The following is a 71,936-nucleotide window of genomic DNA, read 5'->3' as shown; positions in this document are numbered from 1 at the left end:
CTTTCCCATTTTAAATCTCTATCCATGCTAGCCTGAAGATCCCTAAATAACACTGTTTTTGACTGGCCTCTAGTCACTGTAGGGAGCCCTCTGAAGAGAAAAGGAGTTTTCTCTAAGGAAACACGGTGCTTCCATAGCATGTGGGGGAGCTCCTCCTGTCATGCTCTAGAGCTACAGGGAAACTTGACGTGAGTACTTGCCTCAAGCTAAGGCCTGAAAAGCGCTCCTGAAGCGAAAGCCCTTAGCAGTTTCCACTAGGTCGTATTCGCAGTTCTGCTCTACTTTAACGTTTCTTCACTTTTCCTGACACTAGGCACCCTCGTGTAGGCACCCTTTTTCTTGCAAATACAGTGAGTACCAGCAGTCTCCTTTGCCCTTCCAGGACACATCCAGACATAAAAGCCTTTCCCAGTAACTCTACGTATTCAGAGTGTAGGGCAACTCGCTGCACCCTTCCTTAAGAAGCTAGGTGGACTCAGCTCTTCAACAGCTCCAGGGACTGTTCTCGCACGTCCTACATGCCATGGAAGCCTGCCTCATTGCCCTCATTGGACCTACACTAAAAAAAGCAATCTGCTTCGCCTTCCTTCTAGGAACTCTTACCCAAGGACCCCATACCTACAGGTTAAAGAGGCTTGCATTCCTACTGGAACCAAAGCAAAGTTTTTCCTGTTACACTGCAGGACTTTACAATAGGGTTAGGCCCGATAGCATACATAGAACGTTCCAAGGATGAGGGAGTTCGATACATGCAGAACACCCTGTGAAGAAAAGTTGATTCAGCAAGGGACCAGGGTGTAGCTAGAGTCTCTTTTGACTTGTTAGAAATCAGAAGGTGTTCGGCTGCATGTTCACTGGAAAAGAACACCTGAGAGCACAAACCATGCGTTTCCATTTTAAAACCTCTATCCACGCTGCACTGAAGATACCTAAATAACACTGTTTTTGACTCGCCTCTAGTCACTGCAGGCAGCCCTCTGGAAAGAAAAGGAGTTTTCTCTAAGGAAACACGTTGCTTCCATAGCATGGGTGGGAGCTCCTCCTGTCATGCTCTAGAGCTACAGGGAAACTTGACGTGAGTACTTGCCTCAAGCTAAGGCCTGAAAAGCCCTGCTGAAGCGAAAGTGCTTAACAGTTTCCATTAGGTCGTATTCACAGTTCTGCTCTACTTTAACGTTTCTTCACTTTTCTAGACACTAGGCACCCTCGTGTAGGCACCCTTTTTCTTGCAAATACAGTGAGTACCAGCAGTCTCCTTTGCCCTTCCAGGACACATCCAGACATAAAAGCCTTTCCCAGTAACTCTACGTATTCAGAGTGTAGGGCAACTCGCTGCACCCTTCCTTAAGAAGCTAGGTGGACTCAGCTCTTCAACAGCTCCAGGGATTCTGTTCTCGCACGTCCTACATGCCATGGAAGTCTGCCTCATTGCCCTCATTGGACCTACACTAAGAAACACAATCTGCTTCGCCGTCCTCTAGGAACTCTTACCCAAGGACCCCATACCTACAGGAGAAAGGAGGCTTGCATTCCTACTGCAACCAAAGCACAGTTTTTTCTGGTACACTGCAGGGCTTGAAAATAGGCTTAGGTCTGATAGCATACATAGAACTTTCCAAGAATGAGGGCGTTCGATACATGTAGAACACCCTGTGAAGAAAAGTTGATTCAACAAGGGACAAGGGTGTAGCTAGAGTCTCTTTTGACTTGTAAGAATTCAGAAGGGTTTTGGCTGCATGTTCACCAGAATAGAAGACCTGATGGCACAAGCCTTGCTTTCCTATTTTAAATCACTATCCATGCTAGCCTGAAGATCCCTAAATAACACTGTTTTTGACTGGCCTCTAGTCACTGTAGGGAGCCCTCTGGAAAGAAAAGCCGTTTTCTCTAAGGAAACACGGTGCTTCCATAGCATGGGTGGGAGCTCCTCCTGTCATGCTCTAGAGCTACAGGGAAACTTGACGTGAGTACTTGCCTCAAGCTAACGCCTGAAAAGCCCTGCTGAAGCGAAAGTGCTTAACAGTTTCCATTAGGTCGTATTCGCAGTTCTGCTATACTTTAACGTTTCTTCACTTTTCTAGACATTAGGCACCCTCGTGTAGGCACCCTTTTGCCTACAAATACAGTGAGTACCAGCAGGCTCCTCTGCCCTTCTAAGAAACATCCAGGCCTAGTAGCCTTTCGCAGTCAGTCAATGTATTCAGAGGGTAGGGCAACACACTGCACTCTTCCTTGGAAAAGCTAGATGTCCTCAGCGCTCCAACAGCTCCAGGGATTCTGTTCTCTCACGTCCTACATGCCATGGAAGTCTGCCTCATTGCCCTCATTGGAGCTACACTAAAAAACGCAATCTGCTTCACCTTCCTTCTAGAAACTCTTACCCAAGGACCCCATACCTACAGGATAAAGGAGGCTTGCATTCCTACTGGAACCAAAGCAAAGTTTTTCCTGTTACACTGCAGGACTTTACAATAGGGTTAGGCCCGATAGCATACATAGAACGTTCCAAGGATGAAGGAGTTCGATACATGCAGAACACCCTGTGAAGAAAAGTTGATACAGCAAGGGACCAGGGTGTAGCTAGAGTCTCTTTTGACTTGTTAGAAATCAGAATGTGTTTGGCTGCATGTTCACTGGAAAAGAACACCTGATGGCACAAACCTTGCGTTTCCATTTTAAAAGCTCTATCCATGCTGCACTGAAGATACCTAAATAACACTGTTTTTGACTGGCCTCTAGTCACTGCAGGCAGCCCTCTGGAAAGAAAAGGAGTTTTCTCTAAGGAAACACGGTGCTTCCATAGCATGGTTGGGAGCTCCTCCTGTCATGCTCTAGAGCTACAGGGAAACTTGACGTGAGTACTTGCTTCAAGCTAAGGCCTGAAAAGCCCTGCTGAAGCGAAAGCGCTTAGCAGTTTCCATTAGGTCGTATTCGCAGTTCTGCTCTACTTTAACGTTTCTTCACTTTACCTGACACTAGGCACCCTCGTGTAGGCACCCTTTTTCTTGCAAATACAGTGAGTACCAGCAGTCTCCTTTGCCCTTCCAGGACACATCCAGACATAAAAGCCTTTCCCAGTAACTCTACGTATTCAGAGTGTAGGGCAACTCGCTGCACCCTTCCTTAAGAAGCTAGGTGGACTCAGCTCTTCAACAGCTCCAGGGATTCTGTTCTCGCACGTCCTACATGCCATGGAAGTCTGCCTCATTGCCCTCATTGGACCTACACTAAGAAACACAATTTGCTTCGCCGTCCTCTAGGAACTCTGACCCAAGGAACCGATACCTACAGGAGAAAGGAGGCTTGCATTCCTATTGCAACCAAAGCACAGTTTTTCCTGGTACACTGCAGGGCTTGAAAATAGGCTTAGGCCTGATAGCATACATAGAACTTTCCAAGAATGAGGGCGTTCGATACATGCAGAACACCCTCTGAAGAAAAGTTGATTCAGCAAGGGACAAGTGTGTAGCTAGAGTCTCTTTTGACTTGTTAGAAATCAGAAGGTGTTCGGCTGCATGTTCACTGGAAAAGAACACCTGAGAGCACAAACCTTGCGTTTCCATTTTAAAACCTCTATCCACGCTGCACTGAAGATACCTAAATAACACTGTTTTTGACTGGCCTCTAGTCACTGCAGGCAGCCCTCTGGAAAGAAAAGGAGTTTTCTCTAAGGAAACACGGTGCTTCCATAGCATGGGTGGGAGCTCCTCCTGTCATGCTCTAGAGCTACAGGGAAACTTGACGTGAGTACTTGCCTCAAGCTAAGGCCTGAAAAGCCCTGCTGAAGCGAAAGTGCTTAACAGTTTCCATTAGGTCGTATTCGCAGTTCTGCTCTACTTTAACGTTTCTCACTTTTCTAGACACTAGGCACCCTCGTGTAGGCACCCTTTTGCCTACAAATACAGTGAGTACCAGCAGGCTCCTCTGCCCTTCTAAGAAACATCCAGGCCTAGTAGCCTTTCCCAGTCAGTCAATGTATTCAGAGGGTAGGGCAACACACTGCACTCTTCCTTGGTAAAGCTAGATGTCCTCAGCGCTCCAACAGCTCCAGGGATTCTGTTCTCTCACGTCCTACATGCCATGGAAGTCTGCCTCATTGCCCTCATTGGAGCTACACTAAAAAACGCAATCTGCTTCGCCTTCCTTCTAGAAACTCTTACCCAAGGACCCCATACCTACAGGATAAAGGAGGCTTGCATTCCTACTGGAACCAAAGCAAAGTTTTTCCTGGTACACTGCAGGACTTTACAATAGGGTTAGGCCCGATAGCATACATAGAACGTTCCAAGGATGAAGGAGTTCCATACATGCAGAACACCCTGTGAAGAAAAGTTGATACAGCAAGGGACCAGGGTGTAGCTAGAGTCTCTTTTGACTTGTTAGAAATCAGAAGGTGTTCGGCTGCATGTTCACTGGAAAAGTACACCTGATGGCACAAACCTTGCGTTTCCATTTTAAAAGCTCTATCCATGCTGCACTGAAGATACCTAAATAACACTGTTTTTGACTCGCCTCTAGTCACTGTAGGGAGCCCTCTGGAAAGAAAAGGCGTTTTCTCTAAGGAAACACGGTGCTTCCATAGCATGTGGGGGAGCTCCTCCTGTCATGCTCTAGAGCTACAGGGAAACTTGACGTGAGTACTTGCCTCAAGCTAAGGCCTGAAAAGCCCTCCTGAAGCGAAAGCGCTTAGCAGTTTCCATTAGGTCGTATTCGCAGTTCTGCTCTGCTTTAAAGTTTCTTCACTTTTTCTGACACTAGGCACCCTCGTGTAGGCACCCTTTTTCTTGCAAATACAGTGAGTACCAGCAGTCTCCTTTGCCCTTCCAGGACACATCCAGACATAAAAGCCTTTCCCAGTAACTCTACGTATTCAGAGTGTAGGGCAACTCGCTGCACCCTTCCTTAAGGAGCTAGGTGGACTCAGCTCTTCAACAGCTCCAGGGATTCTGTTCTCGCACGTCCTACATGCCATGGAAGTCTGCCTCATTGCCCTCATTGGACCTACACTAAAAAAAGCAATCTGCTTCGCCTTCCTTCTAGGAACTCTTACCCAAGGACACCATACCTACAGGTTAAAGAGGCTTGCATTCCTACTGGAACCAAAGCAAATATTTTCCTGTTACACTGCAGGACTTTAGAATAGGGTTAGGCCCGATAGCATACATAGAACGTTCCAAGGATGAGGGAGTTCGATACATGCAGAACACCCTGTGAAGAAAAGTTGATTCAGCAAGGGACCAGGGTGTAGCTAGTGTCTCTTTTGACTTGTTAGAAATCAGAAGGTGTTCGGCTGCATGTTCACTGGAAAAGAACACCTGAGAGCACAAACCTTGCGTTTCCATTTTAAAACCTCTATCCACGCTGCACTGAAGATACCTAAATAACACTGTTTTTGACTGGCCTCTAGTCACTGCAGGCAGCCCTCTGGAAAGAAAAGGAGTTTTCTCTAAGGAAACACGGTGCTTCCATAGCATGGGTGGGAGCTCCTCCTGTCATGCTCTAGAGCTACAGGGAAACTTGACGTGAGTACTTGCCTCAAGCTAAGGCCTGAAAAGCCCTGCTGAAGCGAAAGCGTGTAGCAGTTTCCATTAGGTCGTATTCGCATTTCTGATCTACTTTAACGATTCTTCACTTTTCTAGACACTAGGCACCCTCGTGTAGGCACCCTTTTGCCTACAAATACAGTGAGTACGAGCAGGCTCCTCTGCCCTTCTAAGAAACATCCAGGCTTAGTAAGTCTTTCCCAGTCAGTCAATGTATTCAGAGGGGAGGGCAACACACTGCACTCTTCCTTGGTAAAGCTAGATGTCCTCAGCGCTCCAACAGCTCCAGGGATTCTGTTCTCTCACGTCCTACATGCCATGGAAGTCTGCCTCATTGCCCTCATTGGAGCTACACTAAAAAACGCAATCTGCTTCGCCTTCCTTCTAGAAACTCTTACCCAAGAACCCCATACCTACAGGATAAAGGAGGCTTGCATTACTGCTGGAACCAAAGCACAGTTTTTCCTGGTACACTGCAGGACTTTACAATAGGGTTAGGCCCGATAGCATACATAGAACGTTCCAAGGATGAAGGAGTTCCATACATGCAGAACACCCTGTGAAGAAAAGTTGATACAGCAAGGGACCAGGGTGTAGCTAGAGTCTCTTTTGACTTGTTAGAAATCAGAAGGTGTTCGGCTGCATGTTCACTGGAAAAGTACACCTGATGGCACAAACCTTGCGTTTCCATTTTAAAAGCTCTATCCATGCTGCACTGAAGATACCTAAATAACACTGTTTTTGACTGGCCTCTAGTCACTGCAGGCAGCCCTCTGGAAAGAAAAGGAGTTTTCTCTAAGAAAACACGGTGCTTCCATAGCATGGGTGGGAGCTCCTCCTGTCATGCTCTAGAGCTACAGGGAAACTTGACGTGAGTACTTGCCTCAAGCTAAGGCCTGAAAAGCCCTGCTGAAGCGAAAGCGCTTAGCTGTTTCCATTAGGTCGTATTCGCAGTTCTGCTCTACTTTAACGTTTCTTCACTTTTCCTGACACTAGGCACCCTCGTGTAGGCACCCTTTTTCTTGCAAATACAGTGAGTACCAGCAGTCTCCTCTGCCCTTCGAGGACACATCCAGACATAAAAGCCTTTCCCAGTAACTCTACGTATTCAGAGTGTAGGGCAACTCGCTGCACACTTCCTTAAGAAGCTAGGTCGACTCAGCTCTTCAACAGCTCCAGGGATTCTGTTCTCGCACGTCCTACATGCCATGGAAGTCTGCCTCATTGCCCTCATTGGACCTACACTAAGAAACACAATCTGCTTCACCGTCCTCTAGGAACTCTGACCCAAGGACCCCATACCTACAGGAGAAAGGAGGCTTGCATTCCTACTGCAACCAAAGCACAGTTTTTCCTGGTACACTGCAGGGCATTAAAATAGGCTTAGGCCTGATAGCATACATACAACTTTCCAAGAATGAGGGCGTTCGATACATGCAGAACACCCTGTGAAAAAAAGTTGATTCAGCAAGGGATCAGGGTGTAGCTAGAGTCTCTTTTGACTTGTTAGAAATCAGAAGGGTTTTGGCTGCATGTTCACCGGAATAGAAGACCTGATGGCACAAGCCTTGCTTTCCCATTTTAAATCTCTGTCCATGCTAGCCAGAATATCCCTAAATAACACTGTTTTTGACTGGCCTCTAGTCACTGTAGGAAGCCCTCTGGAAAGAAAAGGCGTTTTCTCTAAGGAAACACGGTGCTTCCATAGCATGTGGGGGAGCTCCTCCTGTCATGCTGTAGAGCTACAGGGAAACTTGACGTGAGTACTTGCCTCAAGCTATGGCCTGAAAAGCCCTCCTGAAGCGAAAGCGCTTAGCAGTTTCCATTAAGTCGTATTCGCAGTTCTGCTCTACTTTAACGTTTCTTCACTTTTCCTGACACTAGGCACCCTCGTGTAGGCACCCTTTTTCTTGCAAATACAGTGAGTACCAGCAGTCTCCTTTGCCCTTCCAGGACACATCCAGACGTAAAAGCCTTTCCCAGTAACTCTACGTATTCAGAGTGTAGGGCAACTCGCTGCACCCTTCCTTAAGAAGCTAGGTGGACTTAGATCTTCAACAGCTCCAGGGATTCTGTTCTCGCACGTCCTACATGCCATGGAAGTCTGCCTCATTGCCCTCATTGGACCTACACTAAAAAAAGCAATCTGCTTCGCCTTCCTTCTAGGAACTCTTACCCAAGGACACCATACCTACAGGTTAAAGAGGCTTGCATTCCTACTGGAACCAAAGCAAATATTTTCCTGTTACACTGCAGGAATTTAGAATAGGGTTAGGCCCGATAGCATACATAGAACGTTCCAAGGATGAGGGAGTTCGATACATGCAGAACACCCTGTGAAGAAAAGTTGATTCAGCAAGGGACCAGGGTGTAGCTAGAGTCTCTTTTGACTTGTTAGAAATCAGAAGGTGTTCGGCTGCATGTTCACTGGAAAAGAACACCTGAGAGCACAAACCTTGCGTTTCCATTTTAAAACCTCTATCCACGCTGCACTGAAGATACCTAAATAACACTGTTTTTGACTGGCCTCTAGTCACTGCAGGCAGCCCTCTGGAAAGAAAAGGAGTTTTCTCTAAGGAAACACGGTGCTTCCATAGCATGGGTGGGAGCTCCTCCTGTCATGCTCTAGAGCTACAGGGAAACTTGACGTGAGTACTTGCCTCAAGCTAAGGCCTGAAAAGCCCTGCTGAAGCGAAAGCGTGCAGCAGTTTCCATTAGGTCGTATTCGCAGTTCTGCTCTACTTTAACGTTTCTTCACTTTTCTAGACACTAGGCACCCTCGTGTAGGCACCCTTTTGCCTACAAATACAGTGAGTACCAGCAGGCTCCTCTGCCCTTCTAAGAAACATCCAGGCCTAGTAAGCCTTTCCCAGTCAGTCAATGTATTCAGAGGGGAGGGCAACACACTGCACTCTTCCTTGGTAAAGCTAGATGTCCTCAGCACTCCAACAGCTCCAGGGATTCTGTTCTCTCACGTCCTACATGCCATGGAAGTCTGCCTCATTGCCCTCATTGGAGCTACACTAAAAAACGCAATCTGCTTCGCCTTCCTTCTAGAAACTCTTACCCAAGGACCCCATACCTACAGGATAAAGGAGGCTTGCATTCCTACTGGAACCAAAGCAAAGTTTTTCCTGTTACACTGCAGGACTTTACAATAGGGTTAGGCCCGATAGCATACATAGAACGTTCCAAGGATGAAGGAGTTCGATACATGCAGAACACCCTGTGAAGAAAAGTTGATACAGCAAGGGACCAGGGTGTAGCTAGAGTCTCTTTTGACTTGTTAGAAATCAGAAGGTGTTCGGCTGCATGTTCACTGGAAAAGAACACCTGATGGCACAAACCTTGCGTTTCCATTTTAAAAGCTCTATCCATGCTGCACTGAAGATACCTAAATAACACTGTTTTTGCCTGGCCTCTAGTCACTGCAGGCAGCCCTCTGGAAAGAAAAGGAGTTTTCTCTAAGAAAACACGGTGCTTCCATAGCATGGCTGGGAGCTCCTCCTGTCATTCTCTAGAGCTACAGGGAAACTTGACGTGAGTACTTGCCTCAAGCTAAGGCCTGAAAAGCCCTGCTGAAGCAAAAGCGCGTAGCAGTTTCCATTAGGTCGTATTCGAAGTTCTGCTCTACTTTAACGTTTCTTCACTTTTCCTGACACTAGGCACCCTCGTGTAGGCACCCTTTCTCTTGCAAATACAGTGAGTACCAGCAGTCTCCTTTGCCCTTCCAGGACACATCCAGACATAAAAGCCTTTCCCAGTAACTCTACGTATTCAGAGTGTAGGGCAACTCGCTGCACCCTTCCTTAAGAAGCTAGGTGGACTCAGCTCTTCAACAGCTCCAGGGATTCTGTTCTCGCACGTCCTACATGCCATGGAAGTCTGCCTCATTGCCCTCATTGGACCTACACTAAGAAACACAATCTGCTTCGCCGTCCTCTAGGAACTCTGACCCAAGGACCCCATACCTACAGGAGAAAGGAGGCTTGCATTCCTACTGCAACCAAAGCACAGTTTTTCCTGGTACACTGCAGGGCTTTAAAATAGGCTTAGGCCTGATAGCATACATAGAACTTTCCAAGAATGAGGGCGTTCGATACATGCAGAACACCCTGTGAAGAAAAGTTGATTCAGCAAGGGACCAGGGTGTAGCTAGAGTCTCTTTTGACTTGTTAGAAATCAGAAGGTGTTCGGCTGCATGTTCACTGGAAAAGTACACCTGATGGCACAAACCTTGCGTTTCCATTTGAAAAGCTCTATCCATGCTGCACTGAAGATACCTAAATAACACTGTTTTTGACTGGCCTCTAGTCACTGCAGGCAGCCCTCTGGAAAGAAAAGGAGTTTTCTCTAAGAAAACACGGTGCTTCCATAGCATGGGTGGGAGCTCCTCCTGTCATGCTCTAGAGCTACAGGGAAACTTGACGTGAGTACTTGCCTCAAGCTAAGGCCTGAAAAGCCCTGCTGAAGCGAAAGCGCTTAGCTGTTTCCATTAGGTCGTATTCGCAGTTCTGCTCTACTTTAACGTTTCTTCACTTTTCCTGACACTAGGCACCCTCGTGTAGGCACCCTTTTTCTTGCAAATACAGTGAGTACCAGCAGTCTCCTTTGCCCTTCCAGGACACATCCAGACATAAAAGCCTTTCCCAGTAACTCTACGTATTCAGAGTGTAGAGCAACTCGCTGCACCCTTCCTTAAGAAGCTAGGTGGACTCAGCTCTTCCACAGCTCCAGGGATTCTGTTCTCGCACGTCCTACATGCCATGGAAGTCTGCCTCATTGCCCTCATTGGACCTACACTAAAAAAAGCAATCAGCTTCGCCTTCCTTCTAGGAACTCTTACCCAAGGACACCATACCTACAGGTTAAAGAGGCTTGCATTCCTACTGGAACCAAAGCAAATATTTTCCTGTTACACTGCAGGACTTTAGAATAGGGTTAGGCCCGAGAGCATACATAGAACGTTCCAAGGATGAGGGAGTTCGATACATGCAGAACACCCTGTGAAGAAAAGTTGATTCAGCAAGGGACAAGTGTGTAGCTAGAGTCTCTTTTGACTTGTTAGAAATCAGAAGGTGTTCGGCTGCATGTTCACTGGAAAAGAACACCTGAGAGCACAAACCTTGCGTTTCCATTTTAAAACCTCTATCCACGCTGCACTGAAGATACCTAAATAACACTGTTTTTGACTGGCCTCTAGTCACTGCAGGCAGCCCTCTGGAAAGAAAAGGAGTTTTCTCTAAGGAAACACGGTGCTTCCATAGCATGGGTGGGAGCTCCTCCTGTCATGCTCTAGAGCTACAGGGAAACTTGACGTGAGTACTTGCCTCAAGCTAAGGCCTGAAAAGCCCTGCTGAAGCGAAAGTGCTTAACAGTTTCCATTAGGTCGTATTCGCAGTTCTGCTATACTTTAACGTTTCTTCACTTTTCTAGACACTAGGCACCCTCGTGTAGGCACCCTTTTGCCTACAAATACAGTGAGTACCAGCAGGCTCCTCTGCCCTTCTAAGAAACATCCAGGCCTAGTAGCCTTTCCCAGTCAGTCAATGTATTCAGAGGGTAGGGCAAAACACTGCACTCTTCCTTGGTAAAGCTAGATGTCCCCAGCGCTCCAACAGCTCCAGGGATTCTGTTCTCTCACGTCCTACATGCCATGGAAGTCTGCCTCATTGCCCTCATTGGAGCTACACTAAAAAACGCAATCTGCTTCGCCTTCCTTCTAGAAACTCTTACCCAAGGACCCCATACCTACAGGATAAAGGAGGCTTGCATTCCTACTGGAACCAAAGCAAAGTTTTTCCTGTTACACTGCAGGACTTTACAATAGGGTTAGGCCCGATAGCATACATAGAACGTTCCAAGGATGAAGGAGTTCGATACATGCAGAACACCCTGTGAAGAAAAGTTGATACAGCAAGGGACCAGGGTGTAGCTAGAGTCTCTTTTGACTTGTTAGAAATCAGAAGGTGTTCGGCTGCATGTTCATTGGAAAAGAACACCTGATGGCACAAACTTTGCGTTTCCATTTTAAAAGCTCTATCCATGCTGCATTGAAGATACCTAAATAACACTGTTTTTGACTGGCCTCTAGTCACTGCAGGCAGCCCTCTGGAAAGAAAATGAGTTTTCTCTAAGAAAACACGGTGCTTCCATAGCATGGGTGGGAGCTCCTCCTGTCATGCTCTAGAGCTACAGGGAAACTTGACGTGAGTACTTGCCTCAAGCTAAGGCCTGAAAAGCCCTGCTGAAGCGAAAGCGCTTAGCAGTTTCCATTAGGTCGTATTCGCAGTTCTGCTCTGCTTTAACGTTTCTTCACTTTTCCTGACACTAGGCACCCTCGTGTAGGCACCCTTTTTCTTGCAAATACAGTGAGTACCAGCAGTCTCCTTTCCCCTTCCAGGACACATCCAGACATAAAAGCCTTTCCCAGTAACTCTACGTATTCAGAGTGTAGGGCAACTCGCTGCACCCTTCCTTAAGAAGCTAGGTGGACTCAGCTCTTCAACAGCTCCAGGGATTCTGTTCTCGCACGTCCTACATGCCATGGAAGTCTGCCTCATTGCCCTCATTGGACCTACACTAAGAAACACAATCTGCTTCGCCGTCCTCTAGGAACTCTGACCCAAGGACCCCATACCTACAGGAGAAAGGAGGCTTGCATTCCTACTGCAACCAAAGCACAGTTTTTCCTGGTACACTGCAGGGCTTTAAAATAGGCTTAGGCCTGATAGCATACATAGAACTTTCCAAGAATGAGGGCGTTCGATACATGCAGAACACCCTGTGAAGAAAAGTTGATTCAGCAAGGGACAAGGGTGTAGCTAGAGTCTCTTTTGACTTGTTAGAAATCAGAAGGTGTTCGGCTGCATGTTCACTGGAAAAGAACACCTGAGAGCACAAACCTTGCTTTCCCAGTTGAAAAGCTCTATCCACGCTGCACTGAAGATACCTAAATAACACTGTTTTTGACTGGCCTCTAGTCACTGCAGGCAGCCCTCTGGAAAGAAAAGGAGTTTTCTCTAAGGAAACACGGTGCTTCCATAGCATGGGTGGGAGCTCCTCCTGTCATGCTCTAGAGCTACAGGGAAACTTGACGTGAGTACTTGCCTCAAGCTAAGGCCTGAAAAGCCCTCCTGAAGCGAAAGCGCTTAGCAGTTTCCATTAGGTCGTATTCGCAGTTCTGCTCTACTTTAACGTTTCTTCACTTTTCCTGACACTAGGCACCCTCGTGTAGGCACCCTTTTTCATGCAAATACAGTGAGTACCAGCAGTCTCCTTTGCCCTTCCAGGACACATCCAGACATAAAAGCCTTTCCCAGTAACTCTACGTATTCAGAGTGTAGGGCAACTCGCTGCACCCTTCCTTAAGAAGCTAGGTGGACTCAGATCTTCAACAGCTCCAGGGATTCTGTTCTCGCACGTCCTACATGCCATGGAAGTCTGCCTCATTGCCCTCATTAGAGCTACACTAAAAAACGCAATCTGCTTCGCCTTCCTTCTAGAAACTCGTACCCAAGGACCCCATAGCTACAGGATAAAGGAGGCTTGCATTACTACTGCAACCAAAGCACAGTTTTTCCTGGTACACTGCAGGACTTTACAATAGGGTTAGGCCCGATAGCATACATAGAACGTTCCAAGGATGAAGGAGTTCGATACATGCACAACACCCTGTGAAGAAAAGTTGATACAGCAAGGGACCAGGGTGTAGCTAGAGTCTCTTTTGACTTGTTAGAAATCAGAAGGTGTTCGGCTGCATGTTCACTGGAAAAGTACACCTGATGGCACAAACCTTGCGTTTCTATTTGAAAAGCTCTATCCATGCTGCACTGAAGATACCTAAATAACACTGTTTTTGACTGGCCTCTAGTCACTGCAGGCAGCCCTCTGGAAAGAAAAGGAGTTTTCTCTAAGAAAACACGGTGCTTCCATAGCATGGGTGGGAGCTCCTCCTGTCATGCTCTAGAGCTACAGGGAAACTTGACGTGAGTACTTGCCTCAAGCTAAGGCCTGAAAAGCCCTGCTGAAGCGAAAGCGCTTAGCTGTTTCCATTAGGTCGTATTCGCAGTTCTGCTCTACTTTAACGTTTCTTCACTTTTCCTGACACTAGGCACCCTCGTGTAGGCACCCTTTTTCTTGCAAATACAGTGAGTACCAGCAGTCTCCTTTGCCCTTCCAGGACACATCCAGACATAAAAGCCTTTCCCAGTAACTCTACGTATTCAGAGTGTAGAGCAACTCGCTGCACCCTTCCTTAAGAAGCTAGGTGGACTCAGCTCTTCCACAGCTCCAGGGATTCTGTTCTCGCACGTCCTACATGCCATGGAAGTCTGCCTCATTGCCCTCATTGGACCTACACTAAAAAAAGCAATCAGCTTCGCCTTCCTTCTAGGAACTCTTACCCAAGGACACCATACCTACAGGTTAAAGAGGCTTGCATTCCTACTGGAACCAAAGCAAATATTTTCCTGTTACACTGCAGGACTTTAGAATAGGGTTAGGCCCGATAGCATACATAGAACGTTCCAAGGATGAGGGAGTTCGATACATGCAGAACACCCTGTGAAGAAAAGTTGATTCAGCAAGGGACAAGTGTGTAGCTAGAGTCTCTTTTGACTTGTTAGAAATCAGAAGGTGTTCGGCTGCATGTTCACTGGAAAAGAACACCTGAGAGCACAAACCTTGCGTTTCCATTTTAAAACCTCTATCCACGCTGCACTGAAGATACCTAAATAACACTGTTTTTGACTGGCCTCTAGTCACTGCAGGCAGCCCTCTGGAAAGAAAAGGAGTTTTCTCTAAGGAAACACGGTGCTTCCATAGCATGGGTGGGAGCTCCTCCTGTCATGCTCTAGAGCTACAGGGAAACTTGACGTGAGTACTTGCCTCAAGCTAAGGCCTGAAAAGCCCTGCTGAAGCGAAAGTGCTTAACAGTTTCCATTAGGTCGTATTCGCAGTTCTGCTATACTTTAACGTTTCTTCACTTTTCTAGACACTAGGCACCCTCGTGTAGGCACCCTTTTGCCTACAAATACAGTGAGTACCAGCAGGCTCCTCTGCCCTTCTAAGAAACATCCAGGCCTAGTAGCCTTTCCCAGTCAGTCAATGTATTCAGAGGGTAGGGCAAAACACTGCACTCTTCCTTGGTAAAGCTAGATGTCCCCAGCGCTCCAACAGCTCCAGGGATTCTGTTCTCTCACGTCCTACATGCCATGGAAGTCTGCCTCATTGCCCTCATTGGAGCTACACTAAAAAACGCAATCTGCTTCGCCTTCCTTCTCGAAACTCTTACCCAAGGACCCCATACCTACAGGATAAAGGAGGCTTGCATTCCTACTGGAACCAAAGCAAAGTTTTTCCTGTTACACTGCAGGACTTTACAATAGGGTTAGGCCCGATAGCATACATAGAACGTTCCAAGGATGAAGGAGTTCGATACATGCAGAACACCCTGTGAAGAAAAGTTGATACAGCAAGGGACCAGGGTGTAGCTAGAGTCTCTTTTGACTTGTTAGAAATCAGAAGGTGTTCGGCTGCATGTTCATTGGAAAAGAACACCTGATGGCACAAACTTTGCGTTTCCATTTTAAAAGCTCTATCCATGCTGCATTGAAGATACCTAAATAACACTGTTTTTGACTGGCCTCTAGTCACTGCAGGCAGCCCTCTGGAAAGAAAATGAGTTTTCTCTAAGAAAACACGGTGCTTCCATAGCATGGGTGGGAGCTCCTCCTGTCATGCTCTAGAGCTACAGGGAAACTTGACGTGAGTACTTGCCTCAAGCTAAGGCCTGAAAAGCCCTGCTGAAGCGAAAGCGCTTAGCAGTTTCCATTAGGTCGTATTCGCAGTTCTGCTCTGCTTTAACGTTTCTTCACTTTTCCTGACACTAGGCACCCTCGTGTAGGCACCCTTTTTCTTGCAAATACAGTGAGTACCAGCAGTCTCCTTTGCCCTTCCAGGACACATCCAGACATAAAAGCCTTTCCCAGTAACTCTACGTATTCAGAGTGTAGGGCAACTCGCTGCACCCTTCCTTAAGAAGCTAGGTGGACTCAGCTCTTCAACAGCTCCAGGGATTCTGTTCTCGCACGTCCTACATGCCATGGAAGTCTGCCTCATTGCCCTCATTGGACCTACACTAAGAAACACAATCTGCTTCGCCGTCCTCTAGGAACTCTGACCCAAGGACCCCATACCTACAGGAGAAAGGAGGCTTGCATTCCTACTGCAACCAAAGCACAGTTTTTCCTGGTACACTGCAGGGCTTTAAAATAGGCTTAGGCCTGATAGCATACATAGAACTTTCCAAGAATGAGGGCGTTCGATACATGCAGAACACCCTGTGAAGAAAAGTTGATTCAGCAAGGGACAAGGGTGTAGCTAGAGTCTCTTTTGACTTGTTAGAAATCAGAAGGTGTTCGGCTGCATGTTCACTGGAAAAGAACACCTGAGAGCACAAACCTTGCTTTCCCAGTTGAAAAGCTCTATCCACGCTGCACTGAAGATACCTAAATAACACTGTTTTTGACTGGCCTCTAGTCACTGCAGGCAGCCCTCTGGAAAGAAAAGGAGTTTTCTCTAAGGAAACACGGTGCTTCCATAGCATGGGTGGGAGCTCCTCCTGTCATGCTCTAGAGCTACAGGGAAACTTGACGTGAGTACTTGCCTCAAGCTAAGGCCTGAAAAGCCCTCCTGAAGCGAAAGCGCTTAGCAGTTTCCATTAGGTCGTATTCGCAGTTCTGCTCTACTTTAACGTTTCTTCACTTTTCCTGACACTAGGCACCCTCGTGTAGGCACCCTTTTTCATGCAAATACAGTGAGTACCAGCAGTCTCCTTTGCCCTTCCAGGACACATCCAGACATAAAAGCCTTTCCCAGTAACTCTACGTATTCAGAGTGTAGGGCAACACGCTGCACCCTTCCTTAAGAAGCTAGGTGGACTCAGATCTTCAACAGCTCCAGGGATTCTGTTCTCGCACGTCCTACATGCCATGGAAGTCTGCCTCATTGCCCTCATTAGAGCTACACTAAAAAACGCAATCTGCTTCGCCTTCCTTCTAGAAACTCGTACCCAAGGACCCCATAGCTACAGGATAAAGGAGGCTTGCATTACTACTGCAACCAAAGCACTGTTTTTCCTGGTACACTGCAGGACTTTACAATAGGGTTAGGCCCGATAGCATACATAGAACGTTCCAAGGATGAAGGAGTTCGATACATGCAGAACACCCTGTGAAGAAAAGTTGATACAGCAAGGGACCAGGGTGTAGCTAGAGTCTCTTTTGACTTGTTAGAAATCAGAAGGTGTTCGGCTGCATGTTCACTGGAAAAGTACACCTGATGGCACAAACCTTGCGTTTCCATTTGAAAAGCTCTATCCATGCTGCACTGAAGATACCTAAATAACACTGTTTTTGACTGGCCTCTAGTCACTGCAGGCAGCCCTCTGGAAAGAAAAGGAGTTTTCTCTAAGAAAACACGGTGCTTCCATAGCATGGGTGGGAGCTCCTCCTGTCATGCTCTAGAGCTACAGGGAAACTTGACGTGAGTACTTGCCTCAAGCTAAGGCCTGAAAAGCCCTGCTGAAGCGAAAGCGCTTAGCTGTTTCCATTAGGTCGTATTCGCAGTTCTGCTCTACTTTAACGTTTCTTCACTTTTCCTGACACTAGGCACCCTCGTGTAGGCACCCTTTTTCTTGCAAATACAGTGAGTACCAGCAGTCTCCTTTGCCCTTCCAGGACACATCCAGACATAAAAGCCTTTCCCAGTAACTCTACGTATTCAGAGTGTAGAGCAACTCGCTGCACCCTTCCTTAAGAAGCTAGGTGGACTCAGCTCTTCCACAGCTCCAGGGATTCTGTTCTCGCACGTCCTACATGCCATGGAAGTCTGCCTCATTGCCCTCATTGGACCTACACTAAAAAAAGCAATCAGCTTCGCCTTCCTTCTAGGAACTCTTACCCAAGGACACCATACCTACAGGTTAAAGAGGCTTGCATTCCTACTGGAACCAAAGCAAATATTTTCCTGTTACACTGCAGGACTTTAGAATAGGGTTAGGCCCGAGAGCATACATAGAACGTTCCAAGGATGAGGGAGTTCGATACATGCAGAACACCCTGTGAAGAAAAGTTGATTCAGCAAGGGACAAGTGTGTAGCTAGAGTCTCTTTTGACTTGTTAGAAATCAGAAGGTGTTCGGCTGCATGTTCACTGGAAAAGAACACCTGAGAGCACAAACCTTGCGTTTCCATTTTAAAACCTCTATCCACGCTGCACTGAAGATACCTAAATAACACTGTTTTTGACTGGCCTCTAGTCACTGCAGGCAGCCCTCTGGAAAGAAAAGGAGTTTTCTCTAAGGAAACACGGTGCTTCCATAGCATGGGTGGGAGCTCCTCCTGTCATGCTCTAGAGCTACAGGGAAACTTGACGTGAGTACTTGCCTCAAGCTAAGGCCTGAAAAGCCCTGCTGAAGCGAAAGTGCTTAACAGTTTCCATTAGGTCGTATTCGCAGTTCTGCTATACTTTAACGTTTCTTCACTTTTCTAGACACTAGGCACCCTCGTGTAGGCACCCTTTTGCCTACAAATACAGTGAGTACCAGCAGGCTCCTCTGCCCTTCTAAGAAACATCCAGGCCTAGTAGCCTTTCCCAGTCAGTCAATGTATTCAGAGGGTAGGGCAAAACACTGCACTCTTCCTTGGTAAAGCTAGATGTCCCCAGCGCTCCAACAGCTCCAGGGATTCTGTTCTCTCACGTCCTACATGCCATGGAAGTCTGCCTCATTGCCCTCATTGGAGCTACACTAAAAAACGCAATCTGCTTCGCCTTCCTTCTAGAAACTCTTACCCAAGGACCCCATACCTACAGGATAAAGGAGGCTTGCATTCCTACTGGAACCAAAGCAAAGTTTTTCCTGTTACACTGCAGGACTTTACAATAGGGTTAGGCCCGATAGCATACATAGAACGTTCCAAGGATGAAGGAGTTCGATACATGCAGAACACCCTGTGAAGAAAAGTTGATACAGCAAGGGACCAGGGTGTAGCTAGAGTCTCTTTTGACTTGTTAGAAATCAGAAGGTGTTCGGCTGCATGTTCATTGGAAAAGAACACCTGATGGCACAAACTTTGCGTTTCCATTTTAAAAGCTCTATCCATGCTGCATTGAAGATACCTAAATAACACTGTTTTTGACTGGCCTCTAGTCACTGCAGGCAGCCCTCTGGAAAGAAAATGAGTTTTCTCTAAGAAAACACGGTGCTTCCATAGCATGGGTGGGAGCTCCTCCTGTCATGCTCTAGAGCTACAGGGAAACTTGACGTGAGTACTTGCCTCAAGCTAAGGCCTGAAAAGCCCTGCTGAAGCGAAAGCGCTTAGCAGTTTCCATTAGGTCGTATTCGCAGTTCTGCTCTGCTTTAACGTTTCTTCACTTTTCCTGACACTAGGCACCCTCGTGTAGGCACCCTTTTTCTTGCAAATACAGTGAGTACCAGCAGTCTCCTTTCCCCTTCCAGGACACATCCAGACATAAAAGCCTTTCCCAGTAACTCTACGTATTCAGAGTGTAGGGCAACTCGCTGCACCCTTCCTTAAGAAGCTAGGTGGACTCAGCTCTTCAACAGCTCCAGGGATTCTGTTCTCGCACGTCCTACATGCCATGGAAGTCTGCCTCATTGCCCTCATTGGACCTACACTAAGAAACACAATCTGCTTCGCCGTCCTCTAGGAACTCTGACCCAAGGACCCCATACCTACAGGAGAAAGGAGGCTTGCATTCCTACTGCAACCAAAGCACAGTTTTTCCTGGTACACTGCAGGGCTTTAAAATAGGCTTAGGCCTGATAGCATACATAGAACTTTCCAAGAATGAGGGCGTTCGATACATGCAGAACACCCTGTGAAGAAAAGTTGATTCAGCAAGGGACAAGGGTGTAGCTAGAGTCTCTTTTGACTTGTTAGAAATCAGAAGGTGTTCGGCTGCATGTTCACTGGAAAAGAACACCTGAGAGCACAAACCTTGCTTTCCCAGTTGAAAAGCTCTATCCACGCTGCACTGAAGATACCTAAATAACACTGTTTTTGACTGGCCTCTAGTCACTGCAGGCAGCCCTCTGGAAAGAAAAGGAGTTTTCTCTAAGGAAACACGGTGCTTCCATAGCATGGGTGGGAGCTCCTCCTGTCATGCTCTAGAGCTACAGGGAAACTTGACGTGAGTACTTGCCTCAAGCTAAGGCCTGAAAAGCCCTCCTGAAGCGAAAGCGCTTAGCAGTTTCCATTAGGTCGTATTCGCAGTTCTGCTCTAATTTAATGTTTCTTCACTTTTCCTGACACTAGGCACCCTCGTGTAGGCACCCTTTTTCATGCAAATACAGTGAGTACCAGCAGTCTCCTTTGCCCTTCCAGGACACATCCAGATATAAAAGCCTTTCCCAGTAACTCTACGTATTCAGAGTGTAGGGCAACTCGCTGCACCCTTCCTTAAGAAGCTAGGTGGACTCAGATCTTCAACAGCTCCAGGGATTCTGTTCTCGCACGTCCTACATGCCATGGAAGTCTGCCTCATTGCCCTCATTAGAGCTACACTAAAAAACGCAATCTGCTTCGCCTTCCTTCTAGAAACTCGTACCCAAGGACCCCATAGCTACAGGATAAAGGAGGCTTGCATTACTACTGCAACCAAAGCACAGTTTTTCCTGGTACACTGCAGGACTTTACAATAGGGTTAGGCCCGATAGCATACATAGAACGTTCCAAGGATGAAGGAGTTCGATACATGCAGAACACCCTGTGAAGAAAAGTTGATACAGCAAGGGACCAGGGTGTAGCTAGAGTCTCTTTTGACTTGTTAGAAATCAGAAGGTGTTCGGCTGCATGTTCACTGGAAAAGTACACCTGATGGCACAAACCTTGCGTTTCCATTTGAAAAGCTCTATCCATGCTGCACTGAAGATACCTAAATAACACTGTTTTTGACTGGCCTCTAGTCACTGCAGGCAGCCCTCTGGAAAGAAAAGGAGTTTTCTCTAAGAAAACACGGTGCTTCCATAGCATGGGTGGGAGCTCCTCCTGTCATGCTCTAGAGCTACAGGGAAACTTGACGTGAGTACTTGCCTCAAGCTAAGGCCTGAAAAGCCCTGCTGAAGCGAAAGCGCTTAGCTGTTTCCATTAGGTCGTATTCGCAGTTCTGCTCTACTTTAACGTTTCTTCACTTTTCCTGACACTAGGCACCCTCGTGTAGGCACCCTTTTTCTTGCAAATACAGTGAGTACCAGCAGTCTCCTTTGCCCTTCCAGGACACATCCAGACATAAAAGCCTTTCCCAGTAACTCTACGTATTCAGAGTGTAGAGCAACTCGCTGCACCCTTCCTTAAGAAGCTAGGTGGACTCAGCTCTTCCACAGCTCCAGGGATTCTGTTCTCGCACGTCCTACATGCCATGGAAGTCTGCCTCATTGCCCTCATTGGACCTACACTAAAAAAAGCAATCAGCTTCGCCTTCCTTCTAGGAACTCTTACCCAAGGACACCATACCTACAGGTTAAAGAGGCTTGCATTCCTACTGGAACCAAAGCAAATATTTTCCTGTTACACTGCAGGACTTTAGAATAGGGTTAGGCCCGAGAGCATACATAGAACGTTCCAAGGATGAGGGAGTTCGATACATGCAGAACACCCTGTGAAGAAAAGTTGATTCAGCAAGGGACAAGTGTGTAGCTAGAGTCTCTTTTGACTTGTTAGAAATCAGAAGGTGTTCGGCTGCATGTTCACTGGAAAAGAACACCTGAGAGCACAAACCTTGCGTTTCCATTTTAAAACCTCTATCCACGCTGCACTGAAGATACCTAAATAACACTGTTTTTGACTGGCCTCTAGTCACTGCAGGCAGCCCTCTGGAAAGAAAAGGAGTTTTCTCTAAGGAAACACGGTGCTTCCATAGCATGGGTGGGAGCTCCTCCTGTCATGCTCTAGAGCTACAGGGAAACTTGACGTGAGTACTTGCCTCAAGCTAAGGCCTGAAAAGCCCTGCTGAAGCGAAAGTGCTTAACAGTTTCCATTAGGTCGTATTCGCAGTTCTGCTATACTTTAACGTTTCTTCACTTTTCTAGACACTAGGCACCCTCGTGTAGGCACCCTTTTGCCTACAAATACAGTGAGTACCAGCAGGCTCCTCTGCCCTTCTAAGAAACATCCAGGCCTAGTAGCCTTTCCCAGTCAGTCAATGTATTCAGAGGGTAGGGCAAAACACTGCACTCTTCCTTGGTAAAGCTAGATGTCCCCAGCGCTCCAACAGCTCCAGGGATTCTGTTCTCTCACGTCCTACATGCCATGGAAGTCTGCCTCATTGCCCTCATTGGAGCTACACTAAAAAACGCAATCTGCTTCGCCTTCCTTCTAGAAACTCTTACCCAAGGACCCCATACCTACAGGATAAAGGAGGCTTGCATTCCTACTGGAACCAAAGCAAAGTTTTTCCTGTTACACTGCAGGACTTTACAATAGGGTTAGGCCCGATAGCATACATAGAACGTTCCAAGGATGAAGGAGTTCGATACATGCAGAACACCCTGTGAAGAAAAGTTGATACAGCAAGGGACCAGGGTGTAGCTAGAGTCTCTTTTGACTTGTTAGAAATCAGAAGGTGTTCGGCTGCATGTTCATTGGAAAAGAACACCTGATGGCACAAACTTTGCGTTTCCATTTTAAAAGCTCTATCCATGCTGCATTGAAGATACCTAAATAACACTGTTTTTGACTGGCCTCTAGTCACTGCAGGCAGCCCTCTGGAAAGAAAATGAGTTTTCTCTAAGAAAACACGGTGCTTCCATAGCATGGGTGGGAGCTCCTCCTGTCATGCTCTAGAGCTACAGGGAAACTTGACGTGAGTACTTGCCTCAAGCTAAGGCCTGAAAAGCCCTGCTGAAGCGAAAGCGCTTAGCAGTTTCCATTAGGTCGTATTCGCAGTTCTGCTCTGCTTTAACGTTTCTTCACTTTTCCTGACACTAGGCACCCTCGTGTAGGCACCCTTTTTCTTGCAAATACAGTGAGTACCAGCAGTCTCCTTTCCCCTTCCAGGACACATCCAGACATAAAAGCCTTTCCCAGTAACTCTACGTATTCAGAGTGTAGGGCAACTCGCTGCACCCTTCCTTAAGAAGCTAGGTGGACTCAGCTCTTCAACAGCTCCAGGGATTCTGTTCTCGCACGTCCTACATGCCATGGAAGTCTGCCTCATTGCCCTCATTGGACCTACACTAAGAAACACAATCTGCTTCGCCGTCCTCTAGGAACTCTGACCCAAGGACCCCATACCTACAGGAGAAAGGAGGCTTGCATTCCTACTGCAACCAAAGCACAGTTTTTCCTGGTACACTGCAGGGCTTTAAAATAGGCTTAGGCCTGATAGCATACATAGAACTTTCCAAGAATGAGGGCGTTCGATACATGCAGAACACCCTGTGAAGAAAAGTTGATTCAGCAAGGGACAAGGGTGTAGCTAGAGTCTCTTTTGACTTGTTAGAAATCAGAAGGTGTTCGGCTGCATGTTCACTGGAAAAGAACACCTGAGAGCACAAACCTTGCTTTCCCAGTTGAAAAGCTCTATCCACGCTGCACTGAAGATACCTAAATAACACTGTTTTTGACTGGCCTCTAGTCACTGCAGGCAGCCCTCTGGAAAGAAAAGGAGTTTTCTCTAAGGAAACACGGTGCTTCCATAGCATGGGTGGGAGCTCCTCCTGTCATGCTCTAGAGCTACAGGGAAACTTGACGTGAGTACTTGCCTCAAGCTAAGGCCTGAAAAGCCCTCCTGAAGCGAAAGCGCTTAGCAGTTTCCATTAGGTCGTATTCGCAGTTCTGCTCTACTTTAACGTTTCTTCACTTTTCCTGACACTAGGCACCCTCGTGTAGGCACCCTTTTTCATGCAAATACAGTGAGTACCAGCAGTCTCCTTTGCCCTTCCAGGACACATCCAGATATAAAAGCCTTTCCCAGTAACTCTACGTATTCAGAGTGTAGGGCAACTCGCTGCACCCTTCCTTAAGAAGCTAGGTGGACTCAGATCTTCAACAGCTCCAGGGATTCTGTTCTCGCACGTCCTACATGCCATGGAAGTCTGCCTCATTGCCCTCATTAGAGCTACACTAAAAAACGCAATCTGCTTCGCCTTCCTTCTAGAAACTCGTACCCAAGGACCCCATAGCTACAGGATAAAGGAGGCTTGCATTACTACTGCAACCAAAGCACAGTTTTTCCTGGTACACTGCAGGACTTTACAATAGGGTTAGGCCCGATAGCATACATAGAACGTTCCAAGGATGAAGGAGTTCGATACATGCAGAACACCCTGTGAAGAAAAGTTGATACAGCAAGGGACCAGGGTGTAGCTAGAGTCTCTTTTGACTTGTTAGAAATCAGAAGGTGTTCGGCTGCATGTTCACTGGAAAAGTACACCTGATGGCACAAACCTTGCGTTTCCATTTGAAAAGCTCTATCCATGCTGCACTGAAGATACCTAAATAACACTGTTTTTGACTGGCCTCTAGTCACTGCAGGCAGCCCTCTGGAAAGAAAAGGAGTTTTCTCTAAGAAAACACGGTGCTTCCATAGCATGGGTGGGAGCTCCTCCTGTCATGCTCTAGAGCTACAGGGAAACTTGACGTGAGTACTTGCCTCAAGCTAAGGCCTGAAAAGCCCTGCTGAAGCGAAAGCGCTTAGCTGTTTCCATTAGGTCGTATTCGCAGTTCTGCTCTACTTTAACGTTTCTTCACTTTTCCTGACACTAGGCACCCTCGTGTAGGCACCCTTTTTCTTGCAAATACAGTGAGTACCAGCAGTCTCCTTTGCCCTTCCAGGACACATCCAGACATAAAAGCCTTTCCCAGTAACTCTACGTATTCAGAGTGTAGAGCAACTCGCTGCACCCTTCCTTAAGAAGCTAGGTGGACTCAGCTCTTCCACAGCTCCAGGGATTCTGTTCTCGCACGTCCTACATGCCATGGAAGTCTGCCTCATTGCCCTCATTGGACCTACACTAAAAAAAGCAATCAGCTTCGCCTTCCTTCTAGGAACTCTTACCCAAGGACACCATACCTACAGGTTAAAGAGGCTTGCATTCCTACTGGAACCAAAGCAAATATTTTCCTGTTACACTGCAGGACTTTAGAATAGGGTTAGGCCCGAGAGCATACATAGAACGTTCCAAGGATGAGGGAGTTCGATACATGCAGAACACCCTGTGAAGAAAAGTTGATTCAGCAAGGGACAAGTGTGTAGCTAGAGTCTCTTTTGACTTGTTAGAAATCAGAAGGTGTTCGGCTGCATGTTCACTGGAAAAGAACACCTGAGAGCACAAACCTTGCGTTTCCATTTTAAAACCTCTATCCACGCTGCACTGAAGATACCTAAATAACACTGTTTTTGACTGGCCTCTAGTCACTGCAGGCAGCCCTCTGGAAAGAAAAGGAGTTTTCTCTAAGGAAACACGGTGCTTCCATAGCATGGGTGGGAGCTCCTCCTGTCATGCTCTAGAGCTACAGGGAAACTTGACGTGAGTACTTGCCTCAAGCTAAGGCCTGAAAAGCCCTGCTGAAGCGAAAGTGCTTAACAGTTTCCATTAGGTCGTATTCGCAGTTCTGCTATACTTTAACGTTTCTTCACTTTTCTAGACACTAGGCACCCTCGTGTAGGCACCCTTTTGCCTACAAATACAGTGAGTACCAGCAGGCTCCTCTGCCCTTCTAAGAAACATCCAGGCCTAGTAGCCTTTCCCAGTCAGTCAATGTATTCAGAGGGTAGGGCAAAACACTGCACTCTTCCTTGGTAAAGCTAGATGTCCCCAGCGCTCCAACAGCTCCAGGGATTCTGTTCTCTCACGTCCTACATGCCATGGAAGTCTGCCTCATTGCCCTCATTGGAGCTACACTAAAAAACGCAATCTGCTTCGCCTTCCTTCTAGAAACTCTTACCCAAGGACCCCATACCTACAGGATAAAGGAGGCTTGCATTCCTACTGGAACCAAAGCAAAGTTTTTCCTGTTACACTGCAGGACTTTACAATAGGGTTAGGCCCGATAGCATACATAGAACGTTCCAAGGATGAAGGAGTTCGATACATGCAGAACACCCTGTGAAGAAAAGTTGATACAGCAAGGGACCAGGGTGTAGCTAGAGTCTCTTTTGACTTGTTAGAAATCAGAAGGTGTTCGGCTGCATGTTCATTGGAAAAGAACACCTGATGGCACAAACTTTGCGTTTCCATTTTAAAAGCTCTATCCATGCTGCATTGAAGATACCTAAATAACACTGTTTTTGACTGGCCTCTAGTCACTGCAGGCAGCCCTCTGGAAAGAAAATGAGTTTTCTCTAAGAAAACACGGTGCTTCCATAGCATGGGTGGGAGCTCCTCCTGTCATGCTCTAGAGCTACAGGGAAACTTGACGTGAGTACTTGCCTCAAGCTAAGGCCTGAAAAGCCCTGCTGAAGCGAAAGCGCTTAGCAGTTTCCATTAGGTCGTATTCGCAGTTCTGCTCTGCTTTAACGTTTCTTCACTTTTCCTGACACTAGGCACCCTCGTGTAGGCACCCTTTTTCTTGCAAATACAGTGAGTACCAGCAGTCTCCTTTCCCCTTCCAGGACACATCCAGACATAAAAGCCTTTCCCAGTAACTCTACGTATTCAGAGTGTAGGGCAACTCGCTGCACCCTTCCTTAAGAAGCTAGGTGGACTCAGCTCTTCAACAGCTCCAGGGATTCTGTTCTCGCACGTCCTACATGCCATGGAAGTCTGCCTCATTGCCCTCATTGGACCTACACTAAGAAACACAATCTGCTTCGCCGTCCTCTAGGAACTCTGACCCAAGGACCCCATACCTACAGGAGAAAGGAGGCTTGCATTCCTACTGCAACCAAAGCACAGTTTTTCCTGGTACACTGCAGGGCTTTAAAATAGGCTTAGGCCTGATAGCATACATAGAACTTTCCAAGAATGAGGGCGTTCGATACATGCAGAACACCCTGTGAAGAAAAGTTGATTCAGCAAGGGACAAGGGTGTAGCTAGAGTCTCTTTTGACTTGTTAGAAATCAGAAGGTGTTCGGCTGCATGTTCACTGGAAAAGAACACCTGAGAGCACAAACCTTGCTTTCCCAGTTGAAAAGCTCTATCCACGCTGCACTGAAGATACCTAAATAACACTGTTTTTGACTGGCCTCTAGTCACTGCAGGCAGCCCTCTGGAAAGAAAAGGAGTTTTCTCTAAGGAAACACGGTGCTTCCATAGCATGGGTGGGAGCTCCTCCTGTCATGCTCTAGAGCTACAGGGAAACTTGACGTGAGTACTTGCCTCAAGCTAAGGCCTGAAAAGCCCTCCTGAAGCGAAAGCGCTTAGCAGTTTCCATTAGGTCGTATTCGCAGTTCTGCTCTACTTTAACGTTTCTTCACTTTTCCTGACACTAGGCACCCTCGTGTAGGCACCCTTTTTCATGCAAATACAGTGAGTACCAGCAGTCTCCTTTGCCCTTCCAGGACACATCCAGACATAAAAGCCTTTCCCAGTAACTCTACGTATTCAGAGTGTAGGGCAACTCGCTGCACCCTTCCTTAAGAAGCTAGGTGGACTCAGATCTTCAACAGCTCCAGGGATTCTGTTCTCGCACGTCCTACATGCCATGGAAGTCTGCCTCATTGCCCTCATTGGACCTACACAAAAAAAGCAATCTGCTTCGCCTTCCTTCTAGGAACTCTTACCCAAGGACACCATACCTACAGGTTAAAGAGGCTTGCATTCCTACTGGAACCAAAGCAAATATTTTCCTGGTACACTGCAGGACTTTAGAATAGGGTTAGGCCCGATAGCATACATAGAACGTTCCAAGGATGAGGGAGTTCGATACATGCAGAACACCCTGTGAAGAAAAGTTGATACAGCAAGGGACCAGGGTGTAGCTAGAGTCTCTTTTGACTTGTTAGAAATCAGAAGGTGTTCGGCTGCATGTTCACTGGAAAAGTACACCTGATGGCACAAACCTTGCGTTTCCATTTGAAAAGCTCTATCCATGCTGCACTGAAGATACCTAAATAACACTGTTTTTGACTGGCCTCTAGTCACTGCAGGCAGCCCTCTGGAAAGAAAAGGAGTTTTCTCTAAGAAAACACGGTGCTTCCATAGCATGGGTGGGAGCTCCTCCTGTCATGCTCTAGAGCTACAGGGAAACTTGACGTGAGTACTTGCCTCAAGCTAAGGCCTGAAAAGCCCTGCTGAAGCGAAAGCGCTTAGCTGTTTCCATTAGGTCGTATTCGCAGTTCTGCTCTACTTTAACGTTTCTTCACTTTTCCTGACACTAGGCACCCTCGTGTAGGCACCCTTTTTCTTGCAAATACAGTGAGTACCAGCAGTCTCCTTTGCCCTTCCAGGACACATCCAGACATAAAAGCCTTTCCCAGTAACTCTACGTATTCAGAGTGTAGAGCAACTCGCTGCACCCTTCCTTAAGAAGCTAGGTGGACTCAGCTCTTCCACAGCTCCAGGGATTCTGTTCTCGCACGTCCTACATGCCATGGAAGTCTGCCTCATTGCCCTCATTGGACCTACACTAAAAAAAGCAATCAGCTTCGCCTTCCTTCTAGGAACTCTTACCCAAGGACACCATACCTACAGGTTAAAGAGGCTTGCATTCCTACTGGAACCAAAGCAAATATTTTCCTGTTACACTGCAGGACTTTAGAATAGGGTTAGGCCCGAGAGCATACATAGAACGTTCCAAGGATGAGGGAGTTCGATACATGCAGAACACCCTGTGAAGAAAAGTTGATTCAGCAAGGGACAAGTGTGTAGCTAGAGTCTCTTTTGACTTGTTAGAAATCAGAAGGTGTTCGGCTGCATGTTCACTGGAAAAGAACACCTGAGAGCACAAACCTTGCGTTTCCATTTTAAAACCTCTATCCACGCTGCACTGAAGATACCTAAATAACACTGTTTTTGACTGGCCTCTAGTCACTGCAGGCAGCCCTCTGGAAAGAAAAGGAGTTTTCTCTAAGGAAACACGGTGCTTCCATAGCATGGGTGGGAGCTCCTCCTGTCATGCTCTAGAGCTACAGGGAAACTTGACGTGAGTACTTGCCTCAAGCTAAGGCCTGAAAAGCCCTGCTGAAGCGAAAGTGCTTAACAATTTCCATTAGGTCGTATTCGCAGTTCTGCTATACTTTAACGTTTCTTCACTTTTCTAGACACTAGGCACCCTCGTGTAGGCACCCTTTTGTCTACAAATACAGTGAGTACCAGCAGGCTCCTCTGCCCTTCTAAGAAACATCCAGGCCTAGTAGCCTTTCCCAGTCAGTCAATGTATTCAGAGGGTAGGGCAAAACACTGCACTCTTCCTTGGTAAAGCTAGATGTCCTCAGCGCTCCAACAGCTCCATGGATTCTGTTCTCTCACGTCCTACATGCCATGGAAGTCTGCCTCATTGCCCTCATTGGAGCTACACTAAAAAACGCAATCTGCTTCGCCTTCCTTCTAGAAACTCTTACCCAAGGACCCCATACCTACAGGATAAAGGAGGCTTGCATTCCTACTGGAACCAAAGCAAAGTTTTTCCTGTTACACTGCAGGACTTTACAATAGGGTTAGGCCCGATAGCATACATAGAACGTTCCAAGGATGAAGGAGTTCGATACATGCAGAACACCCTGTGAAGAAAAGTTGATACAGCAAGGGACCAGGGTGTAGCTAGAGTCTCTTTTGACTTTTTAGAAATCAGAAGGTGTTCGGCTGCATGTTCATTGGAAAAGAAAACCTGATGGCACAAACTTTGCGTTTCCATTTTAAAAGCTCTATCCATGCTGCACTGAAGATACCTAAATAACACTGTTTTTGACTGGCCTCTAGTCACTGCAGGCAGCCCTCTGGAAAGAAAATGAGTTTTCTCTAAGAAAACACGGTGCTTCCATAGCATGGGTGGGAGCTCCTCCTGTCATGCTCTAGAGCTACAGGGAAACTTGACGTGAGTACTTGCCTCAAGCTAAGGCCTGAAAAGCCCTGCTGAAGCGAAAGCGCTTAGCAGTTTCCATTAGGTCGTATTCGCAGTTCTGCTCTGCTTTAACGTTTCTTCACTTTTCCTGACACTAGGCACCCTCGTGTAGGCACCCTTTTTCTTGCAAATACAGTGAGTACCAGCAGTCTCCTTTGCCCTTCCAGGACACATCCAGACATAAAAGCCTTTCCCAGTAACTCTACGTATTCAGAGTGTAGGGCAACTCGCTGCACCCTTCCTTAAGAAGCTAGGTGGACTCAGCTCTTCAACAGCTCCAGGGATTCTGTTCTCGCACGTCCTACATGCCATGGAAGTCTGCCTCATTGCCCTCATTGGACCTACACAAAAAAAGCAATCTGCTTCGCCTTCCTTCTAGGAACTCTTACCCAAGGACACCATACCTACAGGTTAAAGAGGCTTGCATTCCTACTGGAACCAAAGCAAATATTTTCCTGGTACACTGCAGGACTTTAGAATAGGGTTAGGCCCGATAGCATACATAGAACGTTCCAAGGATGAGGGAGTTCGATACATGCAGAACACCCTGTGAAGAAAAGTTGATACAGCAAGGGACCAGGGTGTAGCTAGAGTCTCTTTTGACTTGTTAGAAATCAGAAGGTGTTCGGCTGCATGTTCACTGGAAAAGTACACCTGATGGCACAAACCTTGCGTTTCCATTTGAAAAGCTCTATCCATGCTGCACTGAAGATACCTAAATAACACTGTTTTTGACTGGCCTCTAGTCACTGCAGGCAGCCCTCTGGAAAGAAAAGGAGTTTTCTCTAAGAAAACACGGTGCTTCCATAGCATGGGTGGGAGCTCCTCCTGTCATGCTCTAGAGCTACAGGGAAACTTGACGTGAGTACTTGCCTCAAGCTAAGGCCTGAAAAGCCCTGCTGAAGCGAAAGCGCTTAGCTGTTTCCATTAGGTCGTATTCGCAGTTCTGCTCTACTTTAACGTTTCTTCACTTTTCCTGACACTAGGCACCCTCGTGTAGGCACCCTTTTTCTTGCAAATACAGTGAGTACCAGCAGTCTCCTTTGCCCTTCCAGGACACATCCAGACATAAAAGCCTTTCCCAGTAACTCTACGTATTCAGAGTGTAGAGCAACTCGCTGCACCCTTCCTTAAGAAGCTAGGTGGACTCAGCTCTTCCACAGCTCCAGGGATTCTGTTCTCGCACGTCCTACATGCCATGGAAGTCTGCCTCATTGCCCTCATTGGACCTACACTAAAAAAAGCAATCAGCTTCGCCTTCCTTCTAGGAACTCTTACCCAAGGACACCATACCTACAGGTTAAAGAGGCTTGCATTCCTACTGGAACCAAAGCAAATATTTTCCTGTTACACTGCAGGACTTTAGAATAGGGTTAGGCCCGAGAGCATACATAGAACGTTCCAAGGATGAGGGAGTTCGATACATGCAGAACACCCTGTGAAGAAAAGTTGATTCAGCAAGGGACAAGTGTGTAGCTAGAGTCTCTTTTGACTTGTTAGAAATCAGAAGGTGTTCGGCTGCATGTTCACTGGAAAAGAACACCTGAGAGCACAAACCTTGCGTTTCCATTTTAAAACCTCTATCCACGCTGCACTGAAGATACCTAAATAACACTGTTTTTGACTGGCCTCTAGTCACTGCAGGCAGCCCTCTGGAAAGAAAAGGAGTTTTCTGTAAGGAAACACGGTGCTTCCATAGCATGGGTGGGAGCTCCTCCTGTCATGCTCTAGAGCTACAGGGAAACTTGACGTGAGTACTTGCCTCAAGCTAAGGCCTGAAAAGCCCTGCTGAAGCGAAAGTGCTTAACAATTTCCATTAGGTCGTATTCGCAGTTCTGCTATACTTTAACGTTTCTTCACTTTTCTAGACACTAGGCACCCTCGTGTAGGCACCCTTTTGTCTACAATACAGTGAGTACCAGCAGGCTCCTCTGCCCTTCTAAGAAACATCCAGGCCTAGTAGCCTTTCCCAGTCAGTCAATGTATTCAGAGGGTAGGGCAAAACACTGCACTCTTCCTTGGTAAAGCTAGATGTCCTCAGCGCTCCAACAGCTCCATGGATTCTGTTCTCTCACGTCCTACATGCCATGGAAGTCTGCCTCATTGCCCTCATTGGAGCTACACTAAAAAACGCAATCTGCTTCGCCTTCCTTCTAGAAACTCTTACCCAAGGACCCCATACCTACAGGATAAAGGAGGCTTGCATTCCTACTGGAACCAAAGCAAAGTTTTTCCTGTTACACTGCAGGACTTTACAATAGGGTTAGGCCCGATAGCATACATAGAACGTTCCAAGGATGAAGGAGTTCGATACATGCAGAACACCCTGTGAAGAAAAGTTGATACAGCAAGGGACCAGGGTGTAGCTAGAGTCTCTTTTGACTTGTTAGAAATCAGAAGGTGTTCGGCTGCATGTTCATTGGAAAAGAAAACCTGATGGCACAAACTTTGCGTTTCCATTTTAAAAGCTCTATCCATGCTGCACTGAAGATACCTAAATAACACTGTTTTTGACTGGCCTCTAGTCACTGCAGGCAGCCCTCTGGAAAGAAAATGAGTTTTCTCTAAGAAAACACGGTGCTTCCATAGCATGGGTGGGAGCTCCTCCTGTCATGCTCTAGAGCTACAGGGAAACTTGACGTGAGTACTTGCCTCAAGCTAAGGCCTGAAAAGCCCTGCTGAAGCGAAAGCGCTTAGCAGTTTCCATTAGGTCGTATTCGCAGTTCTGCTCTGCTTTAACGTTTCTTCACTTTTCCTGACACTAGGCACCCTCGTGTAGGCACCCTTTTTCTTGCAAATACAGTGAGTACCAGCAGTCTCCTTTGCCCTTCCAGGACACATCCAGACATAAAAGCCTTTCCCAGTAACTCTACGTATTCAGAGTGTAGGGCAACTCGCTGCACCCTTCCTTAAGAAGCTAGGTGGACTCAGCTCTTCAACAGCTCCAGGGATTCTGTTCTCGCACGTCCTACATGCCATGGAAGTCTGCCTCATTGCCCTCATTGGACCTACACTAAGAAACACAATCTGCTTCGCCGTCCTCTAGGAACTCTGACCCAAGGACCCCATACCTACAGGAGAAAGGAGGCTTGCATTCCTACTGCAACCAAAGCACAGTTTTTCCTGGTACACTGCAGGGCTTTAAAATAGGCTTAGGCCTGATAGCATACATAGAACTTTCCAAGAATGAGGGCGTTCGATACATGCAGAACACCCTGTGAAGAAAAGTTGATTCAGCAAGGGACAAGGGTGTAGCTAGAGTCTCTTTTGACTTGTTAGAAATCAGAAGGTGTTCGGCTGCATGTTCACTGGAAAAGAACACCTGAGAGCACAAACCTTGCTTTCCCAGTTGAAAAGCTCTATCCACGCTGCACTGAAGATACCTAAATAACACTGTTTTTGACTGGCCTCTAGTCACTGCAGGCAGCCCTCTGGAAAGAAAAGGAGTTTTCTCTAAGGAAACACGGTGCTTCCATAGCATGGGTGGGAGCTCCTCCTGTCATGCTCTAGAGCTACAGGGAAACTTGACGTGAGTACTTGCCTCAAGCTAAGGCCTGAAAAGCCCTCCTGAAGCGAAAGCGCTTAGCAGTTTCCATTAGGTCGTATTCGCAGTTCTGCTCTACTTTAACGTTTCTTCACTTTTCCTGACACTAGGCACCCTCGTGTAGGCACCCTTTTTCATGCAAATACAGTGAGTACCAGCAGTCTCCTTTGCCCTTCCAGGACACATCCAGACATAAAAGCCTTTCCCAGTAACTCTACGTATTCAGAGTGTAGGGCAACTCGCTGCACCCTTCCTTAAGAAGCTAGGTGGACTCAGATCTTCAACAGCTCCAGGGATTCTGTTCTCGCACGTCCTACATGCCATGGAAGTCTGCCTCATTGCCCTCATTGGACCTACACAAAAAAAGCAATCTGCTTCGCCTTCCTTCTAGGAACTCTTACCTAAGGACACCATACCTACAGGTTAAAGAGGCTTGCATTCCTACTGGAACCAAAGCAAATATTTTCCTGTTACACTGCATGACTTTAGAATAGGGTTAGGCCCGATAGCATACATAGAACGTTCCAAGGATGAGGGAGTTCGATACATGCAGAACACCCTGTGAAGAAAAGTTGATTCAGCAAGGGACAAGTGTGTAGCTAGAGTCTCTTTTGACTTGTTAGAAATCAGAAGGTGTTCGGCTGCATGTTCACTGGAAAAGAACACCTGAGAGCACAAACCTTGCGTTTCCATTTTAAAACCTCTATCCAGGCTGCACTGAAGATACCTAAATAACACTGTTTTTGACTGGCCTCTAGTCACTGCAGGCAGCCCTCTGGAAAGAAAAGGAGTTTTCTCTAAGGAAACACGGTGCTTCCATAGCATGGGTGGGAGCTCCTCCTGTCATGCTCTAGAGCTACAGGGAAACTTGACGTGAGTACTTGCCTCAAGCTAAGGCCTGAAAAGCCCTGCTGAAGCGAAAGTGCTTAACAGTTTCCATTAGGTCGTATTCGCAGTTCTGCTATACTTTAACGTTTCTTCACTTTTCTAGACACTAGGCACCCTCCTGTAGGCACCCTTTTTCTTGCAAATACAGTGAGTACCAGCAGTCTCCTTTGCCCTTCCAGGACACATCCAGACATAAAAGCCTTTCCCAGTATCTCTACGTATTCAGAGTGTAGGGCAACTCGCTGCACCCTTCCTTAAGAAGCTAGGTGGACTCAGCTCTTCAACAGCTCCAGGGATTCTGTTCTCGCACGTCCTACATGCCATGGAAGTCTGCCTCATTGTCCTCATTGGACCTAAACTAAGAAACACAATCTGCTTCGCCGTCCTCTAGGAACTCTGACCCAAGGACCCCATACCTACAGGAGAAAGGAGGCTTGCATTCCTACTGCAACCAAAGCACAGTTTTTCCTGGTACACTGCAGGGCTTGAAAATAGGCTTAGGCCTGATAGCATACATAGAACTTTCCAAGAATGAGGGCGTTCGATACATGTAGAACACCCTGTGAAGAAAAGTTGATTCAGCAAGGGACAAGGGTGTAGCTAGAGTCTCGTTTGACTTGTAAGAATTCAGAAGGGTTTTGGCTGCATGTTCACCGGAATAGAAGACCTGATGGCACAAGCCTTGCTTTCCCATTTTAAATCACTATCCATGCTAGCCTGAAGATCCCTAAATAACACTGTTTTTGACTGGCCTCTAGTCACTGCAGGCAGCCCTCTGGAAAGAAAAGGAGTTTTCTCTAAGAAAACACGGTTCTTCCATAGCATGGCTGGGAGCTCCTCCTGTCATGCTCTAGAGCTACAGCGAAACTTGACGTGAGTACTTTCCTCAAGCTAAGGCCTGAAAAGCCCTGCTGAAGCGAAAGCGCTTAGCAGTTTCCATTAGGTCGTATTCGCAGTTCTGCTCTGCTTTAAAGTTTCTTCACTTTTTCTGACACTAGGCATCCTCGTGTAGGCACCCTTTTTCTTGCAAATACAGTGAGTACCATCAGTCTCCTTTCCCCTTCCAGGACACATCCAGACATAAAAGCCTTTCCCAGTAACTCTACGTATTCAGAGTGTAGGGCAACTCGCTGCACCCTTCCTTAAGAAGCTAGGTGGACTCAGCTCTTCAACAGCTCCAGGGATTCTGTTCTCGCACGTCCTACATGCCATGGAAGTCTGCCTCATTGCCCTCATTGGACCTACACTAAGAAACACAATCTGCTTCGCCGTCCTCTAGGAACTCTGACCCAAGGACCCCATACCTACAGGAGAAAGGAGGCTTGCATTCCTACTGCAACCAAAGCACAGTTTTTCCTGGTACACTGCAGGGCTTGAAAATAGGCTTAGGCCTGATAGCATACATAGAACTTTCCAAGAATGAGGGCGTTCGATACATGTAGAACACCCTGTGAAGAAAAGTTGATTCAGCAAGGGACAAGGGTGTAGCTAGAGTCTCTTTTGACTTGTAAGAATTCAGAAGGGTTTTGGCTGCATGTTCACCGGAATAGAAGACCTGATGGCACAAGCCTTGCTTTCCCATTTTAAATCACTATCCATGCTAGCCTGAAGATCCCTAAATAACACTGTTTTTGACTGGCCTCTAGTCACTGCAGGCAGCCCTCTGGAAAGAAAAGGAGTTTTCTCTAAGAAAACACGGTGCTTCCATAGCATGGCTGGGAGCTCCTCCTGTCATGCTCTAGAGCTACAGCGAAACTTGACGTGAGTACTTGCCTCAAGCTAAGGCCTGAAAAGCCCTGCTGAAGCGAAAGCGCTTAGCAGTTTCCATTAGGTCGTATTCGCAGTTCTGCTCTGCTTTAAAGTTTCTTCACTTTTTCTGACACTAGGCACCCTCGTGTAGGCACCCTTTTTCTTGCAAATACAGTGAGTACCATCAGTCTCCTTTCCCCTTCCAGGACACATCCAGACATAAAAGCCTTTCCCAGTAACTCTACGTATTCAGAGTGTAGGGCAACTCGCTGCACCCTTCCTTAAGAAGCTAGGTGGACTCAGATCTTCAACAGCTCCAGGGATTCTGTTCTCGCACGTCCTACATGCCATGGAAGTCTGCCTCATTGCCCTCATTGGACCTACACTAAGAAACACAATCTGCTTCGCCGTCCTCTAGGAACTCTGACCCAAGGACCCCATACCTACAGGAGAAAGGAGGCTTGCATTCCTACTGCAACCAAAGCACAGTTTTTCCTGGTACACTGCAGGGCTTTAAAATAGGCTTAGGCCTGATAGCATACATAGAACTTTCCAAGAATGAGGGCGTTCGATACATGCAGAACACCCTGTGAAGAAAAGTTGATTCAGCAAGGGACAAGGGTGTAGCTAGAGTCTCTTTTGACTTGTTAGAAATCAGAAGGTGTTCGGCTGCATGTTCACTGGAAAAGAACACCTGAGAGCACATACCTTGCTTTCCCAGTTGAAAAGCTCTATCCACGCTGCACTGAAGATACCTAAATAACACTGTTTTTGACTGGCCTCTAGTCACTGCAGGCAGCCCTCTGGAAAGAAAAGGAGTTTTCTCTAAGGAAACACGGTGCTTCCATAGCATGGGTGGGAGCTCCTCCTGTCATGCTCTAGAGCTACAGGGAAACTTGACGTGAGTACTTGCCTCAAGCTAAGGCCTGAAAAGCCCTGCTGAAGCGAAAGTGCTTAACAGTTTCCATTAGGTCGTATTCGCAGTTCTGCTATACTTTAACGTTTCTTCACTTTTCAAGACACTAGGCACCCTCGTGTAGGCACCCTTTTTCTTGCAAATACAGTGAGTACCAGCAGTCTCCTTTGCCCTTCCAGGACACATCCAGACATAAAAGCCTTTCCCAGTAACTCTACGTATTCAGAGTGTAGGGCAACTCGCTGCACCCTTCCTTAAGAAGCTAGGTGGACTCAGCTCTTCAACAGCTCCAGGGATTCTGTTCTCGCACGTCCTACATGCCATGGAAGTCTGCCTCATTGCCCTCATTGGACCTACACTAAGAAACACAATCTGCTTCGCCGTCCTCTAGGAACTCTGACCCAAGGACCCCATACCTACAGGAGAAAGGAGGCTTGCATTCCTACTGCAACCAAAGCACAGTTTTTCCTGGTACACTGCAGGGCTTGAAAATAGGCTTAGGCCTGATAGCATACATAGAACTTTCCAAGAATGAGGGCGTTCGATACATGTAGAACACCCTGTGAAGAAAAGTTGATTCAGCAAGGGACAAGGGTGTAGCTAGAGTCTCTTTTGACTTGTAAGAATTCAGAAGGGTTTTGGCTGCATGTTCACCGGAATAGAAGACCTGATGGCACAAGCCTTGCTTTCCCATTTTAAATCACTATCCATGCTAGCCTGAAGATCCCTAAATAACACTGTTTTTGACTGGCCTCTAGTCACTGCAGGCAGCCCTCTGGAAAGAAAAGGAGTTTTCTCTAAGAAAACACGGTGCTTCCATAGCATGGCTGGGAGCTCCTCCTGTCATGCTCTAGAGCTACAGCGAAACTTGACGTGAGTACTTGCCTCAAGCTAAGGCCTGAAAAGCCCTGCTGAAGCGAAAGCGGTTAGCAGTTTCCATTAGGTCGTATTCGCAGTTCTGCTCTGCTTTAACGTTTCTTCACTTTTCCTGACACTAGGCACCCTCGTGTAGGCACCCTTTTTCTTGCAAATACAGTGAGTACCATCAGTCTCCTTTCCCCTTCCAGGACACATCCAGACATAAAAGCCTTTCCCAGTAACTCTACGTATTCAGAGTGTAGGGCAACTCGCTGCACCCTTCCTTAAGAAGCTAGGTGGACTCAGATCTTCAACAGCTCCAGGGATTCTGTTCTCGCACGTCCTACATGCCATGGAAGTCTGCCTCATTGCCCTCATTGGACCTACACTAAGAAACACAATCTGCTTCGCCGTCCTCTAGGAACTCTGACCCAAGGACCCCATACCTACAGGAGAAAGGAGGCTTGCATTCCTACTGCAACCAAAGCACAGTTTTTCCTGGTACACTGCAGGGCTTTAAAATAGGCTTAGGCCTGATAGCATACATAGAACTTTCCAAGAATGAGGGCGTTCGATACATGCAGAACACCCTGTGAAGAAAAGTTGATTCAGCAAGGGACAAGGGTGTAGCTAGAGTCTCTTTTGACTTGTTAGAAATCAGAAGGTGTTCGGCTGCATGTTCACTGGAAAAGAACACCTGAGAGCACATACCTTGCTTTCCCAGTTGAAAAGCTCTATCCACGCTGCACTGAAGATACCTAAATAACACTGTTTTTGACTGGCCTCTAGTCACTGCAGGCAGCCCTCTGGAAAGAAAAGGAGTTTTCTCTAAGGAAACACGGTGCTTCCATAGCATGGGTGGGAGCTCCTCCTGTCATGCTCTAGAGCTACAGGGAAACTTGACGTGAGTACTTGCCTCAAGCTAAGGCCTGAAAAGCCCTGCTGAAGCGAAAGCGCTTAGCAGTTTCCATTAGGTCGTATTCGCAGTTCTGCTCTACTTTAACGTTTCTTCACTTTTCCTGACACTAGGCACCCTCGTGTAGGCACCCTTTTTCTTGCAAATACAGTGAGTACCAGCAGTCTCCTTTGCCCTTCCAGGACACATCCAGACATAAAAGCCTTTCCCAGTAACTCTACGTATTCAGAGTGTAGGGCAACTCGCTGCACCCTTCCTTAAGAAGCTAGGTGGACTCAGCTCTTCAACAGCTCCAGGGATTCTGTTCTCGCACGTCCTACATGCCATGGAAGTCTGCCTCATTGCCCTCATTGGACCTACACTAAGAAACACAATCTGCTTCGCCATCCTCTAGGAACTCTGACCCAAGGACCCCATACCTACAGGAGAAAGGAGGCTTGCATTCCTACTGCAACCAAAGCACAGTTTTTCCTGGTACACTGCAGGGCTTTAAAATAGGCTTAGGCCTGATAGCATACATAGAACTTTCCAAGAATGAGGGCGTTCGATACATGCAGAACACCCTGTGAAGAAAAGTTGATTCAGCAAGGGACAAGGGTGTAGCTAGAGTCTCTTTTGACTTGTTAGAAATCAGAAGGTGTTCGGCTGCATGTTCACTGGAAAAGAACACCTGAGAGCACAAACCTTGCGTTTCCATTTTAAAACCTCTATCCACGCTGCACTGAATATACCTAAATAACACTGTTTTTGACTGGCCTCTAGTCACTGCAGGCAGCCCTCTGGAAAGAAAAGGAGTTTTCTCTAAGGAAACACGGTGCTTGCATATCATGGGTGGGAGCTCCTCCTGTCATGCTCTAGAGCTACAGGGAAACTTGACGTGAGTACTTGCCTCAAGCTAAGGCCTGAAAAGCCCTGCTGAAGCGAAAGTGCTTAACAGTTTCCATTAGGTCGTATTCGCAGTTCTGCTCTACTTTAACGTTTCTTCACTTTTCTAGACACTAGGCACCCTCGTGTAGGCACCCTTTTGCCTACAAATACAGTGAGTACCAGCAGGCTCCTCTGCCCTTCTAAGAAACATCCAGGCCTAGTAGCCTTTCCCACTCAGTCAAAGTATTCAGAGGGTAGGGCAACACACTGCACTCTTCCTTGGTAAAGCTAGATGTCCTCAGCACTCCAACAGCTCCAGGGATTCTGTTCTCTCACGTCCTACATGCCATGGAAGTCTGCCTCATTGCCCTCATTGGAGCTACACTAAAAAACGCAATCTGCTTCGCCTTCCTTCTAGAAACTCTTACCCAAGGACCCCATACCTACAGGATAAAGGAGGCTTGCATTCCTACTGGAACCAAAGCAAAGTTTTTCCTGTTACACTGCAGGACTTTACAATAGGGTTAGGCCCGATAGCATACATAGAACGTTCCAAGGATGAAGGAGTTCGATACATGCAGAACACCCTGTGAAGAAAAGTTGATACAGCAAGGGACCAGGGTGTAGCTAGAGTCTCTTTTGACTTGTTAGAAATCAGAAGGTGTTCGGCTGCATGTTCATTGGAAAAGAACACCTGATGGCACAAACTTTGCGTTTCCATTTTAAAAGCTCTATCCATGCTGCATTGAAGATACCTAAATAACACTGTTTTTGACTGGCCTCTAGTCACTGCAGGCAGCCCTCTGGAAAGAAAATGAGTTTTCTCTAAGAAAACACGGTGCTTCCATAGCATGGGTGGGAGCTCCTCCTGTCATGCTCTAGAGCTACAGGGAAACTTGACGTGAGTACTTGCCTCAAGCTAAGGCCTGAAAAGCCCTGCTGAAGCGAAAGCGCTTAGCAGTTTCCATTAGGTCGTATTCGCAGTTCTGCTCTGCTTTAACGTTTCTTCACTTTTCCTGACACTAGGCACCCTCGTGTAGGCACCCTTTTTCTTGCAAATACAGTGAGTACCAGCAGTCTCCTTTCCCCTTCCAGGACACATCCAGACATAAAAGCCTTTCCCAGTAACTCTACGTATTCAGAGTGTAGGGCAACTCGCTGCACCCTTCCTTAAGAAGCTAGGTGGACTCAGCTCTTCAACAGCTCCAGGGATTCTGTTCTCGCACGTCCTACATGCCATGGAAGTCTGCCTCATTGCCCTCATTGGACCTACACTAAGAAACACAATCTGCTTCGCCGTCCTCTAGGAACTCTGACCCAAGGACCCCATACCTACAGGAGAAAGGAGGCTTGCATTCCTACTGCAACCAAAGCACAGTTTTTCCTGGTACACTGCAGGGCTTTAAAATAGGCTTAGGCCTGATAGCATACATAGAACTTTCCAAGAATGAGGGCGTTCGATACATGCAGAACACCCTGTGAAGAAAAGTTGATTCAGCAAGGGACAAGGGTGTAGCTAGAGTCTCTTTTGACTTGTTAGAAATCAGAAGGTGTTCGGCTGCATGTTCACTGGAAAAGAACACCTGAGAGCACAAACCTTGCTTTCCCAGTTGAAAAGCTCTATCCACGCTGCACTGAAGATACCTAAATAACACTGTTTTTGACTGGCCTCTAGTCACTGCAGGCAGCCCTCTGGAAAGAAAAGGAGTTTTCTCTAAGGAAACACGGTGCTTCCATAGCATGGGTGGGAGCTCCTCCTGTCATGCTCTAGAGCTACAGGGAAACTTGACGTGAGTACTTGCCTCAAGCTAAGGCCTGAAAAGCCCTCCTGAAGCGAAAGCGCTTAGCAGTTTCCATTAGGTCGTATTCGCAGTTCTGCTCTACTTTAACGTTTCTTCACTTTTCCTGACACTAGGCACCCTCGTGTAGGCACCCTTTTTCATGCAAATACAGTGAGTACCAGCAGTCTCCTTTGCCCTTCCAGGACACATCCAGATATAAAAGCCTTTCCCAGTAACTCTACGTATTCAGAGTGTAGGGCAACTCGCTGCACCCTTCCTTAAGAAGCTAGGTGGACTCAGATCTTCAACAGCTCCAGGGATTCTGTTCTCGCACGTCCTACATGCCATGGAAGTCTGCCTCATTGCCCTCATTAGAGCTACACTAAAAAACGCAATCTGCTTCGCCTTCCTTCTAGAAACTCGTACCCAAGGACCCCATAGCTACAGGATAAAGGAGGCTTGCATTACTACTGCAACCAAAGCACAGTTTTTCCTGGTACACTGCAGGACTTTACAATAGGGTTAGGCCCGATAGCATACATAGAACGTTCCAAGGATGAAGGAGTTCGATACATGCAGAACACCCTGTGAAGAAAAGTTGATACAGCAAGGGACCAGGGTGTAGCTAGAGTCTCTTTTGACTTGTTAGAAATCAGAAGGTGTTCGGCTGCATGTTCACTGGAAAAGTACACCTGATGGCACAAACCTTGCGTTTCCATTTGAAAAGCTCTATCCATGCTGCACTGAAGATACCTAAATAACACTGTTTTTGACTGGCCTCTAGTCACTGCAGGCAGCCCTCTGGAAAGAAAAGGAGTTTTCTCTAAGAAAACACGGTGCTTCCATAGCATGGGTGGGAGCTCCTCCTGTCATGCTCTAGAGCTACAGGGAAACTTGACGTGAGTACTTGCCTCAAGCTAAGGCCTGAAAAGCCCTGCTGAAGCGAAAGCGCTTAGCTGTTTCCATTAGGTCGTATTCGCAGTTCTGCTCTACTTTAACGTTTCTTCACTTTTCCTGACACTAGGCACCCTCGTGTAGGCACCCTTTTTCTTGCAAATACAGTGAGTACCAGCAGTCTCCTTTGCCCTTCCAGGACACATCCAGACATAAAAGCCTTTCCCAGTAACTCTACGTATTCAGAGTGTAGAGCAACTCGCTGCACCCTTCCTTAAGAAGCTAGGTGGACTCAGCTCTTCCACAGCTCCAGGGATTCTGTTCTCGCACGTCCTACATGCCATGGAAGTCTGCCTCATTGCCCTCATTGGACCTACACTAAAAAAAGCAATCAGCTTCGCCTTCCTTCTAGGAACTCTTACCCAAGGACACCATACCTACAGGTTAAAGAGGCTTGCATTCCTACTGGAACCAAAGCAAATATTTTCCTGTTACACTGCAGGACTTTAGAATAGGGTTAGGCCCGAGAGCATACATAGAACGTTCCAAGGATGAGGGAGTTCGATACATGCAGAACACCCTGTGAAGAAAAGTTGATTCAGCAAGGGACAAGTGTGTAGCTAGAGTCTCTTTTGACTTGTTAGAAATCAGAAGGTGTTCGGCTGCATGTTCACTGGAAAAGAACACCTGAGAGCACAAACCTTGCGTTTCCATTTTAAAACCTCTATCCACGCTGCACTGAAGATACCTAAATAACACTGTTTTTGACTGGCCTCTAGTCACTGCAGGCAGCCCTCTGGAAAGAAAAGGAGTTTTCTCTAAGGAAACACGGTGCTTCCATAGCATGGGTGGGAGCTCCTCCTGTCATGCTCTAGAGCTACAGGGAAACTTGACGTGAGTACTTGCCTCAAGCTAAGGCCTGAAAAGCCCTGCTGAAGCGAAAGTGCTTAACAGTTTCCATTAGGTCGTATTCGCAGTTCTGCTATACTTTAACGTTTCTTCACTTTTCTAGACACTAGGCACCCTCGTGTAGGCACCCTTTTGCCTACAAATACAGTGAGTACCAGCAGGCTCCTCTGCCCTTCTAAGAAACATCCAGGCCTAGTAGCCTTTCCCAGTCAGTCAATGTATTCAGAGGGTAGGGCAAAACACTGCACTCTTCCTTGGTAAAGCTAGATGTCCCCAGCGCTCCAACAGCTCCAGGGATTCTGTTCTCTCACGTCCTACATGCCATGGAAGTCTGCCTCATTGCCCTCATTGGAGCTACACTAAAAAACGCAATCTGCTTCGCCTTCCTTCTAGAAACTCTTACCCAAGGACCCCATACCTACAGGATAAAGGAGGCTTGCATTCCTACTGGAACCAAAGCAAAGTTTTTCCTGTTACACTGCAGGACTTTACAATAGGGTTAGGCCCGATAGCATACATAGAACGTTCCAAGGATGAAGGAGTTCGATACATGCAGAACACCCTGTGAAGAAAAGTTGATACAGCAAGGGACCAGGGTGTAGCTAGAGTCTCTTTTGACTTGTTAGAAATCAGAAGGTGTTCGGCTGCATGTTCATTGGAAAAGAACACCTGATGGCACAAACTTTGCGTTTCCATTTTAAAAGCTCTATCCATGCTGCATTGAAGATACCTAAATAACACTGTTTTTGACTGGCCTCTAGTCACTGCAGGCAGCCCTCTGGAAAGAAAATGAGTTTTCTCTAAGAAAACACGGTGCTTCCATAGCATGGGTGGGAGCTCCTCCTGTCATGCTCTAGAGCTACAGGGAAACTTGACGTGAGTACTTGCCTCAAGCTAAGGCCTGAAAAGCCCTGCTGAAGCGAAAGCGCTTAGCAGTTTCCATTAGGTCGTATTCGCAGTTCTGCTCTGCTTTAACGTTTCTTCACTTTTCCTGACACTAGGCACCCTCGTGTAGGCACCCTTTTTCTTGCAAATACAGTGAGTACCAGCAGTCTCCTTTCCCCTTCCAGGACACATCCAGACATAAAAGCCTTTCCCAGTAACTCTACGTATTCAGAGTGTAGGGCAACTCGCTGCACCCTTCCTTAAGAAGCTAGGTGGACTCAGCTCTTCAACAGCTCCAGGGATTCTGTTCTCGCACGTCCTACATGCCATGGAAGTCTGCCTCATTGCCCTCATTGGACCTACACTAAGAAACACAATCTGCTTCGCCGTCCTCTAGGAACTCTGACCCAAGGACCCCATACCTACAGGAGAAAGGAGGCTTGCATTCCTACTGCAACCAAAGCACAGTTTTTCCTGGTACACTGCAGGGCTTTAAAATAGGCTTAGGCCTGATAGCATACATAGAACTTTCCAAGAATGAGGGCGTTCGATACATGCAGAACACCCTGTGAAGAAAAGTTGATTCAGCAAGGGACAAGGGTGTAGCTAGAGTCTCTTTTGACTTGTTAGAAATCAGAAGGTGTTCGGCTGCATGTTCACTGGAAAAGAACACCTGAGAGCACAAACCTTGCTTTCCCAGTTGAAAAGCTCTATCCACGCTGCACTGAAGATACCTAAATAACACTGTTTTTGACTGGCCTCTAGTCACTGCAGGCAGCCCTCTGGAAAGAAAAGGAGTTTTCTCTAAGGAAACACGGTGCTTCCATAGCATGGGTGGGAGCTCCTCCTGTCATGCTCTAGAGCTACAGGGAAACTTGACGTGAGTACTTGCCTCAAGCTAAGGCCTGAAAAGCCCTCCTGAAGCGAAAGCGCTTAGCAGTTTCCATTAGGTCGTATTCGCAGTTCTGCTCTACTTTAACGTTTCTTCACTTTTCCTGACACTAGGCACCCTCGTGTAGGCACCCTTTTTCATGCAAATACAGTGAGTACCAGCAGTCTCCTTTGCCCTTCCAGGACACATCCAGATATAAAAGCCTTTCCCAGTAACTCTACGTATTCAGAGTGTAGGGCAACTCGCTGCACCCTTCCTTAAGAAGCTAGGTGGACTCAGATCTTCAACAGCTCCAGGGATTCTGTTCTCGCACGTCCTACATGCCATGGAAGTCTGCCTCATTGCCCTCATTAGAGCTACACTAAAAAACGCAATCTGCTTCGCCTTCCTTCTAGAAACTCGTACCCAAGGACCCCATAGCTACAGGATAAAGGAGGCTTGCATTACTACTGCAACCAAAGCACAGTTTTTCCTGGTACACTGCAGGACTTTACAATAGGGTTAGGCCCGATAGCATACATAGAACGTTCCAAGGATGAAGGAGTTCGATACATGCAGAACACCCTGTGAAGAAAAGTTGATACAGCAAGGGACCAGGGTGTAGCTAGAGTCTCTTTTGACTTGTTAGAAATCAGAAGGTGTTCGGCTGCATGTTCACTGGAAAAGTACACCTGATGGCACAAACCTTGCGTTTCCATTTGAAAAGCTCTATCCATGCTGCACTGAAGATACCTAAATAACACTGTTTTTGACTGGCCTCTAGTCACTGCAGGCAGCCCTCTGGAAAGAAAAGGAGTTTTCTCTAAGAAAACACGGTGCTTCCATAGCATGGGTGGGAGCTCCTCCTGTCATGCTCTAGAGCTACAGGGAAACTTGACGTGAGTACTTGCCTCAAGCTAAGGCCTGAAAAGCCCTGCTGAAGCGAAAGCGCTTAGCTGTTTCCATTAGGTCGTATTCGCAGTTCTGCTCTACTTTAACGTTTCTTCACTTTTCCTGACACTAGGCACCCTCGTGTAGGCACCCTTTTTCTTGCAAATACAGTGAGTACCAGCAGTCTCCTTTGCCCTTCCAGGACACATCCAGACATAAAAGCCTTTCCCAGTAACTCTACGTATTCAGAGTGTAGAGCAACTCGCTGCACCCTTCCTTAAGAAGCTAGGTGGACTCAGCTCTTCCACAGCTCCAGGGATTCTGTTCTCGCACGTCCTACATGCCATGGAAGTCTGCCTCATTGCCCTCATTGGACCTACACTAAAAAAAGCAATCAGCTTCGCCTTCCTTCTAGGAACTCTTACCCAAGGACACCATACCTACAGGTTAAAGAGGCTTGCATTCCTACTGGAACCAAAGCAAATATTTTCCTGTTACACTGCAGGACTTTAGAATAGGGTTAGGCCCGAGAGCATACATAGAACGTTCCAAGGATGAGGGAGTTCGATACATGCAGAACACCCTGTGAAGAAAAGTTGATTCAGCAAGGGACAAGTGTGTAGCTAGAGTCTCTTTTGACTTGTTAGAAATCAGAAGGTGTTCGGCTGCATGTTCACTGGAAAAGAACACCTGAGAGCACAAACCTTGCGTTTCCATTTTAAAACCTCTATCCACGCTGCACTGAAGATACCTAAATAACACTGTTTTTGACTGGCCTCTAGTCACTGCAGGCAGCCCTCTGGAAAGAAAAGGAGTTTTCTCTAAGGAAACACGGTGCTTCCATAGCATGGGTGGGAGCTCCTCCTGTCATGCTCTAGAGCTACAGGGAAACTTGACGTGAGTACTTGCCTCAAGCTAAGGCCTGAAAAGCCCTGCTGAAGCGAAAGTGCTTAACAGTTTCCATTAGGTCGTATTCGCAGTTCTGCTATACTTTAACGTTTCTTCACTTTTCTAGACACTAGGCACCCTCGTGTAGGCACCCTTTTGCCTACAAATACAGTGAGTACCAGCAGGCTCCTCTGCCCTTCTAAGAAACATCCAGGCCTAGTAGCCTTTCCCAGTCAGTCAATGTATTCAGAGGGTAGGGCAAAACACTGCACTCTTCCTTGGTAAAGCTAGATGTCCCCAGCGCTCCAACAGCTCCAGGGATTCTGTTCTCTCACGTCCTACATGCCATGGAAGTCTGCCTCATTGCCCTCATTGGAGCTACACTAAAAAACGCAATCTGCTTCGCCTTCCTTCTAGAAACTCTTACCCAAGGACCCCATACCTACAGGATAAAGGAGGCTTGCATTCCTACTGGAACCAAAGCAAAGTTTTTCCTGTTACACTGCAGGACTTTACAATAGGGTTAGGCCCGATAGCATACATAGAACGTTCCAAGGATGAAGGAGTTCGATACATGCAGAACACCCTGTGAAGAAAAGTTGATACAGCAAGGGACCAGGGTGTAGCTAGAGTCTCTTTTGACTTGTTAGAAATCAGAAGGTGTTCGGCTGCATGTTCATTGGAAAAGAACACCTGATGGCACAAACTTTGCGTTTCCATTTTAAAAGCTCTATCCATGCTGCATTGAAGATACCTAAATAACACTGTTTTTGACTGGCCTCTAGTCACTGCAGGCAGCCCTCTGGAAAGAAAATGAGTTTTCTCTAAGAAAACACGGTGCTTCCATAGCATGGGTGGGAGCTCCTCCTGTCATGCTCTAGAGCTACAGGGAAACTTGACGTGAGTACTTGCCTCAAGCTAAGGCCTGAAAAGCCCTGCTGAAGCGAAAGCGCTTAGCAGTTTCCATTAGGTCGTATTCGCAGTTCTGCTCTGCTTTAACGTTTCTTCACTTTTCCTGACACTAGGCACCCTCGTGTAGGCACCCTTTTTCTTGCAAATACAGTGAGTACCAGCAGTCTCCTTTCCCCTTCCAGGACACATCCAGACATAAAAGCCTTTCCCAGTAACTCTACGTATTCAGAGTGTAGGGCAACTCGCTGCACCCTTCCTTAAGAAGCTAGGTGGACTCAGCTCTTCAACAGCTCCAGGGATTCTGTTCTCGCACGTCCTACATGCCATGGAAGTCTGCCTCATTGCCCTCATTGGACCTACACTAAGAAACACAATCTGCTTCGCCGTCCTCTAGGAACTCTGACCCAAGGACCCCATACCTACAGGAGAAAGGAGGCTTGCATTCCTACTGCAACCAAAGCACAGTTTTTCCTGGTACACTGCAGGGCTTTAAAATAGGCTTAGGCCTGATAGCATACATAGAACTTTCCAAGAATGAGGGCGTTCGATACATGCAGAACACCCTGTGAAGAAAAGTTGATTCAGCAAGGGACAAGGGTGTAGCTAGAGTCTCTTTTGACTTGTTAGAAATCAGAAGGTGTTCGGCTGCATGTTCACTGGAAAAGAACACCTGAGAGCACAAACCTTGCTTTCCCAGTTGAAAAGCTCTATCCACGCTGCACTGAAGATACCTAAATAACACTGTTTTTGACTGGCCTCTAGTCACTGCAGGCAGCCCTCTGGAAAGAAAAGGAGTTTTCTCTAAGGAAACACGGTGCTTCCATAGCATGGGTGGGAGCTCCTCCTGTCATGCTCTAGAGCTACAGGGAAACTTGACGTGAGTACTTGCCTCAAGCTAAGGCCTGAAAAGCCCTCCTGAAGCGAAAGCGCTTAGCAGTTTCCATTAGGTCGTATTCGCAGTTCTGCTCTACTTTAACGTTTCTTCACTTTTCCTGACACTAGGCACCCTCGTGTAGGCACCCTTTTTCATGCAAATACAGTGAGTACCAGCAGTCTCCTTTGCCCTTCCAGGACACATCCAGATATAAAAGCCTTTCCCAGTAACTCTACGTATTCAGAGTGTAGGGCAACTCGCTGCACCCTTCCTTAAGAAGCTAGGTGGACTCAGATCTTCAACAGCTCCAGGGATTCTGTTCTCGCACGTCCTACATGCCATGGAAGTCTGCCTCATTGCCCTCATTAGAGCTACACTAAAAAACGCAATCTGCTTCGCCTTCCTTCTAGAAACTCGTACCCAAGGACCCCATAGCTACAGGATAAAGGAGGCTTGCATTACTACTGCAACCAAAGCACAGTTTTTCCTGGTACACTGCAGGACTTTACAATAGGGTTAGGCCCGATAGCATACATAGAACGTTCCAAGGATGAAGGAGTTCGATACATGCAGAACACCCTGTGAAGAAAAGTTGATACAGCAAGGGACCAGGGTGTAGCTAGAGTCTCTTTTGACTTGTTAGAAATCAGAAGGTGTTCGGCTGCATGTTCACTGGAAAAGTACACCTGATGGCACAAACCTTGCGTTTCCATTTGAAAAGCTCTATCCATGCTGCACTGAAGATACCTAAATAACACTGTTTTTGACTGGCCTCTAGTCACTGCAGGCAGCCCTCTGGAAAGAAAAGGAGTTTTCTCTAAGAAAACACGGTGCTTCCATAGCATGGGTGGGAGCTCCTCCTGTCATGCTCTAGAGCTACAGGGAAACTTGACGTGAGTACTTGCCTCAAGCTAAGGCCTGAAAAGCCCTGCTGAAGCGAAAGCGCTTAGCTGTTTCCATTAGGTCGTATTCGCAGTTCTGCTCTACTTTAACGTTTCTTCACTTTTCCTGACACTAGGCACCCTCGTGTAGGCACCCTTTTTCTTGCAAATACAGTGAGTACCAGCAGTCTCCTTTGCCCTTCCAGGACACATCCAGACATAAAAGCCTTTCCCAGTAACTCTACGTATTCAGAGTGTAGAGCAACTCGCTGCACCCTTCCTTAAGAAGCTAGGTGGACTCAGCTCTTCCACAGCTCCAGGGATTCTGTTCTCGCACGTCCTACATGCCATGGAAGTCTGCCTCATTGCCCTCATTGGACCTACACTAAAAAAAGCAATCAGCTTCGCCTTCCTTCTAGGAACTCTTACCCAAGGACACCATACCTACAGGTTAAAGAGGCTTGCATTCCTACTGGAACCAAAGCAAATATTTTCCTGTTACACTGCAGGACTTTAGAATAGGGTTAGGCCCGAGAGCATACATAGAACGTTCCAAGGATGAGGGAGTTCGATACATGCAGAACACCCTGTGAAGAAAAGTTGATTCAGCAAGGGACAAGTGTGTAGCTAGAGTCTCTTTTGACTTGTTAGAAATCAGAAGGTGTTCGGCTGCATGTTCACTGGAAAAGAACACCTGAGAGCACAAACCTTGCGTTTCCATTTTAAAACCTCTATCCACGCTGCACTGAAGATACCTAAATAACACTGTTTTTGACTGGCCTCTAGTCACTGCAGGCAGCCCTCTGGAAAGAAAAGGAGTTTTCTCTAAGGAAACACGGTGCTTCCATAGCATGGGTGGGAGCTCCTCCTGTCATGCTCTAGAGCTACAGGGAAACTTGACGTGAGTACTTGCCTCAAGCTAAGGCCTGAAAAGCCCTGCTGAAGCGAAAGTGCTTAACAGTTTCCATTAGGTCGTATTCGCAGTTCTGCTATACTTTAACGTTTCTTCACTTTTCTAGACACTAGGCACCCTCGTGTAGGCACCCTTTTGTCTACAAATACAGTGAGTACCAGCAGGCTCCTCTGCCCTTCTAAGAAACATCCAGGCCTAGTAGCCTTTCCCAGTCAGTCAATGTATTCAGAGGGTAGGGCAAAACACTGCACTCTTCCTTGGTAAAGCTAGATGTCCCCAGCGCTCCAACAGCTCCAGGGATTCTGTTCTCTCACGTCCTACATGCCATGGAAGTCTGCCTCATTGCCCTCATTGGAGCTACACTAAAAAACGCAATCTGCTTCGCCTTCCTTCTAGAAACTCTTACCCAAGGACCCCATACCTACAGGATAAAGGAGGCTTGCATTCCTACTGGAACCAAAGCAAAGTTTTTCCTGTTACACTGCAGGACTTTACAATAGGGTTAGGCCCGATAGCATACATAGAACGTTCCAAGGATGAAGGAGTTCGATACATGCAGAACACCCTGTGAAGAAAAGTTGATACAGCAAGGGACCAGGGTGTAGCTAGAGTCTCTTTTGACTTGTTAGAAATCAGAAGGTGTTCGGCTGCATGTTCATTGGAAAAGAACACCTGATGGCACAAACTTTGCGTTTCCATTTTAAAAGCTCTATCCATGCTGCATTGAAGATACCTAAATAACACTGTTTTTGACTGGCCTCTAGTCACTGCAGGCAGCCCTCTGGAAAGAAAATGAGTTTTCTCTAAGAAAACACGGTGCTTCCATAGCATGGGTGGGAGCTCCTCCTGTCATGCTCTAGAGCTACAGGGAAACTTGACGTGAGTACTTGCCTCAAGCTAAGGCCTGAAAAGCCCTGCTGAAGCGAAAGCGCTTAGCAGTTTCCATTAGGTCGTATTCGCAGTTCTGCTCTGCTTTAACGTTTCTTCACTTTTCCTGACACTAGGCACCCTCGTGTAGGCACCCTTTTTCTTGCAAATACAGTGAGTACCAGCAGTCTCCTTTCCCCTTCCAGGACACATCCAGACATAAAAGCCTTTCCCAGTAACTCTACGTATTCAGAGTGTAGGGCAACTCGCTGCACCCTTCCTTAAGAAGCTAGGTGGACTCAGCTCTTCAACAGCTCCAGGGATTCTGTTCTCGCACGTCCTACATGCCATGGAAGTCTGCCTCATTGCCCTCATTGGACCTACACTAAGAAACACAATCTGCTTCGCCGTCCTCTAGGAACTCTGACCCAAGGACCCCATACCTACAGGAGAAAGGAGGCTTGCATTCCTACTGCAACCAAAGCACAGTTTTTCCTGGTACACTGCAGGGCTTTAAAATAGGCTTAGGCCTGATAGCATACATAGAACTTTCCAAGAATGAGGGCGTTCGATACATGCAGAACACCCTGTGAAGAAAAGTTGATTCAGCAAGGGACAAGGGTGTAGCTAGAGTCTCTTTTGACTTGTTAGAAATCAGAAGGTGTTCGGCTGCATGTTCACTGGAAAAGAACACCTGAGAGCACAAACCTTGCTTTCCCAGTTGAAAAGCTCTATCCACGCTGCACTGAAGATACCTAAATAACACTGTTTTTGACTGGCCTCTAGTCACTGCAGGCAGCCCTCTGGAAAGAAAAGGAGTTTTCTCTAAGGAAACACGGTGCTTCCATAGCATGGGTGGGAGCTCCTCCTGTCATGCTCTAGAGCTACAGGGAAACTTGACGTGAGTACTTGCCTCAAGCTAAGGCCTGAAAAGCCCTCCTGAAGCGAAAGCGCTTAGCAGTTTCCATTAGGTCGTATTCGCAGTTCTGCTCTACTTTAACGTTTCTTCACTTTTCCTGACACTAGGCACCCTCGTGTAGGCACCCTTTTTCATGCAAATACAGTGAGTACCAGCAGTCTCCTTTGCCCTTCCAGGACACATCCAGACATAAAAGCCTTTCCCAGTAACTCTACGTATTCAGAGTGTAGGGCAACTCGCTGCACCCTTCCTTAAGAAGCTAGGTGGACTCAGATCTTCAACAGCTCCAGGGATTCTGTTCTCGCACGTCCTACATGCCATGGAAGTCTGCCTCATTGCCCTCATTGGACCTACACAAAAAAAGCAATCTGCTTCGCCTTCCTTCTAGGAACTCTTACCCAAGGACACCATACCTACAGGTTAAAGAGGCTTGCATTCCTACTGGAACCAAAGCAAATATTTTCCTGGTACACTGCAGGACTTTAGAATAGGGTTAGGCCCGATAGCATACATAGAACGTTCCAAGGATGAGGGAGTTCGATACATGCAGAACACCCTGTGAAGAAAAGTTGATACAGCAAGGGACCAGGGTGTAGCTAGAGTCTCTTTTGACTTGTTAGAAATCAGAAGGTGTTCGGCTGCATGTTCACTGGAAAAGTACACCTGATGGCACAAACCTTGCGTTTCCATTTGAAAAGCTCTATCCATGCTGCACTGAAGATACCTAAATAACACTGTTTTTGACTGGCCTCTAGTCACTGCAGGCAGCCCTCTGGAAAGAAAAGGAGTTTTCTCTAAGAAAACACGGTGCTTCCATAGCATGGGTGGGAGCTCCTCCTGTCATGCTCTAGAGCTACAGGGAAACTTGACGTGAGTACTTGCCTCAAGCTAAGGCCTGAAAAGCCCTGCTGAAGCGAAAGCGCTTAGCTGTTTCCATTAGGTCGTATTCGCAGTTCTGCTCTACTTTAACGTTTCTTCACTTTTCCTGACACTAGGCACCCTCGTGTAGGCACCCTTTTTCTTGCAAATACAGTGAGTACCAGCAGTCTCCTTTGCCCTTCCAGGACACATCCAGACATAAAAGCCTTTCCCAGTAACTCTACGTATTCAGAGTGTAGAGCAACTCGCTGCACCCTTCCTTAAGAAGCTAGGTGGACTCAGCTCTTCCACAGCTCCAGGGATTCTGTTCTCGCACGTCCTACATGCCATGGAAGTCTGCCTCATTGCCCTCATTGGACCTACACTAAAAAAAGCAATCAGCTTCGCCTTCCTTCTAGGAACTCTTACCCAAGGACACCATACCTACAGGTTAAAGAGGCTTGCATTCCTACTGGAACCAAAGCAAATATTTTCCTGTTACACTGCAGGACTTTAGAATAGGGTTAGGCCCGAGAGCATACATAGAACGTTCCAAGGATGAGGGAGTTCGATACATGCAGAACACCCTGTGAAGAAAAGTTGATTCAGCAAGGGACAAGTGTGTAGCTAGAGTCTCTTTTGACTTGTTAGAAATCAGAAGGTGTTCGGCTGCATGTTCACTGGAAAAGAACACCTGAGAGCACAAACCTTGCGTTTCCATTTTAAAACCTCTATCCACGCTGCACTGAAGATACCTAAATAACACTGTTTTTGACTGGCCTCTAGTCACTGCAGGCAGCCCTCTGGAAAGAAAAGGAGTTTTCTCTAAGGAAACACGGTGCTTCCATAGCATGGGTGGGAGCTCCTCCTGTCATGCTCTAGAGCTACAGGGAAACTTGACGTGAGTACTTGCCTCAAGCTAAGGCCTGAAAAGCCCTGCTGAAGCGAAAGTGCTTAACAATTTCCATTAGGTCGTATTCGCAGTTCTGCTATACTTTAACGTTTCTTCACTTTTCTAGACACTAGGCACCCTCGTGTAGGCACCCTTTTGTCTACAAATACAGTGAGTACCAGCAGGCTCCTCTGCCCTTCTAAGAAACATCCAGGCCTAGTAGCCTTTCCCAGTCAGTCAATGTATTCAGAGGGTAGGGCAAAACACTGCACTCTTCCTTGGTAAAGCTAGGTGGACTCAGCTCTTCAACAGCTCCATGGATTCTGTTCTCTCACGTCCTACATGCCATGGAAGTCTGCCTCATTGCCCTCATTGGAGCTACACTAAAAAACGCAATCTGCTTCGCCTTCCTTCTAGAAACTCTTACCCAAGGACCCCATACCTACAGGATAAAGGATTGCATTCCTACTGCAACCAAAGCACAGTTTTTCCTGGTACACTGCAGGGCTTGAAAATAGGCTTAGGCCTGATAGCATACATAGAACTTTCCAAGAATGAGGGCGTTCGATACATGTAGAACACCCTGTGAAGAAAAGTTGATTCAGCAAGGGACAAGGGTGTAGCTAGAGTCTCTTTTGACTTGTAAGAATTCAGAAGGGTTTTGGCTGCATGTTCACCGGAATAGAAGACCTGATGGCACAAGCCTTGCTTTCCCATTTTAAATCACTATCCATGCTAGCCTGAAGATCCCTAAATAACACTGTTTTTGACTGGCCTCTAGTCACTGCAGGCAGCCCTCTGGAAAGAAAAGGAGTTTTCTCTAAGAAAACACGGTGCTTCCATAGCATGGCTGGGAGCTCCTCCTGTCATGCTCTAGAGCTACAGCGAAACTTGACGTGAGTACTTGCCTCAAGCTAAGGCCTGAAAAGCCCTGCTGAAGCGAAAGCGCTTAGCAGTTTCCATTAGGTCGTATTCGCAGTTCTGCTCTGCTTTAAAGTTTCTTCACTTTTTCTGACACTAGGCACCCTCGTGTAGGCACCCTTTTTCTTGCAAATACAGTGAGTACCATCAGTCTCCTTTCCCCTTCCAGGACACATCCAGACATAAAAGCCTTTCCCAGTAACTCTACGTATTCAGAGTGTAGGGCAACTCGCTGCACCCTTCCTTAAGAAGCTAGGTGGACTCAGATCTTCAACAGCTCCAGGGATTCTGTTCTCGCACGTCCTACATGCCATGGAAGTCTGCCTCATTGCCCTCATTGGACCTACACTAAGAAACACAATCTGCTTCGCCGTCCTCTAGGAACTCTGACCCAAGGACCCCATACCTACAGGAGAAAGGAGGCTTGCATTCCTACTGCAACCAAAGCACAGTTTTTCCTGGTACACTGCAGGGCTTTAAAATAGGCTTAGGCCTGATAGCATACATAGAACTTTCCAAGAATGAGGGCGTTCGATACATGCAGAACACCCTGTGAAGAAAAGTTGATTCAGCAAGGGACAAGGGTGTAGCTAGAGTCTCTTTTGACTTGTTAGAAATCAGAAGGTGTTCGGCTGCATGTTCACTGGAAAAGAACACCTGAGAGCACATACCTTGCTTTCCCAGTTGAAAAGCTCTATCCACGCTGCACTGAAGATACCTAAATAACACTGTTTTTGACTGGCCTCTAGTCACTGCAGGCAGCCCTCTGGAAAGAAAAGGAGTTTTCTCTAAGGAAACACGGTGCTTCCATAGCATGGGTGGGAGCTCCTCCTGTCATGCTCTAGAGCTACAGGGAAACTTGACGTGAGTACTTGCCTCAAGCTAAGGCCTGAAAAGCCCTGCTGAAGCGAAAGTGCTTAACAGTTTCCATTAGGTCGTATTCGCAGTTCTGCTATACTTTAACGTTTCTTCACTTTTCAAGACACTAGGCACCCTCGTGTAGGCACCCTTTTTCTTGCAAATACAGTGAGTACCAGCAGTCTCCTTTGCCCTTCCAGGACACATCCAGACATAAAAGCCTTTCCCAGTAACTCTACGTATTCAGAGTGTAGGGCAACTCGCTGCACCCTTCCTTAAGAAGCTAGGTGGACTCAGCTCTTCAACAGCTCCAGGGATTCTGTTCTCGCACGTCCTACATGCCATGGAAGTCTGCCTCATTGCCCTCATTGGACCTACACTAAGAAACACAATCTGCTTCGCCGTCCTCTAGGAACTCTGACCCAAGGACCCCATACCTACAGGAGAAAGGAGGCTTGCATTCCTACTGCAACCAAAGCACAGTTTTTCCTGGTACACTGCAGGGCTTGAAAATAGGCTTAGGCCTGATAGCATACATAGAACTTTCCAAGAATGAGGGCGTTCGATACATGTAGAACACCCTGTGAAGAAAAGTTGATTCAGCAAGGGACAAGGGTGTAGCTAGAGTCTCTTTTGACTTGTAAGAATTCAGAAGGGTTTTGGCTGCATGTTCACCGGAATAGAAGACCTGATGGCACAAGCCTTGCTTTCCCATTTTAAATCACTATCCATGCTAGCCTGAAGATCCCTAAATAACACTGTTTTTGACTGGCCTCTAGTCACTGCAGGCAGCCCTCTGGAAAGAAAAGGAGTTTTCTCTAAGAAAACACGGTGCTTCCATAGCATGGCTGGGAGCTCCTCCTGTCATGCTCTAGAGCTACAGCGAAACTTGACGTGAGTACTTGCCTCAAGCTAAGGCCTGAAAAGCCCTGCTGAAGCGAAAGCGCTTAGCAGTTTCCATTAGGTCGTATTCGCAGTTCTGCTCTGCTTTAACGTTTCTTCACTTTTCCTGACACTAGGCACCCTCGTGTAGGCACCCTTTTTCTTGCAAATACAGTGAGTACCATCAGTCTCCTTTCCCCTTCCAGGACACATCCAGACATAAAAGCCTTTCCCAGTAACTCTACGTATTCAGAGTGTAGGGCAACTCGCTGCACCCTTCCTTAAGAAGCTAGGTGGACTCAGATCTTCAACAGCTCCAGGGATTCTGTTCTCGCACGTCCTACATGCCATGGAAGTCTGCCTCATTGCCCTCATTGGACCTACACTAAGAAACACAATCTGCTTCGCCGTCCTCTAGGAACTCTGACCCAAGGACCCCATACCTACAGGAGAAAGGAGGCTTGCATTCCTACTGCAACCAAAGCACAGTTTTTCCTGGTACACTGCAGGGCTTTAAAATAGGCTTAGGCCTGATAGCATACATAGAACTTTCCAAGAATGAGGGCGTTCGATACATGCAGAACACCCTGTGAAGAAAAGTTGATTCAGCAAGGGACAAGGGTGTAGCTAGAGTCTCTTTTGACTTGTTAGAAATCAGAAGGTGTTCGGCTGCATGTTCACTGGAAAAGAACACCTGAGAGCACATACCTTGCTTTCCCAGTTGAAAAGCTCTATCCACGCTGCACTGAAGATACCTAAATAACACTGTTTTTGACTGGCCTCTAGTCACTGCAGGCAGCCCTCTGGAAAGAAAAGGAGTTTTCTCTAAGGAAACACGGTGCTTCCATAGCATGGGTGGGAGCTCCTCCTGTCATGCTCTAGAGCTACAGGGAAACTTGACGTGAGTACTTGCCTCAAGCTAAGGCCTGAAAAGCCCTGCTGAAGCGAAAGCGCTTAGCAGTTTCCATTAGGTCGTATTCGCAGTTCTGCTCTACTTTAACGTTTCTTCACTTTTCCTGACACTAGGCACCCTCGTGTAGGCACCCTTTTTCTTGCAAATACAGTGAGTACCAGCAGTCTCCTTTGCCCTTCCAGGACACATCCAGACATAAAAGCCTTTCCCAGTAACTCTACGTATTCAGAGTGTAGGGCAACTCGCTGCACCCTTCCTTAAGAAGCTAGGTGGACTCAGCTCTTCAACAGCTCCAGGGATTCTGTTCTCGCACGTCCTACATGCCATGGAAGTCTGCCTCATTGCCCTCATTGGACCTACACTAAGAAACACAATCTGCTTCGCCGTCCTCTAGGAACTCTGACCCAAGGACCCCATACCTACAGGAGAAAGGAGGCTTGCATTCCTACTGCAACCAAAGCACAGTTTTTCCTGGTACACTGCAGGGCTTTAAAATAGGCTTAGGCCTGATAGCATACATAGAACTTTCCAAGAATGAGGGCGTTCGATACATGCAGAACACCCTGTGAAGAAAAGTTGATTCAGCAAGGGACAAGGGTGTAGCTAGAGTCTCTTTTGACTTGTTAGAAATCAGAAGGTGTTCGGCTGCATGTTCACTGGAAAAGAACACCTGAGAGCACAAACCTTGCGTTTCCATTTTAAAACCTCTATCCACGCTGCACTGAATATACCTAAATAACACTGTTTTTGACTGGCCTCTAGTCACTGCAGGCAGCCCTCTGGAAAGAAAAGGAGTTTTCTCTAAGGAAACACGGTGCTTGCATATCATGGGTGGGAGCTCCTCCTGTCATGCTCTAGAGCTACAGGGAAACTTGACGTGAGTACTTGCCTCAAGCTAAGGCCTGAAAAGCCCTGCTGAAGCGAAAGTGCTTAACAGTTTCCATTAGGTCGTATTCGCAGTTCTGCTATACTTTAACGTTTCTTCACTTTTCTAGACACTAGGCACCCTCGTGTAGGCACCCTTTTGCCTACAAATACAGTGAGTACCAGCAGGCTCCTCTGCCCTTCTAAGAAACATCCAGGCCTAGTAGCCTTTCCCACTCAGTCAAAGTATTCAGAGGGTAGGGCAACACACTGCACTCTTCCTTGGTAAAGCTAGATGTCCTCAGCACTCCAACAGCTCCAGGGATTCTGTTCTCTCACGTCCTACATGCCATGGAAGTCTGCCTCATTGCCCTCATTGGAGCTACACTAAAAAACGCAATCTGCTTCGCCTTCCTTCTAGAAACTCGTACCCAAGGACCCCATACCTACAGGATAAAGGAGGCTTGCATTACTACTGCAACCAAAGCACAGTTTTTCCTTGACACTGCAGGACTTTACAATAGGGTTAGGCCCGATAGCATACATAGAACGTTCCAAGGATGAAGGAGTTCGATACATGCAGAACACCCTGTGAAGAAAAGTTGATACAGCAAGGGACCAGGGTGTAGCTAGAGTCACTGTTGACTTGTTAGAAATCGGAAGGTGTTCGGCTGCATGTTCACTGGAAAAGTACACCTGATGGCACAAACCTTGCGTTTCCATTTTAAAAGCTCTATCCATGCTGCACTGAAGATACCTAAATAACACTGTTTTTGACTGGCCTCTAGTCACTGCAGGCAGCCCTCTGGAAAGAAAAGGAGTTTTCTCTAAGAAAACACGGTGCTTCCATAGCATGGGTGGGAGCTCCTCCTGTCATGCTCTAGAGCTACAGGGAAACTTGACGTGAGTACTTGCCTCAAGCTAAGGCCTGAAAAGCCCTGCTGAAGCGAAAGCGCTTAGCTGTTTCCATTAGGTCGTATTCGCAGTTCTGCTCTACTTTAACGTTTCTTCACTTTTCCTGACACTAGGCACCCTCGTGTAGGCACCCTTTTTCTTGCAAATACAGTGAGTACCAGCAGTCTCCTTTGCCCTTCCAGGACACATCCAGACATAAAAGCCTTTCCCAGTAACTCTACGTATTCAGAGTGTAGAGCAACTCTCTGCACCCTTCCTTAAGAAGCTAGGTGGACTCAGCTCTTCCACAGCTCCAGGGATTCTGTTCTCGCACGTCCTACATGCCATGGAAGTCTGCCTCATTGCCCTCATTGGACCTACACTAAAAAAAGCAATCAGCTTCGCCTTCCTTCTAGGAACTCTTACCCAAGGACACCATACCTACAGGTTAAAGAGGCTTGCATTCCTACTGGAACCAAAGCAAATATTTTCCTGTTACACTGCAGGACTTTAGAATAGGGTTAGGCCCGATAGCATACATAGAACGTTCCAAGGATGAGGGAGTTCGATACATGCAGAACACCCTGTGAAGAAAAGTTGATTCAGCAAGGGACAAGTGTGTAGCTAGAGTCTCTTTTGACTTGTTAGAAATCAGAAGGTGTTCGGCTGCATGTTCACTGGAAAAGAACACCTGAGAGCACAAACCTTGCGTTTCCATTTTAAAACCTCTATCCACGCTGCACTGAAGATACCTAAATAACACTGTTTTTGACTGGCCTCTAGTCACTGCAGGCAGCCCTCTGGAAAGAAAAGGAATTTTCTCTAAGGAAACACGGTGCTTCCATAGCATGGGTGGGAGCTCCTCCTGTCATGCTCTAGAGCTACAGGGAAACTTGACGTGAGTACTTGCCTCAAGCTAAGGCCTGAAAAGCCCTGCTGAAGCGAAAGTGCTTAACAGTTTCCATTAGGTCGTATTCGCAGTTCTGCTATACTTTAACGTTTCTTCACTTTTCTAGACACTAGGCACCCTCGTGTAGGCACCCTTTTGCCTACAAATACAGTGAGTACCAGCAGGCTCCTCTGCCCTTCTAAGAAACATCCAGGCCTAGTAGCCTTTCCCAGTCAGTCAATGTATTCAGAGGGTAGGGCAAAACACTGCACTCTTCCTTGGTAAAGCTAGATGTCCCCAGCGCTCCAACAGCTCCAGGGATTCTGTTCTCTCACGTCCTACATGCCATGGAAGTCTGCCTCATTGCCCTCATTGGAGCTACACTAAAAAACGCAATCTGCTTCGCCTTCCTTCTAGAAACTCTTACCCAAGGACCCCATACCTACAGGATAAAGGAGGCTTGCATTCCTACTGGAACCAAAGCAAAGTTTTTCCTGTTACACTGCAGGACTTTACAATAGGGTTAGGCCCGATAGCATACATAGAACGTTCCAAGGATGAAGGAGTTCGATACATGCAGAACACCCTGTGAAGAAAAGTTGATACAGCAAGGGACCAGGGTGTAGCTAGAGTCTCTTTTGACTTGTTAGAAATCAGAAGGTGTTCGGCTGCATGTTCATTGGAAAAGAACACCTGATGGCACAAACTTTGCGTTTCCATTTTAAAAGCTCTATCCATGCTGCATTGAAGATACCTAAATAACACTGTTTTTGACTGGCCTCTAGTCACTGCAGGCAGCCCTCTGGAAAGAAAATGAGTTTTCACTAAGAAAACACGGTGCTTCCATAGCATGGGTGGGAGCTCCTCCTGTCATGCTCTAGAGCTACAGGGAAACTTGACGTGAGTACTTGCCTCAAGCTAAGGCCTGAAAAGCCCTGCTGAAGCGAAAGCGCTTAGCAGTTTCCATTAGGTCGTATTCGCAGTTCTGCTCTGCTTTAACGTTTCTTCACTTTTCCTGACACTAGGCACCCTCGTGTAGGCACCCTTTTTCTTGCAAATACAGTGAGTACCAGCAGTCTCCTTTGCCCTTCCAGGACACATCCAGACATAAAAGCCTTTCCCAGTAACTCTACGTATTCAGAGTGTAGGGCAACTCGCTGCACCCTTCCTTAAGAAGCTAGGTGGACTCAGCTCTTCAACAGCTCCAGGGATTCTGTTCTCGCACGTCCTACATGCCATGGAAGTCTGCCTCATTGTCCTCATTGGACCTAAACTAAGAAACACAATCTGCTTCGCCGTCCTCTAGGAACTCTGACCCAAGGACCCCATACCTACAGGAGAAAGGAGGCTTGCATTCCTACTGCAACCAAAGCACAGTTTTTCCTGGTACACTGCAGGGCTTGAAAATAGGCTTAGGCCTGATAGCATACATAGAACTTTCCAAGAATGAGGGCGTTCGATACATGTAGAACACCCTGTGAAGAAAAGTTGATTCAGCAAGGGACAAGGGTGTAGCTAGAGTCTCGTTTGACTTGTAAGAATTCAGAAGGGTTTTGGCTGCATGTTCACCGGAATAGAAGACCTGATGGCACAAGCCTTGCTTTCCCATTTTAAATCACTATCCATGCTAGCCTGAAGATCCCTAAATAACACTGTTTTTGACTGGCCTCTAGTCACTGCAGGCAGCCCTCTGGAAAGAAAAGGAGTTTTCTCTAAGAAAACACGGTTCTTCCATAGCATGGCTGGGAGCTCCTCCTGTCATGCTCTAGAGCTACAGCGAAACTTGACGTGAGTACTTTCCTCAAGCTAAGGCCTGAAAAGCCCTGCTGAAGCGAAAGCGCTTAGCAGTTTCCATTAGGTCGTATTCGCAGTTCTGCTCTGCTTTAAAGTTTCTTCACTTTTTCTGACACTAGGCACCCTCGTGTAGGCACCCTTTTTCTTGCAAATACAGTGAGTACCATCAGTCTCCTTTCCCCTTCCAGGACACATCCAGACATAAAAGCCTTTCCCAGTAACTCTACGTATTCAGAGTGTAGGGCAACTCGCTGCACCCTTCCTTAAGAAGCTAGGTGGACTCAGCTCTTCAACAGCTCCAGGGATTCTGTTCTCGCACGTCCTACATGCCATGGAAGTCTGCCTCATTGCCCTCATTGGACCTACACTAAGAAACACAATCTGCTTCGCCGTCCTCTAGGAACTCTGACCCAAGGACCCCATACCTACAGGAGAAAGGAGGCTTGCATTCCTACTGCAACCAAAGCACAGTTTTTCCTGGTACACTGCAGGGCTTGAAAATAGGCTTAGGCCTGATAGCATACATAGAACTTTCCAAGAATGAGGGCGTTCGATACATGTAGAACACCCTGTGAAGAAAAGTTGATTCAGCAAGGGACAAGGGTGTAGCTAGAGTCTCTTTTGACTTGTAAGAATTCAGAAGGGTTTTGGCTGCATGTTCACCGGAATAGAAGACCTGATGGCACAAGCCTTGCTTTCCCATTTTAAATCACTATCCATGCTAGCCTGAAGATCCCTAAATAACACTGTTTTTGACTGGCCTCTAGTCACTGCAGGCAGCCCTCTGGAAAGAAAAGGAGTTTTCTCTAAGAAAACACGGTGCTTCCATAGCATGGCTGGGAGCTCCTCCTGTCATGCTCTAGAGCTACAGCGAAACTTGACGTGAGTACTTGCCTCAAGCTAAGGCCTGAAAAGCCCTGCTGAAGCGAAAGCGCTTAGCAGTTTCCATTAGGTCGTATTCGCAGTTCTGCTCTGCTTTAAAGTTTCTTCACTTTTTCTGACACTAGGCACCCTCGTGTAGGCACCCTTTTTCTTGCAAATACAGTGAGTACCATCAGTCTCCTTTCCCCTTCCAGGACACATCCAGACATAAAAGCCTTTCCCAGTAACTCTACGTATTCAGAGTGTAGGGCAACTCGCTGCACCCTTCCTTAAGAAGCTAGGTGGACTCAGATCTTCAACAGCTCCAGGGATTCTGTTCTCGCACGTCCTACATGCCATGGAAGTCTGCCTCATTGCCCTCATTGGACCTACACTAAGAAACACAATCTGCTTCGCCGTCCTCTAGGAACTCTGACCCAAGGACCCCATACCTACAGGAGAAAGGAGGCTTGCATTCCTACTGCAACCAAAGCACAGTTTTTCCTGGTACACTGCAGGGCTTTAAAATAGGCTTAGGCCTGATAGCATACATAGAACTTTCCAAGAATGAGGGCGTTCGATACATGCAGAACACCCTGTGAAGAAAAGTTGATTCAGCAAGGGACAAGGGTGTAGCTAGAGTCTCTTTTGACTTGTTAGAAATCAGAAGGTGTTCGGCTGCATGTTCACTGGAAAAGAACACCTGAGAGCACATACCTTGCTTTCCCAGTTGAAAAGCTCTATCCACGCTGCACTGAAGATACCTAAATAACACTGTTTTTGACTGGCCTCTAGTCACTGCAGGCAGCCCTCTGGAAAGAAAAGGAGTTTTCTCTAAGGAAACACGGTGCTTCCATAGCATGGGTGGGAGCTCCTCCTGTCATGCTCTAGAGCTACAGGGAAACTTGACGTGAGTACTTGCCTCAAGCTAAGGCCTGAAAAGCCCTGCTGAAGCGAAAGTGCTTAACAGTTTCCATTAGGTCGTATTCGCAGTTCTGCTATACTTTAACGTTTCTTCACTTTTCTAGACACTAGGCACCCTCGTGTAGGCACCCTTTTTCTTGCAAATACAGTGAGTACCAGCAGTCTCCTTTGCCCTTCCAGGACACATCCAGACATAAAAGCCTTTCCCAGTAACTCTACGTATTCAGAGTGTAGGGCAACTCGCTGCACCCTTCCTTAAGAAGCTAGGTGGACTCAGCTCTTCAACAGCTCCAGGGATTCTGTTCTCGCACGTCCTACATGCCATGGAAGTCTGCCTCATTGCCCTCATTGGACCTACACTAAGAAACACAATCTGCTTCGCCGTCCTCTAGGAACTCTGACCCAAGGACCCCATACCTACAGGAGAAAGGAGGCTTGCATTCCTACTGCAACCAAAGCACAGTTTTTCCTGGTACACTGCAGGGCTTGAAAATAGGCTTAGGCCTGATAGCATACATAGAACTTTCCAAGAATGAGGGCGTTCGATACATGTAGAACACCCTGTGAAGAAAAGTTGATTCAGCAAGGGACAAGGGTGTAGCTAGAGTCTCTTTTGACTTGTAAGAATTCAGAAGGGTTTTGGCTGCATGTTCACCGGAATAGAAGACCTGATGGCACAAGCCTTGCTTTCCCATTTTAAATCACTATCCATGCTAGCCTGAAGATCCCTAAATAACACTGTTTTTGACTGGCCTCTAGTCACTGCAGGCAGCCCTCTGGAAAGAAAAGGAGTTTTCTCTAAGAAAACACGGTGCTTCCATAGCATGGCTGGGAGCTCCTCCTGTCATGCTCTAGAGCTACAGCGAAACTTGACGTGAGTACTTGCCTCAAGCTAAGGCCTGAAAAGCCCTGCTGAAGCGAAAGCGCTTAGCAGTTTCCATTAGGTCGTATTCGCAGTTCTGCTCTGCTTTAACGTTTCTTCACTTTTCCTGACACTAGGCACCCTCGTGTAGGCACCCTTTTTCTTGCAAATACAGTGAGTACCATCAGTCTCCTTTCCCCTTCCAGGACACATCCAGACATAAAAGCCTTTCCCAGTAACTCTACGTATTCAGAGTGTAGGGCAACTCGCTGCACCCTTCCTTAAGAAGCTAGGTGGACTCAGATCTTCAACAGCTCCAGGGATTCTGTTCTCGCACGTCCTACATGCCATGGAAGTCTGCCTCATTGCCCTCATTGGACCTACACTAAGAAACACAATCTGCTTCGCCGTCCTCTAGGAACTCTGACCCAAGGACCCCATACCTACAGGAGAAAGGAGGCTTGCATTCCTACTGCAACCAAAGCACAGTTTTTCCTGGTACACTGCAGGGCTTTAAAATAGGCTTAGGCCTGATAGCATACATAGAACTTTCCAAGAATGAGGGCGTTCGATACATGCAGAACACCCTGTGAAGAAAAGTTGATTCAGCAAGGGACAAGGGTGTAGCTAGAGTCTCTTTTGACTTGTTAGAAATCAGAAGGTGTTCGGCTGCATGTTCACTGGAAAAGAACACCTGAGAGCACAAACCTTGCGTTTCCATTTTAAAACCTCTATCCACGCTGCACTGAATATACCTAAATAACACTGTTTTTGACTGGCCTCTAGTCACTGCAGGCAGCCCTCTGGAAAGAAAAGGAGTTTTCTCTAAGGAAACACGGTGCTTGCATATCATGGGTGGGAGCTCCTCCTGTCATGCTCTAGAGCTACAGGGAAACTTGACGTGAGTACTTGCCTCAAGCTAAGGCCTGAAAAGCCCTGCTGAAGCGAAAGTGCTTAACAGTTTCCATTAGGTCGTATTCGCAGTTCTGCTATACTTTAACGTTTCTTCACTTTTCTAGACACTAGGCACCCTCGTGTAGGCACCCTTTTGCCTACAAATACAGTGAGTACCAGCAGGCTCCTCTGCCCTTCTAAGAAACATCCAGGCCTAGTAGCCTTTCCCACTCAGTCAAAGTATTCAGAGGGTAGGGCAACACACTGCACTCTTCCTTGGTAAAGCTAGATGTCCTCAGCACTCCAACAGCTCCAGGGATTCTGTTCTCTCACGTCCTACATGCCATGGAAGTCTGCCTCATTGCCCTCATTGGAGCTACACTAAAAAACGCAATCTGCTTCGCCTTCCTTCTAGAAACTCGTACCCAAGGACCCCATAACTACAGGATAAAGGAGGCTTGCATTACTACTGCAACCAAAGCACAGTTTTTCCTGGTACACTGCAGGACTTTACAATAGGGTTAGGCCCGATAGCATACATAGAACGTTCCAAGGATGAAGGAGTTCGATACATGCAGAACACCCTGTGAAGAAAAGTTGATACAGCAAGGGACCAGGGTGTAGCTAGAGTCACTGTTGACTTGTTAGAAATCAGAAGGTGTTCGGCTGCATGTTCACTGGAAAAGTACACCTGATGGCACAAACCTTGCGTTTCCATTTTAAAAGCTCTATCCATGCTGCACTGAAGATACCTAAATAACACTGTTTTTGACTGGCCTCTAGTCACTGCAGGCAGCCCTCTGGAAAGAAAAGGAGTTTTCTCTAAGAAAACACGGTGCTTCCATAGCATGGGTGGGAGCTCCTCCTGTCATGCTCTAGAGCTACAGGGAAACTTGACGTGAGTACTTGCCTCAAGCTAAGGCCTGAAAAGCCCTGCTGAAGCGAAAGCGCTTAGCTGTTTCCATTAGGTCGTATTCGCAGTTCTGCTCTACTTTAACGTTTCTTCACTTTTCCTGACACTAGGCACCCTCGTGTAGGCACCCTTTTTCTTGCAAATACAGTGAGTACCAGCAGTCTCCTTTGCCCTTCCAGGACACATCCAGACATAAAAGCCTTTCCCAGTAACTCTACGTATTCAGAGTGTAGAGCAACTCTCTGCACCCTTCCTTAAGAAGCTAGGTGGACTCAGCTCTTCCACAGCTCCAGGGATTCTGTTCTCGCACGTCCTACATGCCATGGAAGTCTGCCTCATTGCCCTCATTGGACCTACACTAAAAAAAGCAATCAGCTTCGCCTTCCTTCTAGGAACTCTTACCCAAGGACACCATACCTACAGGTTAAAGAGGCTTGCATTCCTACTGGAACCAAAGCAAATATTTTCCTGTTACACTGCAGGACTTTAGAAGAGGGTTAGGCCCGATAGCATACATAGAACGTTCCAAGGATGAGGGAGTTCGATACATGCAGAACACCCTGTGAAGAAAAGTTGATTCAGCAAGGGACAAGTGTGTAGCTAGAGTCTCTTTTGACTTGTTAGAAATCAGAAGGTGTTCGGCTGCATGTTCACTGGAAAAGAACACCTGAGAGCACAAACCTTGCGTTTCCATTTTAAAACCTCTATCCACGCTGCACTGAAGATACCTAAATAACACTGTTTTTGACTGGCCTCTAGTCACTGCAGGCAGCCCTCTGGAAAGAAAAGGAATTTTCTCTAAGGAAACACGGTGCTTCCATAGCATGGGTGGGAGCTCCTCCTGTCATGCTCTAGAGCTACAGGGAAACTTGACGTGAGTACTTGCCTCAAGCTAAGGCCTGAAAAGCCCTGCTGAAGCGAAAGTGCTTAACAGTTTCCATTAGGTCGTATTCGCAGTTCTGCTATACTTTAACGTTTCTTCACTTTTCTAGACACTAGGCACCCTCGTGTAGGCACCCTTTTGCCTACAAATACAGTGAGTACCAGCAGGCTCCTCTGCCCTTCTAAGAAACATCCAGGCCTAGTAGCCTTTCCCAGTCAGTCAATGTATTCAGAGGGTAGGGCAAAACACTGCACTCTTCCTTGGTAAAGCTAGATGTCCCCAGCGCTCCAACAGCTCCAGGGATTCTGTTCTCTCACGTCCTACATGCCATGGAAGTCTGCCTCATTGCCCTCATTGGAGCTACACTAAAAAACGCAATCTGCTTCGCCTTCCTTCTAGAAACTCTTACCCAAGGACCCCATACCTACAGGATAAAGGAGGCTTGCATTCCTACTGGAACCAAAGCAAAGTTTTTCCTGTTACACTGCAGGACTTTACAATAGGGTTAGGCCCGATAGCATACATAGAACGTTCCAAGGATGAAGGAGTTCGATACATGCAGAACACCCTGTGAAGAAAAGTTGATACAGCAAGGGACCAGGGTGTAGCTAGAGTCTCTTTTGACTTGTTAGAAATCAGAAGGTGTTCGGCTGCATGTTCATTGGAAAAGAACACCTGATGGCACAAACTTTGCGTTTCCATTTTAAAAGCTCTATCCATGCTGCATTGAAGATACCTAAATAACACTGTTTTTGACTGGCCTCTAGTCACTGCAGGCAGCCCTCTGGAAAGAAAATGAGTTTTCTCTAAGAAAACACGGTGCTTCCATAGCATGGGTGGGAGCTCCTCCTGTCATGCTCTAGAGCTACAGGGAAACTTGACGTGAGTACTTGCCTCAAGCTAAGGCCTGAAAAGCCCTGCTGAAGCGAAAGCGCTTAGCAGTTTCCATTAGGTCGTATTCGCAGTTCTGCTCTGCTTTAACGTTTCTTCACTTTTCCTGACACTAGGCACCCTCGTGTAGGCACCCTTTTTCTTGCAAATACAGTGAGTACCAGCAGTCTCCTTTGCCCTTCCAGGACACATCCAGACATAAAAGCCTTTCCCAGTAACTCTACGTATTCAGAGTGTAGGGCAACTCGCTGCACCCTTCCTTAAGAAGCTAGGTGGACTCAGCTCTTCAACAGCTCCAGGGATTCTGTTCTCGCACGTCCTACATGCCATGGAAGTCTGCCTCATTGTCCTCATTGGACCTAAACTAAGAAACACAATCTGCTTCGCCGTCCTCTAGGAACTCTGACCCAAGGACCCCATACCTACAGGAGAAAGGAGGCTTGCATTCCTACTGCAACCAAAGCACAGTTTTTCCTGGTACACTGCAGGGCTTGAAAATAGGCTTAGGCCTGATAGCATACATAGAACTTTCCAAGAATGAGGGCGTTCGATACATGTAGAACACCCTGTGAAGAAAAGTTGATTCAGCAAGGGACAAGGGTGTAGCTAGAGTCTCGTTTGACTTGTAAGAATTCAGAAGGGTTTTGGCTGCATGTTCACCGGAATAGAAGACCTGATGGCACAAGCCTTGCTTTCCCATTTTAAATCACTATCCATGCTAGCCTGAAGATCCCTAAATAACACTGTTTTTGACTGGCCTCTAGTCACTGCAGGCAGCCCTCTGGAAAGAAAAGGAGTTTTCTCTAAGAAAACACGGTTCTTCCATAGCATGGCTGGGAGCTCCTCCTGTCATGCTCTAGAGCTACAGCGAAACTTGACGTGAGTACTTTCCTCAAGCTAAGGCCTGAAAAGCCCTGCTGAAGCGAAAGCGCTTAGCAGTTTCCATTAGGTCCTATTCGCAGTTCTGCTCTGCTTTAAAGTTTCTTCACTTTTTCTGACACTAGGCACCCTCGTGTAGGCACCCTTTTTCTTGCAAATACAGTGAGTACCATCAGTCTCCTTTCCCCTTCCAGGACACATCCAGACATAAAAGCCTTTCCCAGTAACTCTACGTATTCAGAGTGTAGGGCAACTCGCTGCACCCTTCCTTAAGAAGCTAGGTGGACTCAGCTCTTCAACAGCTCCAGGGATTCTGTTCTCGCACGTCCTACATGCCATGGAAGTCTGCCTCATTGCCCTCATTGGACCTACACTAAGAAACACAATCTGCTTCGCCGTCCTCTAGGAACTCTGACCCAAGGACCCCATACCTACAGGAGAAAGGAGGCTTGCATTCCTACTGCAACCAAAGCACAGTTTTTCCTGGTACACTGCAGGGCTTGAAAATAGGCTTAGGCCTGATAGCATACATAGAACTTTCCAAGAATGAGGGCGTTCGATACATGTAGAACACCCTGTGAAGAAAAGTTGATTCAGCAAGGGACAAGGGTGTAGCTAGAGTCTCTTTTGACTTGTAAGAATTCAGAAGGGTTTTGGCTGCATGTTCACCGGAATAGAAGACCTGATGGCACAAGCCTTGCTTTCCCATTTTAAATCACTATCCATGCTAGCCTGAAGATCCCTAAATAACACTGTTTTTGACTGGCCTCTAGTCACTGCAGGCAGCCCTCTGGAAAGAAAAGGAGTTTTCTCTAAGAAAACACGGTGCTTCCATAGCATGGCTGGGAGCTCCTCCTGTCATGCTCTAGAGCTACAGCGAAACTTGACGTGAGTACTTGCCTCAAGCTAAGGCCTGAAAAGCCCTGCTGAAGCGAAAGCGCTTAGCAGTTTCCATTAGGTCGTATTCGCAGTTCTGCTCTGCTTTAAAGTTTCTTCACTTTTTCTGACACTAGGCACCCTCGTGTAGGCACCCTTTTTCTTGCAAATACAGTGAGTACCATCAGTCTCCTTTCCCCTTCCAGGACACATCCAGACATAAAAGCCTTTCCCAGTAACTCTACGTATTCAGAGTGTAGGGCAACTCGCTGCACCCTTCCTTAAGAAGCTAGGTGGACTCAGATCTTCAACAGCTCCAGGGATTCTGTTCTCGCACGTCCTACATGCCATGGAAGTCTGCCTCATTGCCCTCATTGGACCTACACTAAGAAACACAATCTGCTTCGCCGTCCTCTAGGAACTCTGACCCAAGGACCCCATACCTACAGGAGAAAGGAGGCTTGCATTCCTACTGCAACCAAAGCACAGTTTTTCCTGGTACACTGCAGGGCTTTAAAATAGGCTTAGGCCTGATAGCATACATAGAACTTTCCAAGAATGAGGGCGTTCGATACATGCAGAACACCCTGTGAAGAAAAGTTGATTCAGCAAGGGACAAGGGTGTAGCTAGAGTCTCTTTTGACTTGTTAGAAATCAGAAGGTGTTCGGCTGCATGTTCACTGGAAAAGAACACCTGAGAGCACATACCTTGCTTTCCCAGTTGAAAAGCTCTATCCACGCTGCACTGAAGATACCTAAATAACACTGTTTTTGACTGGCCTCTAGTCACTGCAGGCAGCCCTCTGGAAAGAAAAGGAGTTTTCTCTAAGGAAACACGGTGCTTCCATAGCATGGGTGGGAGCTCCTCCTGTCATGCTCTAGAGCTACAGGGAAACTTGACGTGAGTACTTGCCTCAAGCTAAGGCCTGAAAAGCCCTGCTGAAGCGAAAGTGCTTAACAGTTTCCATTAGGTCGTATTCGCAGTTCTGCTATACTTTAACGTTTCTTCACTTTTCTAGACACTAGGCACCCTCGTGTAGGCACCCTTTTTCTTGCAAATACAGTGAGTACCAGCAGTCTCCTTTGCCCTTCCAGGACACATCCAGACATAAAAGCCTTTCCCAGTAACTCTACGTATTCAGAGTGTAGAGCAACTCTCTGCACCCTTCCTTAAGAAGCTAGGTGGACTCAGCTCTTCCACAGCTCCAGGGATTCTGTTCTCGCACGTCCTACATGCCATGGAAGTCTGCCTCATTGCCCTCATTGGACCTACACTAAAAAAAGCAATCAGCTTCGCCTTCCTTCTAGGAACTCTTACCCAAGGACACCATACCTACAGGTTAAAGAGGCTTGCATTCCTACTGGAACCAAAGCAAATATTTTCCTGTTACACTGCAGGACTTTAGAATAGGGTTAGGCCCGATAGCATACATAGAACGTTCCAAGGATGAGGGAGTTCGATACATGCAGAACACCCTGTGAAGAAAAGTTGATTCAGCAAGGGACAAGTGTGTAGCTAGAGTCTCTTTTGACTTGTTAGAAATCAGAAGGTGTTCGGCTGCATGTTCACTGGAAAAGAACACCTGAGAGCACAAACCTTGCGTTTCCATTTTAAAACCTCTATCCACGCTGCACTGAAGATACCTAAATAACACTGTTTTTGACTGGCCTCTAGTCACTGCAGGCAGCCCTCTGGAAAGAAAAGGAATTTTCTCTAAGGAAACACGGTGCTTCCATAGCATGGGTGGGAGCTCCTCCTGTCATGCTCTAGAGCTACAGGGAAACTTGACGTGAGTACTTGCCTCAAGCTAAGGCCTGAAAAGCCCTGCTGAAGCGAAAGTGCTTAACAGTTTCCATTAGGTCGTATTCGCAGTTCTGCTATACTTTAACGTTTCTTCACTTTTCTAGACACTAGGCACCCTCGTGTAGGCACCCTTTTGCCTACAAATACAGTGAGTACCAGCAGGCTCCTCTGCCCTTCTAAGAAACATCCAGGCCTAGTAGCCTTTCCCAGTCAGTCAATGTATTCAGAGGGTAGGGCAAAACACTGCACTCTTCCTTGGTAAAGCTAGATGTCCCCAGCGCTCCAACAGCTCCAGGGATTCTGTTCTCTCACGTCCTACATGCCATGGAAGTCTGCCTCATTGCCCTCATTGGAGGTACACTAAAAAACGCAATCTGCTTCGCCTTCCTTCTAGAAACTCTTACCCAAGGACCCCATACCTACAGGATAAAGGAGGCTTGCATTCCTACTGGAACCAAAGCAAAGTTTTTCCTGTTACACTGCAGGACTTTACAATAGGGTTAGGCCCGATAGCATACATAGAACGTTCCAAGGATGAAGGAGTTCGATACATGCAGAACACCCTGTGAAGAAAAGTTGATACAGCAAG

This window comes from Eschrichtius robustus, chromosome 21 (assembly GCF_028021215.1).
Source record: "Eschrichtius robustus isolate mEscRob2 chromosome 21, mEscRob2.pri, whole genome shotgun sequence".
NCBI lineage: Eukaryota > Metazoa > Chordata > Mammalia > Artiodactyla > Eschrichtiidae > Eschrichtius > Eschrichtius robustus.
This window is presented reverse-complemented; position numbering follows the sequence as displayed.